This window comes from Diplotaxodon limnothrissa, linkage group LG9 (genome assembly GCF_057381915.1).
Source record: "Diplotaxodon limnothrissa isolate DT_005_m linkage group LG9, D_limnothrissa_male_GT1.1, whole genome shotgun sequence".
NCBI classification, from domain to species: Eukaryota; Metazoa; Chordata; class Actinopteri; order Cichliformes; family Cichlidae; genus Diplotaxodon; species Diplotaxodon limnothrissa.
The window spans coordinates 32,422,230-32,483,177 of NC_140604.1; the positions used below are offsets into that span (position 1 = coordinate 32,422,230).

General features: G+C 41.9%; 3 protein-coding genes across 5 annotated transcripts in view; 2 read left to right on the top strand and 1 right to left on the bottom strand.

The window, feature by feature from the left end:
• Nucleotides 1-21,067, top strand: part of map7d2b (MAP7 domain containing 2b) — a 29,771-nt gene extending 8,704 nt beyond the window's left edge. Inside the window, exons 5-17 of the mRNA XM_085363029.1 lie at nucleotides 2,936-3,080; nucleotides 5,962-6,051; nucleotides 9,399-9,485; nucleotides 10,886-11,004; nucleotides 12,516-12,589; nucleotides 12,822-13,015; nucleotides 13,471-13,609; nucleotides 14,169-14,349; nucleotides 15,500-15,604; nucleotides 16,686-16,749; nucleotides 18,613-18,754; nucleotides 19,703-19,998; nucleotides 21,006-21,067. Coding sequence (XP_085219155.1) covers nucleotides 2,936-3,080; nucleotides 5,962-6,051; nucleotides 9,399-9,485; nucleotides 10,886-11,004; nucleotides 12,516-12,589; nucleotides 12,822-13,015; nucleotides 13,471-13,609; nucleotides 14,169-14,349; nucleotides 15,500-15,604; nucleotides 16,686-16,749; nucleotides 18,613-18,754; nucleotides 19,703-19,994 — 1,632 coding nt within the window. The 3' untranslated portion in view covers nucleotides 19,995-19,998; nucleotides 21,006-21,067. The remainder of the gene's footprint in view (nucleotides 1-2,935; nucleotides 3,081-5,961; nucleotides 6,052-9,398; nucleotides 9,486-10,885; nucleotides 11,005-12,515; nucleotides 12,590-12,821; nucleotides 13,016-13,470; nucleotides 13,610-14,168; nucleotides 14,350-15,499; nucleotides 15,605-16,685; nucleotides 16,750-18,612; nucleotides 18,755-19,702; nucleotides 19,999-21,005) is intronic.
• An 8,060-nt stretch (nucleotides 21,068-29,127) lies between these two features.
• On the top strand, nucleotides 29,128-44,072 carry LOC146625897 (uncharacterized). Of its 3 annotated transcripts, none has more exons than XM_085363016.1 (10): nucleotides 29,128-30,291; nucleotides 32,257-32,907; nucleotides 33,249-34,067; nucleotides 36,973-37,142; nucleotides 37,743-37,863; nucleotides 39,626-39,695; nucleotides 39,799-39,935; nucleotides 41,228-41,294; nucleotides 42,856-42,955; nucleotides 43,659-44,072. In XM_085363016.1, exons 1-10 carry the CDS (start codon nucleotides 30,257-30,259, stop codon nucleotides 43,670-43,672), a joined length of 2,184 nt encoding a protein of 727 aa, XP_085219142.1. In that variant the 5' UTR covers nucleotides 29,128-30,256; the 3' UTR covers nucleotides 43,673-44,072. The 3 variants fall into 3 exon arrangements, with proteins under 3 accessions (XP_085219142.1, XP_085219141.1, XP_085219143.1); XM_085363015.1 differs by lacking the exon at nucleotides 43,659-44,072 and having other exon boundaries at nucleotides 29,128-29,355; nucleotides 30,248-30,291; nucleotides 42,856-43,096; XM_085363017.1 differs by lacking the exon at nucleotides 43,659-44,072 and having other exon boundaries at nucleotides 29,128-29,355; nucleotides 42,856-43,096.
• Nucleotides 44,073-47,259: 3,187 nt separating this feature from the next.
• lipib (lipase, member Ib) lies at nucleotides 47,260-58,927 on the bottom strand. The gene is made up of 10 exons (XM_085363055.1): nucleotides 58,873-58,927; nucleotides 53,819-54,210; nucleotides 53,058-53,166; nucleotides 52,764-52,865; nucleotides 51,944-52,033; nucleotides 51,691-51,858; nucleotides 51,050-51,139; nucleotides 49,223-49,331; nucleotides 48,734-48,907; nucleotides 47,260-47,464 (listed from the first exon to the last, which is right to left on the bottom strand). The coding sequence occupies exons 1-10, from the start codon at nucleotides 58,922-58,924 to the stop codon at nucleotides 47,380-47,382; spliced, it is 1,371 nt and encodes a 456-aa protein (XP_085219181.1). The 5' UTR covers nucleotides 58,925-58,927; the 3' UTR covers nucleotides 47,260-47,379.
• Between the last annotated feature and the right edge of the window lie 2,021 nt (nucleotides 58,928-60,948).

The following is a 60,948-nucleotide window of genomic DNA, read 5'->3' on the forward strand; positions in this document are numbered from 1 at the left end:
TTTCAGCTCTGTGCTGGGCAGTTACTCTGCATGGGCCACCTTAATGGTCGATGATTGGAAATCCAGTATGACCAGAAAGCTGAGCCACATAAAAAGCAGACGGCTCACTTTTTACCCTCTGCAACAAACACAGAAACAGCTCAGTGTACAAACAGGTATAATATGAATAAACAAATAAAAAATACACATAAAAATAAATGCAGGGATGATAATATTTACCTCGTAAGGCAATGAGAACATCACTAAATGGAAAATGCTTCTCTTCTGGTCTTACATTTTTACATAAATATAAATAGTTTCAAATAAAAGTCTGTTTTCTAAAGAAGGACAATCGGACAACCCAACAAATTTGCAAACATTTAACATTTATTTATTTTTAACAAATAAACAGTTTAAATATGAAAAACAGCAAATATCAAAATAAAACAAAGGGGCCTTTACAAATATACCTGAACCTGAAATATTCTTTAATCTTAAAAGGCTTCAATTTACTGCTTTAATATATCTGAATATAATAACAGCTCATTTTAGATTCACAAATGTGTCTGATTTCTTTAAGGTGCCTGGCGCCTTTATTTGGCATCCTATGACATGTTTATATTCATCAAATATGAATGTCAAAATAGAAATAAGTGTCCGTCACTTAATGACATTAGGAAACCCGACAAAGTCATGAATCTAAAAATGAACCCTAATTAAGTGTTTCTAATACACCAGTGAGGACTTTAATTTTGGTTCCATGAATTTATTCCCTGGATTTTACTTTTCAGGTAATTGACTCCTTATTTTGCCCCTTAAAACATTTAGATTTATATAAATGTGTTTTATATATATTTGAATTCTGCCTTTCTGAGGTCTCACGTGTGCTTCGACGTGGGATCTATGCTTTTCTGACTTATTTCCTGGTGTTGTGTTATTGAGGTTTGTAGGTCTGTTTGTAATGCAGAGCTTTAGTTGTTCTGGTTTTTGTTTATTGAGTTTTTGCGCCAGGCAACTATTTTGTTATTTCTTTTTGTGGCCGTAGTTTTGTGTCTCTAGTGTTAGCGGTCTTTTGTTTATTTCCTGTTTTACTTTGAAGGTTGGCTTTCTTGGATGTCTTCCATTGGTATTACTTCCTCCTTCATTATTGTCCGTTCGCCCTGATTACCTTTACCTGTGCGTATTAACTGCACCTGCTTGTCTGCACATAAAGCCCTTTGCCCAGCTCTGTCTTGTGCTCTTTGACTTTTCTAGTGAACCTGTCAGCTTAAATAAACGCTGCACTTTGCTCGACCTCTGAACTGACCTTCAACGCTCTTATATTGAACATCTCAAAATAATTGTCAATATATCTCTTTTTCAAATGACAGAGCCAACAAACTTTGTCTTTTTTTGTGGCTGGGATGCCGGCTAACAAAGAGCGAGAAGTGCCGATAAAATAAGAACCAGCCTCGAGCTGTTGTCGAGTGAGGTGAACTTTGGAAATGTCAACATGTCACGTTTGCATGCAGTGCAGAGTAGTTTGGATTTGTCCCGTGCATCTCAGATCTGGGCGTTGCAGATGCTGACGGGGTGTTTTTATTTTAACTGTGTGGTTTATTTAAAAAATCTGCTGTTGGTGCGTTTTTATAATGCAAGAATCCAAATTTTATGAAGTCTTTTCTTGGCTGAACGTCCACCTGAATGGTTGGATTTTTGAGGCGTCACTTGAGGCCACAAGGTGTTTTAGGGAGAAATATTTTCACATTCGCATTTGTATGTATTTTGCATGTGAAATACTCTGCATGTGCATACAGTGCATCTACAGCTGTAAGCACAATAGGGCAATCAGACATTCACTAAGTAATAATGATGCTCTGGAACAAAGGAGCGAGGTCCTCTATAGTAACAACAGCAGAGGGCAGGAGGTTTGCATCCAGGGTCTTTGTCTGTTTTCCCAGTAGCTCTTGCTCAAGGATAATGTTGCAAAACAGAATTAGGTTGCATGTAACAATTTATAGTATTTTATTTTTGATGTGTCAATGTGTGATAAGTTAAAATTGTGCTGAATGGGCTCTCACTCTGTGATCTGGAGCAAAATCCTTCCCACAGATAATAGAACAAGGACCTCACCGTGACTCCAGCATGAAGACATTAAGAATGTCAATCATTAGGAATAACAGCTGTCTCGCCATAACATTCCTTTAATATTCAACAGAAATGTCTCTGAGTTCATACAGGCCCAAATCCATGAAAGATTTTTATTGTTTTCCTCAAACTGTGAGCATGATGTAAGATTAATAATTGTACCCAGTCATGGTTTACTAATCTGTGTCTGCCAGTCACTCCCCAATGCCGAGTGTGTGTTTTTATTTTCTAGGAATGGTTATTGTCACACTGCAGCATGCATGCAGTCCAGAGGCAAAGGTAGAGGAAGGCAAAAGGATAAAAGAAATGCAACCAGTATCAATCTCCGATCCACCCACCATCTGTGTGTGTGTGCAGGCATGGTCCCCTGTGTAAACGTGTGTTCATGCATGTGTATGCATGTGGTGGGGGGTGGTGACGGGCTGCATTTTGCTTCCTCCCGTCTGACTAAAGTGCTTCAGAAACAGACTCAGTCATTAGAGAGGGAGTGGGTGATCGACATAGAGAGAGAGAGGGAGAGAGGAAGAGAGAGAAGGAGGAGTGAATTGAACTGCGAGGTGGGGGAGAGGGAGAGAGGGAGCGGCAGACGGAGGAGAGAGAGCGAACAGAGCTGCTGTATCACTGAGTGGCAGACGGGCGAGCGAGGGCTGGTGACCACCAGCAGACAGCAAACAGACGAGCGCGAAGAGGGGCGAGGCCGCTGCCGCTGCTGCTGCATGCGGTAACCATGGCGCAGCCATCTCCGAGTGCATCGCCCGGCATCCGTCGCCGTAGCGATGGCTCGGTAAGAGAATCTCTCTTCTTCCCTGTTTCTGAACGTAACGAGCAGGAGAGGCTGGAGGCCATGGTACGCCGAAGAGCCGGGGGCCCTGAAAGACGAGGAGGAGGAGGTGGAGGTGGAGGAGAAGCCCGGGAGCACCTGGATAACAGGCCTAAACGGTGGACATGGGGAGGACCGCCTGATGGAGTGGAGGGTGAGTACCAACAGAAATGATGATGATGTCATTGGAGGGTGGGTTTGATTTCTAGAACTCGGGGGGGTTGGTAGTGATGGAGAAGTGGAGAGATGTTTCAGGAGGAGGAGGTCTGGAGGTCAGGAGGAGACGGGGGGGTAGCTGTGGGAATAAAGGGTGGAGACGTAAAAGCAGAGGACAAAGAGCAGGTGAAGTGAGGATATAGAGAAGGAGAAAACACAGCGGGGCAGTGGAGGAAAAGGGTGGGGAGGCTGCAATGCAGGAACGCTTTGTCTCCAGACCCCTTCAGGCTTTAGAGAGACTCGGAGTGAGTTCATAAAGCTTCAGCCTGATCAGACGGGGTCAAGCTGTACCTGTAAACTGCTGTTTAAACGTGCTACAGGTGCCGGTTTATTTTTATGTTTGTGTGTTTTATTTCCGAGCTGGGATGCAGGACTAATTCTCAGAAGACCTTGAACGCAACAAGGCCACACACATAAACAAAGTGCGACACAGGGCTGTTCACTGAGCCAACTTCCATCACTCGTATTTTATCTCTTTTCTTCACCGTCACTCTTTTCTGAGATGTTTTCTGTCTTCTTGTCGGCCCGAGCCTGGCTCTATGCTGTGGTGCATTCATAACGCCATCAATTATTCACAGTACCCACCAGCTGAGCCGGGATCGGGTCCACCAGGCAGCTCCTCTGGCTCCGGCCCGGCTGACTGGGGAAGAGGCGCTGCTCTGGGATCTGTGGGGCCCGGCAGAACGCTCACTGCAGCAGAAACGGCACCAGCTCATCTTACAGCTCGATTAAAGGACAGACACTCACCCAAAGACGCAAAGTGTGTGTTTTTGTGTGTGTGTTTGTGTGCTGCGTATTTTCCTCTGGTCCCGAGCTCCAAAATGAGCTGCTACTTTATTCGAACAAGGTGTTCAGGCCGTGATAGCAGCTGCTGCAGATATTTACCCAACCGGGATCACAGCAGATACACAACCATGTGAAAAAAAATATTAGGATTTCTTTTATGTGTGTCCATTTTCAAAGGATTATTTCTCCTCTTGTTGCCAAGACTTGGGGGAATAATTTAAAAATAAGCACTGAGATTACGGTTATTGATCCGAACTGGCACCGGGTGATGTTAATACAGGAGCATTCAAAGGGACCCAGCAGTATATCTGTGTATGCGTTTTTGGACAATGGCACTTTCCTTTTTAATGTTGCGTCTGTACACCACCACAGTGGAGTTTAAATCACACAGCCGACATGTGATTGAAATGCAGGCGTTCATCTTTAATCCCACGGGGCCTTGTGGAGCTCTGATCAGTTGTGCAGCATTTGCCTGAGGAGAGTCTAACCCTGTACGCTTCACAACTGGTCCCGCTGCTTCTATCAGCAGTCACATCATCAATAAATACTAGTGACCCACTTCCACTGGCAGCCACACATACACATGTCAAAACATTACCTGCACCATGTTTGACAGGTGATGTGTTATGCTTCAGATGATGAGCTGCTTGCCTCTTCCAGTCGTCCTGGTCCTGGTTAATCTTCATTTCAAAGACTTTCTTTCAGAACTCTTTTAGATGTTTTCTTCTTGTTTTCAAATGGTTTGCATCTTTTTATAAACTCTCTTTTACATAATGTAACCTATGTTCTCTTAGAATGTTCTTGATTGGTTAGATGTTGTTGTTAGATGTTTTCTTAAGCAAGTAATGAACTCTGTAATCGTCCACTTTAGTTGTCTTCAGGCCTTTTGATGTCCCTGAGCTCACCAGTGTCTTCCTTGTTTTTGAGAATGAACCAGATTATTGATTTGGCCACTATGAAAGGTTTTTTTGTCTTTTATACACCGATCAGTCTTAATAGTCATGACCACGGTCATATGAAGGGAATCACTCTGATTGTTTCTTCATCATGACACCTGTTAGTGCCATAGTGAAGATTATCTGTTCATCGTAGCACTGCTAACACTGCTAACAGCGCATCAAGTGGTCCAAGAAGGGAACAGTGATGAACCAGCGACAGGGTCACATGAAGAACAAAGGCCGGCTCTGCTCCGATCCAACAGATCAGCTGTTATAGCTGAAATTGCAAAAAAGGTCATTCCTGGTAGAAAGGTGTCAGAGTACACAACACATTGTATCTGTTTGCTGTTTCTGTAGCAAACAGCTGGACACAATATTATACAAGTCATAATGTTGTGCCTGATCGGAGAGAGTTTATTTTGGCCTGTCAGCCTAATGACACTCCTTCACTTGCACTGACGTGTCTTTGGATGTCACAGTGACAGTTTCAGTGAACAGCTACCGGCACACTCCACTTCTTTTATCTGCTGAATTTGTCATAAAATAATGAGGAACCAGGCCTCAGCCGGCCAGCTGGTTGTCAGTCAGTTAAGTTACTGAAAATGGGAGACTGTGTGAATCCAATACTCTAATAACACATGTTCACTGTTTGATTTCAAATCCTCTGTGGTGGTGTAAAGAATCAAAACTACAATAATGTCCAGTGTCATTGTTCAGAACCTGTAGATCTGCCTACATGCTGAACATGGTAGTTTAAACAGTTCTCTTACAGCAGATGTTGCTTGAACCTCCACATGATGAGAACAGGATCTTAGATCTTCCCTGAGAGGGCAGTGACACTTCTTTTGCACATATTCGCGTCACAGTTTTGTGTTTCACTCTCCCTCTTGTTGGCTCGTTTGCCTTTACAATGTTTTTGAACAGATTTTGATGCCTCTTTCACTTTAACCCAGCGTGTGTGTGTGCACCGAGCTTGGTTGTTGTTTTCTGTTTGTATGCCTGTCATGTGTCCCTGAAACAGGTGTGTGTGTGTGTGTGTGTGTGTGTGAGTATGTAATGCTTTGCTTTCTCCGCTCTGCTTCACCTGCTGCCCAGGTAACCCTAAGACCCCACCCTGCCATGCCATTGGCTCCGCTCAGCCCAATGAGCTTCCTGCTGCTTCCAGTGCCAGCCAGTCCCGTAACGGTACAGACCACATGACTATGTGTGCCACACCCACCCACCGCCACCTGCAGTCGATCCTCTGTTTGCATGTTCGTAGCTGTAGCGTCATCCTGAAGTGTGTGATAGTCGTGTGTATTATATTTCAATCCTTTTAAAAATGTTTGCACTGATTTTTGTCACGACTGTTCTTAGAGGACCTAATAAAACGCGCTCCACCAGCGATAAATTGGAATATAAATCTGAATATTTGTAAACAAAGTTGCAGCAAAAAAGTTTGCACAGGTTTCCTCTGCAGTAAATGTAGCAGCATGTGCAGTATGTTGGCACACCTCAGTGGACGTGAGTTTTGTCAGCCATCATGTGTTTTTTGGTTTTTTTAGCTAGAGTGGCCGTGCTTATATGAGAGGGTGGAGTACTACGCTATCAGCTAACAATAGCTGGCTTTGTTACCAGCCTGCATTCATACAGACACAGATAGCTAATAATGAGTTATTAGACTTTCATTCACCAAAACTGGAGCACAGACAATGTGTTAGTACAATTAACTGCACAGTAATCAATATTATTGGTCCACATGAGTTACTCCAGTTAACTGAGGTGAAGCCTGGCAGACAGCTGCAGCTGCATTCGCCTTCCTCGCCATCCAACTTTCAGTCAAAGCAGCACAAGCCTAACTTTGTCCTTAAAACAATTCTAATAAGTAAATTGTAAAAATATCTGTTGCTGTTATGAAGTAGGAAACTATCCAGAGGCAGCGTTTTTTAAGCAGGCTGTAAACACATTTATTTTCTGAGTAAAAGTTGTAAATGTTAACATGGGAGTCTGTTGGGACTGACTCCATAGAGAGTCACTCCAAAGGGAGTCATATTTCAGTGCCACATGTGGCACAGAAAAGGAGAATCTATGCAGAAGCATAAAGAAAAGCTGAAAGAAACAAGTCAATATATTCAATTTAAAAAAGGTGATAACGAAAGAAGCTTTTTATTAAAGCTCAACATGCATAGAGTTTAGGTGTGTAATGTATGGTTATATTTACTACATGTACAGGTAACTACATTATCATTTATTATCTGGCCATACAACAGCCTCCACTGCTGAATCTGCTCATCAAAGGACAACATTGTGCTTTAACTTTTCAAAGGTTTTTACAGACATTTTAAAGCTAAAAATGTTCCCAAAAACGTAATGTGTGAAATCTTTACTCAAAAAACAAAAATCTCTGTAGAGCTCTAAATGTTTTTTAACGTTTACAGGAGCTTTGACCTTCACACAGTGGTGACAGCGCTGATCAGAAAGAGTTAAAACCAATCAAATGCGTGACCTCCGACCCACTCAGTGTGTGTTATTTGTGTCAGCTGCCGGTGTTCTCCACCCATCTTCATCAACAGTGCCGTCATATCTCCTCTTACTGTCTAATGAGCATCTGGTTTGAAAGCCCCACCACACATAAGTGCGTATGCAACACACATGCTCTCCCACCCCCACAACAAAGGGCTGCTCCACTTCCTGTCTTCCTGGCCCAAGGCCTTGTTTAGCGATGCATACGTATTTTTCTCAGCAGGGAATTTTGTCTATGAAACACCCTGTTACTACACACACACACACACACACACACACACACACACACACACACACACACACCATAAATCATAGCAGACTTCACCCTCCAGCTATCTGTGAAACTTATTAGACCTCACACGCTCTCACACACAGACGCCATGCGATCATTACTGTCCCATATCACCGACTCAAATAACCTCCATGGTGTTTTGCACTCGGCCTGACCTGCTGGTGCACTTCCTGTGTTGTTTGGTAGTAATTTCAGGAGAAACAGAGTAAACGAATCAGAGTTTAAAACTGCAGTCAGGACACTGTTTCAATCAAAGAAGTACAGGAGAAATATTTGTCACTTAAAAAGATTACCATTGGTCTGCTTCACAGAAAGGATGACTTTGAATCGGGCCACAGTTTTATACCCCAACAATAACACATTATTATTACGACTATCTTCTTTAAGAACCAACAGACCGTTTTGTTGTGTCCCTTCGAGTCTCCTCTTCGTTCAAGTCCCTCTTATCTGCTCCTTTCCTGGAAGGACAGAGACAGAAACACCTGCCTTGATTATTAATATTATCCTGATACTGATTCTATTTATTATCTACATTCGGGACACTTCCTTTGGCCCAGAAAATATCCTCCTGACTGTTATCTGCTGTGATGTGTAAGCATGCAGTAAAGACCCTCCGCGCTTCTACGTCAATTCAATATTTCAATTCAGTCGTAACGCTGAATGACGCTTCGACCCTCAAAAACACAGAGTGCCGACTCGGAGTGCACAGAGTGCAATGTGTACATAAAAATCCTAAAAATCAGCTTTATTTAATCATTTTAAATCGTAACAACACTAAGCTGGAAAAAGACACAAATATAAACGATAACTGTGGCTCATTGCTTTCTGTTTATCAATAAATATTTTCTCTGAATTCATCAGATCAAAGTAAATGTATTTAAGTTAATTACATTAATTGAAACATTTGTAGCATTTAGTTAAAACAATTACAAGATATTTTAGGGTATAATTAACTAGAAGAAACAGTAAAACAAGATAATTGGTTAAACTAATGAGGCAACAAAGACTAAACTTAACAAATATTTTAGGAATATGAAAAAAATAAAACAAAAACTGTGACATGACGTCTGAGTGACTGTGAGGTAAAACATGTTTTTAAATCGTTTTTTGAAGATTATGAATGAACTTACTGACAGTAAATATTTTATTATTTTTGTTACTTACTTATAGTAGCTCGCTAAAATAAATGTTTTATGTTAAACAGGTTAACAACACACTCTCCTAAAGATAAAAGTGAATAAAAAAATCATGCAAACTTGGATTATTTGGAAAGAAAATAATCCTTTACTCCTAAAATCTAATCGCTATCCCAGAAAATCCCAGAGAGCAGATCAAGTCTTTGGTCACAAACGGAGTTTTTAAGTCCTGCTTTTGTCCGGTCGCGTCTCTCGTCTCTGAAACGTTCACCTCACAGCTTTATGGCTCTGCAGTCGCTGCTTCGCTATCATCATCCTCCATTTCATGATGAAGCACTTCCTCGTGTGTGTGTGCGTCTCTGCTGCTGTTTCGTTTCTGTCTTACATCACCAAGGTTAATTCATTCAGCGCCCTGCACGGCTCATCGATCAGTGGGTTTATTTTCTGCGTGAGCCGGCAGATTTGTGTTTGTCGTGTGAGGGGTGTTTGTGCTGGGATCGGACGTTCACTGGACAGTTTTACACCGAGCAGCAGCTGTTTAAGTCGCTGTGGTGTGTGCGTCCGTTTAAATGATTCGCTTTTTTGTTTTTGTGTTACTTCAGCGGTTGACTTCCTGTCTCCACCATCTGATCAGCCAATCAACAAACAGCTCTCCAACTCTTCAGCTGCTCTTCACTCACCGGACAGAGGTGAGACTTTATGAACCTTAAACTAAAAATCACCCGAGTACCAAACTGGAGAGCAGGATTCAGGCTTAACTCTTTGTTTCCAGTGTTTCAGATCAAAACAAATACATGTAAAAGTAAAAGTGTGAAGAAGTCGCCCAGATAAGAGTTCTTTCAGCTCTGTGCCTGTAGACCAAACAGACAGTACTCCTGCTTTATAGGTAACAGCACTCTGCAGCATGGATCTAATAAACTTGGGTAGAACATCAAGGTTGATGCATGTAGGCAGTTATTCCTCTGCTGTTTGTCTCCCTGTGCTCCTCCTCAGCAGCTGCAGGACACATCCTGTACGAACAAGCATCTGCTCCCTCACCTGAATCATCTTCTTAGATCAGTCTTTGCTTTCTTAGTCGTTACCTCCATCTCGTCTCTCTGAGCTTGTTCAGGTTTTTTCACAGGTGCCAGTGTTGAGTTGATCACCTGCACGGCTGGTTTTCACACAGGGGGCGGCAGCAGAATTATTTCTAGCACCATATTGTCTCAAATATTTGGATGTTAGCAAATAGCCAACTTGATTCATGCTCAATCATCCAAGTAAAGAAAACCCTTAAAGTTGGTTCTGTTCAGTCTTCAATCTGTGGTGAGTGATCAAATGTTTCTGAAAACACTACGTCCACGTGAGCAGACTTAACTTCCTGAGACATTTAGGTTGTTGATTGGCAAATGATGAAAGAGTTAAGTAGGCAGATACAAGCCGTTGTTCCTGGCTCACCCCACACGGCTGGAGTCTGTGTTTTATTGGGTGAAGGAGAAGGTTTAGACCCCTCTAACCATGCAACATGCAGCTGGATGCATAAATCCTGTGAGATCTGGGAAAACGATGACAAAATGAAAGTCGCCTCAGAAACAAATCTCAGCGACTCTGCAGCACCTTGAGTTTGATGTTGGAAAAGACATGATGTACTCTTTAACCCTCCAGCTCCTTTATCCATACATGTTAGGATCCTGCAGGTAACTGTAGGCGTCCTCCATCACCCCTCGCCTAAATATGAACACATCTCAGGCGCATGATTTCCACCTCGAGACAATATCCCAGCTGCATTTTCCCGACATTGTCTGAAAGTCATGAAGAAAAACATTAATTTACATCAATCATCATGTGTTAAAAAGACCAGCTTTTTACTTGTTAAAAATATTTTACTTGTGTTTTTAAGGGACAAAAAGTTAATGCTGTTTTTTCTATCTGGAAGCGCAGTGAGCCTCTCCGGGTTAGAGTCAGCAGAAAAAGCAGAAACGGTTTCTCATTTGTTTGCACAACGTGTCTTCCTAACCGAGCGTCTCATTCTCCTCCATCTGTGTCTCTGTCTGTATGTTGTAAACGTGTTTCACGTGTTATTTCTGTGTGTCCGTCTTTGACCCGTCAGTGTCTTTTGTGTCCCATCGAACAGCTTCATCCAACAACCACAAACTAACCAGGAGTTCCTCCAACCGCAGAAGCATCGCTGGGTTCCCCGAAGAAACATCCAGAGCCAAAACACCCACGGTCAGACACACACACACACTAACATATAACACCACATAGCTCTTTGTAAGCGAGGTGTTTGGAGCTAAAAGGGCACATTAGCAACTGTTGTGCTGTGTGGTAATCTTATAGATCTGGACTCATGAACCTTCACTCTCCCAGAGCTGTGGACTCTGTGTGATGTGTTGCTGGGTGAATCACTTGCCGTTGCTTTTGTAAGTCTCTGGTTTCTTTGTAAGAGGTTAATAACTGCAGGACTGTGTATTTGTCCTGCAGTCTGAGTGTCAGCACTGTAGCCAGGTAACAGGCATTACCTGTATGAAACGTGGTGTTTGGACTCTGGTTGTGTTAACATTTTGACCATGTTGTGTTTTTCTTAGAGCCAGAAGTCATATTTGAACAATAGGGTGGAATGATTATGGCGCGATGCAGGGACACAGAAATCTTGTGCTAAATAACAGACCAATAAAACACTATTTTATTTTTTCTTGGGTTATAAAAGATTTGAATATGTTTACAGGTGGGGTTTTGTGTTTTTGTGCATCTGAACTTTTCTTTAGTTTTGTTCTGTTTTGTCATTTAGCCTAATGTCTGCACCTCTGTTTGAATTTGTTGTTGTCACACTTTTTCTGCAGCAGTGTGTGAACTCTGTTTGTAAAGTACTACATATTTAAAGCTGTTCTTTTTATCTTTAGGGTTAGAGTTATAATTAGAGTTGACACTGCTGATGTCTTAAGCCTCTCAGGGTAAAACTGCTAAAAAAGGAAGTGCATACACATGGAGCTAAGATGAAGATTAGTATACAGCTGGGAGCTTCTGCACTTGTGTTGTCATGTGTGTCAGACAGTGCGGCCAAGCCCCAAACTTTAAACCTTAACATGAGGTACAGAAAAATCCCCCCATGCAGTCATACCAAACTCTAAATGTCTTTATTTCTGCTGTAAATTTGTGAATTCTGAGTGTGTGGGGACTCTGTCAGAGCCAGCCTCAAGCAAACATTAGATGAGCTGATAGTTTTTCATTCCACCTCATTATTTCAGCCTCAGACGGGGTTCCTGCTCGGTACTGACTAGTTTCAGGATGTAGCTGCAGGATTAAAGATGTGCAAGTTACTAAACTGGGCCGCACCGGTCAAAAAGCCAGTAAACGCTTTCAGTAATGAATTCATTTGTATGCTAACAAACATCTATGCAGTCAGAACTGTTTAGTAACTGTTTGAGATTCATGAAGTTTTATTCCAGCTAACGAGCATGTAAGATGATCCTCTGTCGTTCTGCACTGATGCTTCGGACAGGAAGGAAGGACTCAGTTTTAATGAGGCAGGAAAACGACTGCTCACGTCGTTCACAAACTGATGTTGTAGTCGTTACTGATGTGAGTAAGCTGCATCCAGCATGATGAAGCTTCATCCTGACTCATCCTCACTGATGGGTCTCCAGTTACACGGCTATAACAAGAGCTTCACGAAGTCCTGATGTTCTGATTATCATGTGTTTATACAGCCAGTAATATTTGTGAAATATGACTTTTAGGGGGAGTCAGCAAATACACCAAGCCGCAGTTCTTCCTTCAGGGCCAACAGCAAGGGCCCTGCCACACCGAAACGGTACACACACACACACACACACACACACACACACACACACACACACACACACACACACACACACACACGCACTGTGTGTTTACATACGCTCAGCCTAAACCTAACCACAGGATGGGCATTTTGTCCCAAATATAGTCACATGCCAGTTTTCTGTCCTCTCATGTCTGAACATGAACACGCACACTTCACCTGAAGCACAGGCGACTTGATGTGACTCTGTTGGTTGCTTCAGGGTGAGGTCCAGCAGGAGTCGCGCCCAGTCTCCCTGCTCCCCTGGTCAGTACCCGCCCTCCCCTCTCCGGCAGAGAGCCACCACCCCCGGCACCGACGAGGTCAAAGGTCACAGCACCCTGGAGAGGAAATCCACCAAATCTGAGACATCGGAGAAGAAGATCCCCAAATCCACCAGCAGAGAACTCAATGCAGGTGAAGACATACGTGCAGCAGTAACTTTACACATGCCGCCTTAACTAAGCTATCAGTTTTTTATTGATGTCGATTGAATTCAGGGGACGGTGATAGTGGTCAAAATACCACCTGGTGAAGGAGAAATCTCCTTTGGTCATATTCAGCATAATTCAGGCGAATGATAAACTCTAAATGTCGAAGAAAAAAGCAAAACAAGAAGGTTTAATTCAACATGTCAAACAGAACCTCGCCACAGAATCTGCAGAGTGCACATCGAGTGAAAACACAACCGAAGATGCTCCTGGCTTTCCTTTCTGTATCTGTACATGTATCAGCAGGTCTTACCTGCAGAGCTCTGGTGAGATGGTCCCCTTAGCTGAGCATTTATGAAGCTGTAATGTTGTTTAAAGGCTTTTTGAAATCTTTTAAACTGTTTTTTTATGTTTTTTGTGTCTCTCCATCCTCCCCAACAGAGTCTCCGGGCACGCCCACAGGAAGGAGCGTGGGTGGGACCACAGACGCCGAGGAGGCATCCAGACTGCTGGCAGAGAGACGCCGTCTGGCCCGAATACAGAAGGAGCAGGAGGAGAGACAGCGGCAGGAGGAGGAGAGGTGAGTGCTCCTCGTACACAGCTGTTCACTGGACCCAGATGTTTCTGGTTTGTTCTGTTTCTATCTGAACATGTGAAACGTTAGACTTATGATTCTTGTTTTTTCTTACAATCGCTGAACATTTAATGGACATTAGATCGAGTTTCACTCATAGTTCCATCGTAGCAGTCAATACTGTCCAAAATACAGCATTTTGCTCCAGTTCTGATGAGGAAAATTAAACACAAAATAGTTTGTTAAATGCAAAGTTTACAGGGATTGTTGTAGATGGAACAAAATGGAGAATATCCAAAAGCCTCAATTTATAAACAGGAGATTTATGGTGTTTTTTGTCCTGTTTATAGGGACTAGTTATGTACTTATACTGCACTTTTGTAGCTGGAGTTATTCAGAGCTAAGACTGAGTAGAAAAAGTCATTGATTTGATTACTTTGACTGTTTGCTGTGTATACTGAATCAACAATATTAACAATGCATTAAAAATAGAAATTGTCAGAGATGATTATCTTTGTCTCGTCTGTGGCGCCCTGTGAAGTTCAGACTTTGTGGTTTTCTGCAGGCTGAGGGCCGAGGAGGAGCAAAGGAGGCAGCAGGAGGCCAGAGAGCGGCAGGAGAGGGCGGCACAGCAGGCCGAGGAGGAGAGGGTGAGGCGGGAGGAGGAGAAGGTGAGACGGGAGGAGGAGGAGAGACGGCAGAAGGAGCAGAGATGGAAGGACATGCAGGATCAGCTGGACAGAGAGGTCCGTGTGAATGAAACGACCTATGATGTGTTTTATTGTTACGAAGGTGATGCTGCTCAGTGTTTGCATAGTTTCAGCTCAAATGAATAATTGTTAACAATGTTCACGGATCACTTTGGCCCATGCATTTGTGTTTTTATTGATGTACTTACATTAAAGTGTCCCATGTTGCTATCCTTACCCTGCTCTGAATACATTTACGTTAGGACTCAGTTTACTATAAAAGAAGGATTTATGTCTCTGAGTGTGTTTAGGTTTCTTTAGTTATGGGTGTCATGTGTCTTGATTTAATATTATAAATGAATGCTAACATGTAGGTGAAAGCTTCATGCCATACGGACACAGAAGCAGAAAAAAATGTCAGAAGAAATATGGAAATAACAAAAATCTATTAAAAATAAATAAATACAACTAGAAACCGGATTAAATAAGACAAAAAAATTAGAAGATTAAATAAATAAAAAATTAAAAAGGTGCATAAATAAAAAAGTAAATAATTAAACAAATAAAATAAATTTAAAAAATGTGAATAATTTTTTTTTCTATTATTACTGCAGTTTATTTAATGCCATAATAATTTCATTATAAAATGCTTCTTTCTGTTATGTTTGTTTATAGTCCCTCTTCCAGATGGTAAAGTACAGAAGTCTGTTTCTGCCACTGAAAGAGCTTTTTTATTATATCAATAAGTCAAAATTGGAGTTTATTATCTCCAAATTTCAACTTTCAAACTCCAACTACTGAGAAAAAAACTTAATCAAGTAAAGCTTTGGAGACAAAAGCCCCAATCTCTGATTTATGAATGCCAGCTGAATGAAAACTATTACAACTGTATTAAAAGAAGAAGTTGGTGAATTATGCAAAGAGCAGACACACAAGCTGTAGTACCATATCTTTATTCTCTACCTCTAACCTGTTCGGTTGCAGGTGCAGTGGTTAAACCCTGATTTATTGTTACAGTAATTATGAAGAGTGATTAATGATGATATCAGTGCAGATCGACAGCTTGTAGGTAAGACCGGCCATGGCAGTGTTAGAGAAGCAAAGGGGGCGGGTCTCCGGTTCGACTCTTGTATGTTTTCAGGTAACTCATGTTTACACACTGTAAACTGAAGAATAGCGAGAATGTGATTGGCTGCGTGTTTTTCAGAGGGAGGAGGCCTTCCTGCGAGCTCAGAGGGAGGCTGAGAGGAAGAGGCAGGCGAGAGAGCTGCTGCACATCCAGGAGGAGCAGGAGAGACAGCAGAGGAAGAAGGTACCGAACATCTCCACAGACTAATCACAGACTAGAGCTCAGAAAATTCACCTTTTAAGATGTTTTCTCACCTGGGATCCAGACAGTTTCAGGAGACTCAGATATGACGTAGTTGGCTTCAGACAGTTTTTTATTCTTATGATATGTTTAAATTTGGTTGCTGTTCCCCTGATGTGCTGCCCCCTGTTTTCCCTGTGCTACCAGGCAGGCTTTGAGGCTTAGCGGGGTAACTGAAGGTTTAACCCTGGGGTTTTCAGGGATGTGACGATGATTCACTTTTAAAGCTGCGTATACAATGGCAAGAGATCCACTCGTCACACATAACTTTGAAGCTGCTGGTTGCTTGCAGACATTGGTACACTCACACTCGCTCTGGTCTCTTCAGTCACTCACCTGAACGTTATCGCAGTTCTGCTCACTTCACCTCACCAGCAGTTATTTCGCCCCGAGTCATTTGAAGTTTCTGTATATTGTTCAGTTTCACTGGGGTACATCACCACGGTAACGTATACTGGAGAACTAGCCCTCCCCAATCAGTTCTCAGGACAGTGGATCATCATTCCTGGAAGAGAAATGATCAAATCAGATAAAATCTTCATCTCGTGAGGCAACGTCATTCCTTTTTTTCCTGTTGGCTGCGATTTTCAAACAACTTCATTCTTCTGTAGGCATTAATACACGATCCCAAAACACAGCAACATTTTGTGGACCTTAAATCAGAGTCTAAGCCTTCGTTTAATTCTGTTTTTATGTTTGCTTGTTCTTCACTTCGTCGCAGAGAAACAACAAAAACTGTCTTCTGTTAATTTACTGTAACCTGTCAGGCCCTGAAACGACCTTCATGTGACTGCTTACAGACGTCAGATTAAATGAAGCCATACAAGGAAAATTATCCTGGATGTGCTGAACGGAGCTCCGGCTCTTTGTTTATTCTTGGATTTCTATTTGTTCCCTTTTTGCACCGTTTTCAGACACTTTTACGAGCAGATGGATTATCATGACACAACATGAACTCGAAAAGTTTGATGTGATCGTCTTTTATTTCTCTCTGTTAACACCAGCCGTGTGTCTGCTTCTGCAGAGAATTGAGGAGATTATGAAAAGAACAAGGAAGAGTGAAGTGGAGCCTCCATCTGCTGCTCCAGGTAAATGGATGTAACACACACACACACACACACACTACAAAACTAATGACTTAATTTTCCACACCAGTGCAGTTCAGAGTCCTTTTCCCTGTCGTCCTTTTCTCATTGGATGGGAAGCGTTTTTGAAAATCTAATTTCTCCACCACGATCAGGCCTCTCTGTGAAATTGGATGTGATAACTGGCAGCTGCAGTGTGACTCAGCAGTGTTACACAGGTGGGGGAACAGCACCTCCTGATGGGCGGAGGTGGGATAAATAGCCAACGCTGAGGGGAAAAACTGCAGCGCTCGCTGAACTCTCTGAACTCTCTGACCTGAACGGACTCGCGTGCCGACGCCTTCATCAGCACAGCTGAAGTGAATCACTCTGTAATTACCGCAGCTTTACACTGAAGCAGAAAGATTATGATAGAAAACATTTATAAGGAACATTGTTACACTCCTTTCACTGGCCTCGCCGGCAGGGAGTTCCACCTGGTTTTATGAACATCTTTTAAATACTTTAAACGTAACCGGTGGTTCTGAACTGAAGGAGAAACTATTAAATGTATCAGGAAATGTTTAAGTAGAGGAAGCTGAACACCAAAGCATTCAGGGTGCCTGGTTTTTATTCTCCCCCACGCATCATTATGTGTGTAAAAATGGTTTGCACTAACAGTTGACTGAGGGTGTAAAACTGCTTTTTTAACAGGAATGATTTTGTTTGTTTATTTGATATTTTTAACCATGCACAGAAATATCGAAGTCATAAGAAACTACAGTGTCTTGTACTAGATTTAGCTGCTGGCTCATTTCTATCTGCAGTCACTGGGGAGGGAGGACGCAGAGCGCTGTGGCTCATGCCTAAAACAAAACCTGTAATAAAATCACAAATATCCAGGAAGCCTCGGCTCAGCTCGTTGTGTTCGAGGGCCGGCGGGCTGTGAGGTTTGCAGTGAAGTTTAATTAATGAAGCCTTTGTTGATCATAGTTTCAGGAACGCTGTTGGCTTAAACCTCCTACTCTTAGTGGTTAAAGCCGCTCCCTGCAAATAATTATGAAGCAAGATAATCACCCTGAATAAGGTAATGTGATCATGACGTGCATTTATGTGCATCCAGCGTCTGAACAGAGTAAATCATTTTTGACATGCACAGAATTGTCGAGTTTTCTGGAAAAGTAGGATTGTGATTTGGATCTCTGGATTTCTGCTTTCATCCTCACATTGCTGTGATTTCTCACATTTCTGACTTTGTCGTATTTCGTCTTCCAATGGACCTACCTTCTCACTGACGTCATCGTTTGATGTAACAGACGTGCAGTTTGGATAGTTTCACCCCGAAAATCAAAAGAAGTGTTTAAGTGGACATCAATTAATGATCAGTGTAACTCGATTGGAAAGAGATTTTTATCCACAGTAACGTGATCGGATCAGAATCTGGTGTGTTTACATGAAGCATTTTTATTCCAGTCAGACTTTTAATCCGGTTACTTGTGTCATTGTTTGAAGAGTCTATATGTTAACGTCTGATGAATATTTCTGTCTGAAGTTTGGTCTTGAATTTTTGAAAATGTGGAAATAAAGAGATCCTTTGAAAGTCTGCAAATTGAGACAGTTTCCTCCCTTTAAGAAGCGTAAACTATGTATTTGGGAAACTTTCAGCCTTGGTGGAGGTTTGGAGTCTCCACTGTTTCATCCGGATGCTTGTCACCACTGATAGAGGTGGAACATCTGAAAAAGGGTGCGAAATTTACTGCAACTATAAAGCATTTCTCAGGATTCATTTTCAGGAAGTGATGCTGAACTGTGATATCCGAGGCCGGGATCAAACCTTTAGCACCTCTTTTATAACCTCGAGTAAAGACTTCCTGTGTATGTTGGCAGCAATCGAGGTGCGAGGTGAAGGTGCTGTCGCCCCGGAGGAGGACGCCGCGACTCCCGCTGAAGCCCCCGTCATCATGCTGGGACCCCTGGAGAAGAGCAGTGTGGACGAGCTGTCAGATGGGGTCCAGTCCATGGACGTGAGGTAGGTCTCCCCAAAGCGTGACCTGTTCCTTCCTCCTCATCTCATTTAGTCAACTGTCTGCATCTCAAAGGTTTCTGACACCCCAACAACTGAGAACGCTTACAACTCAAAACCACGAACCAGAGGAAAAAACAGGACTCAAGTGCTGGGATTTAAAACGTGGGAGCATCATAATGCTTTAGTTTGGCAGTATGTCATAATATTTTATATTAACTAAAATTCTTTTCTTTGCCTGACAGAAGCCAGCGTTCACTCAATTTAGTGTCAGGTCAGCTCTCATTCAGCACTCTGTGGTTGAGAGCGAGCCACTGGAGTTTTTTAAATCCCTTTTCATTACAACCTAAGCAATCATAAACCGTCTATAGCTCACATTACCTCTGATGTACAGCAAGGGTCAGTCTTAGGTCCTATTTTATTTCCTATTAGCAGGCTTCCCCCAGGCCTCTACATTTATCCAGAACAGTCACGTGTCTTTACGCAGCTACACAGAAAACACAGACAAAATCGATTGATCTAAATCACATCAACTATTTTGATCATTGCTGCGGCTCTCTTCCCAAATTTGATATTTATGTGTGAATATCTATGGTTCAGTAAGACTAGAAGAGCTCTGCAAAAATCCTAAAATGTTATTAAAAGGAAAAACATAAAAATTTCCTAAAGCCAAGCTGATCAGCTGACCATTACTCTTTGATCTCTGAATAGCTAATCTGAGCTGCTGTGACATTACAACAAGGAGGTGTTTAGCCCTGCTGATCACCTTTTCATTTACTCTGTAATCCATTCATCGTCTTCTCATCTCACGTCTGGTTAAAGGCTTCATTCTTCATGTCCACAGCCGAGCCTGATGTTTGTGAGATCAAATACTGCTCATTAAATACTGACGCTGCCCGTCGAGACGCTCTAATAAACTAAATGTTGTGTCTCTGTCATCGTTGTTCCTTTAAGCTCTCCATCTGTCTCCATCAGTCCAGTGTCCAGGGATGAGCCAGCGAGCGCCCACGAGTTCTCGCCGGTCACCGAGGGAACAGACGGCTGCCCGCTGGGGCACCTGATGGACGATGACGCCCCGGGGCGAGGGCAGCAGCAGGCTGCAGAGGTGCAGCCTTACCCCAAAATGCAGGCTGGAAGCGGGGTCGGAGACCTCAACAAGAACCTGCTGATTCACGGCTACAGCGCCGCCTCCGAGTCGTCCCAGCTCATCCACAGCGTCGGCCCGAATAAGCTGGACATCCAGTAGCCAGGTAACAGAGACCCCCCGACATATGGCCCTTTCACTTCTCTCTGTCTGTCTTCACTGCTCTACTCCATCCAGTAAAAAGGCAAATACTCAGTTTTAGACGATATGATGCCATAGAGAGGATTATTTCTACTATAGTCATCCCAGGTTAAGAAGCCACCTGCTTACGAGGAGCAGCCAATCAGAAGATATGAAGGCTAATACAGAGGCCTGTAAACATCTGGACCGTGCACACAAGTGCTGTTATATTTAGAAGTCATCCATTCATGACATAAACACAACATGTTTTTTATACAAATACAAAATAATTATTTAGTGCTGTAAAGTGGTTCTAGTTGACTTTGAGCCTTCAGGCTCCTCCCTGCATGCTGCAGGTGTCTCTGCTAAACAGACAGAGAGGATGGCTGCTGTCAGCCTGCAGCAAAGTTTACAAGGAATCTGACAAGTGTAAAAATATGACAGATTAAACCAGCAGTTTATCTGCAGACAAACGGCTTCAGTTTTTGTTCTTAATTAAACAGTTTTGTCTCTGTTGTAAGATGAACAGGTGGTGGATGAGACTGACATTTAAATCTGTTGATTAGACGTTTTAATAAAGGTCTCTTACACACTTTTTATGCAATTGTGATAACAGTACAGGAAAAAGGGACCGTACGAAAAGCACCATGATATGAGTGATTACACTTCTGTTATGTAATCAAACTTTTGAGCTAAGAAGACACTGCAGGACCTGAATCTCATGCTTGTAAATACAGTGAAACACACCATTGTCCTGCCTGCTTTCTTCTGTATGAAAATAACATGCATTTGTTTTAAAGTGTTGGGTTTAATATGTGCTTGTTGAACCAAAAGAATCCGGCTTTTGGTTATGTTGAACCCAAAACTTTACTTACGGACAGGGAAAAACAATATAAATATAAATATAAATACATAAATACATAAAGTATTTATGTATTTATATTTAGTATTTGCCATACTGAAGTTCTTAAATGTCTCTTATCTCTCTTTTAGGACCTTTTTCAGGAGGCCGGCAGCTAAAAACAGGAGCCAGGAGAAACAGACCAAGAGACCAGAACAACAGTCATCATCTCCACAGGAAACGACTGCTGAACACCTGATTTCTCATCTGTATTACCAAACCACACACACGCATCACTGTTAAGCTTCTGGCCACATTTTAGGGCAGTGCAGGTGGGCAATTACAGCTCTGAGAAACACAACACAGTTTGACCTAATCATGCAGGTAATGTGATATATTTATATATATGTGAATATTATGTTACAGAGTGAAGTTTAGGTCACAGTTTATTCGTCTAAAACCCAAATAAATTCAAACTTTGTGCTGTAAAACTTGGAGCTACTTCCCCTCCACGCCTGAATCCAGTATTTCCCAGCTGCACTGCCGCCAAACATAACTCGCCCGCTTTAATCTGTCATCTCTGCTCTTGAAACCGTTGTAAATAGATGTTTGAGGCGGTCACAGTGGGGACAGGAAGCGGCTCTGTAGCAGATGATCTGGAGGAGAGCCGTGAGACTGATGCTGTTGTGTGAATCTGTGTGTAGCATCCTCAGCTTGCCGAGCTGTTTTATGGCCGTGGTTGTGGGTTCCCGTGTGTTTATCCCACCTCTGACCTGCTCTGCTGTAGATTTCCTTCCATCCTGACGCAGGAGAAACCATCAGAAACTGAAACGATGAGCCCGCTGTCGACCCGTAGCCTTTAGCTGTTGTTTCTCTGCCGCTCATCACTGGACCGATGGACCGATTTGAGGACTAGCAACAATCAAACACGAGGAAAAAATGCGACCCTTCTGGGGGGAAAATGCTACATGTCTTGTAATTTAATGTGCGGGCGGGGGGATATTGAGACAGCGTGTTGTGTATTTGTCTGGCACTGACTGTAACCACGCAAGCTGCAGTTTATAGTGTGCACTTACAGTAGTTGTATGTTTGTTACACCGCTCTGAAGACGCTTAAATCCCCAGCCCACGTCCCCGAGTCAAATATACCTCACCGATTCAGAACAGCTTTCACCACCTCGCAGCTCATCACCTCTGAGGCCTTAAACCTCTGTGCAGTCAGCATCCTCCCCGTCACCCTCAGGCACGCCCACTTTCAGCTGATTTTAAAGGCCCGGAGGAGGCCTTTAAAAGGAGGACGAGAACCACAAACACTCCCTGAGGAGGCGTTTTTGCCCTTTAGCTCACACACAACAGGAGATAACCTGAAAGTAAAGGTTAACCACTGTCCAGAAATGTTAGTGTTCATATCAACAGGTAAAAAACTCAATAACCAAACTCATATTTATGGACATTTTAAGGAATTTGAGCTACAGAAAAGCTTTAGCCTTTAAGTCATGGTAATCGCTTTCTTTCCAAGTTCCTTAAATCTTTATTGTTAATTTTTATTTATTCTTGATTTAATGTATGTATGTATGTATTTATTTATTTATTTATGGTTTAGGTTTTTAGGTCCTTAGAGAAGATACTGGTGTAATCTTCAGTACCATTTATTACAACATAGATCGTCTTTATACAAAAACAAAACACCTAAATTTCCAGAAGTGTTGCAGAAGACACATGCTTGGTGTCATGAACAGTTGTACATTTCTTTTGTTTTTTTTTACTGGATGAATAAGATCATTTATTATTTTGGCATGCACTGCAGTGTAAGCCTGTGCAGACACACTACAGAGGTGGTGGTTTGGTTTCTTGCTGTGGGAACCGAGGCCTCTTCTGCTTCTCCAAAGCACCACACAGAGGGGAGGAAAGCATTTCCCCGTCACCCCAACGACCTCCAGCGCATTGATTTTTATCATCAGCTTCCCTCCACGTTTGCTCACTGCTCCTCCAGATTGTGCTGAAACGCATCGTCAGAGGGTCCCCCGGGTCCCCTTGTGTATGAAGTAGACATAAAGGATATAATGTTTATTCTAATCTTACTTAAACTCTGTGACACTGCAGCTTGGTGGAATATATAATTGTAAATGTGGTGCATGGAAAACTGCTGAAAACGAACAATAAACGTCATCAAGCCATTCGTGTCAGTGAGCTGGATAAATAAACTAGTGAATGGAAAACTGAATCATTAAGGAAGTAAGGGACATGTTTGAGATGTTTAGTCTTTGACCTTCATATGAAAACGATCTAGTGTAGGGCTTAACGCAGACGCTTTTCTTTATCATTATATCTCACTGTGTGTTGACTTGATGCTGCACTGAAATTAAAAATCACCTGCAAAAACTGGATGGATTATCTTTTTTTGATTTTGTTCCTGACCCCAGAATCAGCTTCTGCATTATTTAACCTCCCAAGACCCGAGCTCTTTCATAGCATGCATTTTTATTTTCTCTTTGCTGTTTGGGCTGATTGGGACCTGATGAATGTAAAAGAATTTTTTTCTTTTTTACCTGATTTTTGTTTCCGAGAAAAATGAGATCCACATACGAGGACATTCGCTTTAAGTTTCGAAAGAACAGTGGCAGTGTCCTTGTAAGTGGATATCAGGCCCTTGTTAAGCAAAATTTAGTATTTTGGTTTGACAACCCAAAATGTCATGTCCACATATGTGGACACCAGATCGCAGGAGGTTAAAACAGATTCAAACTTCCTGTTGGGGTTTTCAGCCTTCAGCATGAAAATGATTTTGATGGAGATTTTTAAAACACTGACTTCTGGATTATAGCAGCATCAGAACCACAAAAACTATCAAATCTGCAAAGCTTTTAACTAAAGGGAAAGGTTAATGATTTTCATTAATGCCAGCTGCGGCCTCAAGGCTGGAGCTGAACAAAACACCCAGATAACGACTGTGTTTATACTGTTCCCCCCCCATTCCATGCAAGGCCACCTGGGTTGGCTGGAAGACTGTTTACTTAGCCTGGCGGGCGAAGGACACTGTCTCAGCTGAACTCTGGACACACACATACACTGATATGCACACACTCATCCCCCCTCCCTTTCCAAACGCCTTCGACGCTTGTGCCCTACCAGGGAAGATGGCAGTCGACTGGACCAGCGCAGACACGCTGCAGGACCGGATGCGCTGTCTACAGCGGCTCTCTTACCCTTTACCCGCCCCTGTTGCTTGTCTTGTGTTTCTATGGTGTATTGATAGTCATGTGCTTTTGTGCTGAGGTGTTTTTTCTGTTATCAAACTGTTCTCCCACTAGGAGCTCAGTCTGAGTGGAGTTTTTTTTTCTCCTCCTCTTACCTCATGTTATGTATTTTCGTTGTTTTTTTCCTATCAGCCTACCTTTCTGACATGTCTCCTCAATGTGATGTTTGTGTAAAGTTGGTCAGAACGTTCCTTTGTTTTTTTTTGTTTTTTTTGCCTGTCCCGTTTGGCTCTTTTGCATCAGAATTATTGTCTAAAGGCAAAGAAAGATGCCCAACGGATTTACTTTACCAAATTGACCATCCCAGCCTTGCCATAATGGTCCATTTGATTCACCTTTTATTGTTTATTTTATTTTCACTTACTGAATACGGGACAGACTTGACTGGGGGAAAGAAGGGGAGAAAGAAAGAGAAACACCTGAGAAGAGGGACAGGGGAGAAGGGCAAAAAACAAAAACCAACAGAATGAGCAGAGAAAGAAAAAAAAATGCATATATCAATCACCTGGATCACCTGCTGAGAAAGAAAAAAGAAAGCAAGCAGAAGAGAACAAGAGTAATAGAATAAACAACATCACAATGATATATGGGAATATGACAGTAAATACTAAATATTAAACATTATTGTGCAGCACATAAGATCAACAGAACACAGTGTGCTTTGAGGTAGGAGCCAAAAAGGGTGTAGTTTGTGGGTGTGATCACCCGTGTGTACACCTGTGATCATGGACGCGCTTGTTTTTTTAAAAGGTTCCTTCATGCAATGATCTGCTAGAGGGTGTGGGGGGGCCACAGCCCCGTCCTCCAGGGCATGAAGCAGGTATGGAGGAGATCAAAACTCCAGACATCCAGAGGCCCCCAGAACACAAGAGACCAAGGAAGACCAACAGAGGGGCAGCCGCGCCACTGTCCCAGTAAGAGCTGAGGAGAGTCCCAGATGAGGGCTCACTCAGCAGCCGCGGAGCAGAAGCCAGGGGGAGTTGCAGTGACGCGCCCGTGAGCTCCGCCGGCAGCCAGCTGCGCCTGAGTGACCGAGCCCCAGGCCGAGAGGCCGGGGGCACCCCACCTCCGAAGTGGCCCGAGCGAGCCCCAGGCTCCAGGCCCCGATAAGCGGCCGCCAAGGAGTGAGCCGGTGTGTACCTGGACGCCCATCCCCGGACACAAAGAACCACCAACGCACCGATGTCTGAGGGAGTCCGCCACTGGCAGGGGAAGTGGTTCCTTTGTAAGTGCGCATGCGCCATTAGCGTGCTGCCTGCTGTAACCCTAATTTCCTTCTGATTCTGATTCTGATTTAATTGGCACACAATCTTCATCTATTAGCTGCTCCTTTTGGGGTCACACAATCCATCAATACATCCATGAATCCTCTCTGTGGTCATCCTCTTTTCCTCCTGCCTGGCAGTTCCAGCTATCCACTATCTTCACTCTCCATCCTCTGCACATGTTCAAACCTTCTCAGCCTCGTCTCTCTGACTTTATCTCCGGCCTGAGCTGTCCCTCTGAAAAATCATAACATCTCCAGGTTGGCCTCCCCCACTTCGTCTCCAAGCCAAACATCACAGCAGGTCTCACCACCATCCTAAACCTTTCCATTCACTCTTGCTGCTATGATTCTGTCACAAATCACCCCTGAAACTCGTCTCCAGCCACTCCACCTTGCCCGCACTCTCTTCTTCACCCATCTTGTGCACTGTTAGCTGCTTTGGATGGTTCTGTGCTCAATTTTCTATTCTGACTTCCGCCTGCTCCCTACTCTTACAACGTCATCTGCAAACATCATATTCTGCAGAGATTCCTGCCTGACCTCATCGTTTTGATATATAATCCGTTTCATTTGTCTGTTGTTAACAATCTAAAGTTTGTGTGAAGGTAGGTACCAAAACAGCTCGAAGGGATTTAATTTGGATGAAAATCGGGCCACGGTCACGGCAAATATGAAAATCAGTAACAACCTTTTATTACCCACAGTTTTCTATCGATCAGTTCACAACAATATAGTAGGCTTTGGTGGACATGAGTACCCAGGTTGGCGAAGCTTTTGACCTTGACCTTCATTGTAAAAACCTGAATCAAAGTTAACCTTGAAAAAAAAAATCTATATCATATGAAAAGGGCATAAAGAGAGCTGTACAAAACTATACAAAAACACCCCAGGGCATCACAATGATGCCATAATGTCACTGTATTGGATTAATCCGGTTGTTCAGTCTGACGTCACTAGCCGTGTCTGGGTCTAAACTCCGCTGCAGGTCCATATATCAAACGATCACTATGGCATTACTGAGAGTTGAAAAACTGTCTAAAGTCTTTCACCTTTAATAAAATGATCAGCGTTCTGCTCTACCAGGTGTAACAATTGAGTTTAACATCCAGGCATCCATGAAAACGGAATTTATGACATTTAACGGAGGTAGAAGTTAGCAGGGAGTTAGCTCGCTAGTTTCTATCTAAATACAATATAGCATGTCCTGACTGCGGGGTTTTGGAAACAAATTAAAACGTACAGCTCTGTTATCACTTCCAACATAAATGAAGACAGAAAACTAAACAGCAGTGACATTTGTAGGGTTACTGAAGTTGGGCTAGCTGGTATATAATGATGTGCTACGTGACTGCTAGCGACACAGCTATGTTAGCATAATATAAACAAGCTAACTTTTTTTCCACTCGATAAAAGTTACCGTGAGTGTTCTCGGTGGTCAGGAACAAATGTAATCGCATGGCAGGATGCTGTAAAAGGACCAAACTTCAGCCAGGAGAACTGAGATAATCCATCCACAATACGAGGTTAGTCATTCATATACTGCTGCATGGGCTGGGCTGTAGTTACATCCTAAGGTTTTAAAAACTGAGCTTAAATAAATGATTAGCGGTAATAAAAGCCGAGGGAGGCCAACAGTGATCACTGACTGTTTTAGGAGCTTTTTGAAATCAAATAGAAGAAAATACATAACATTAAACATGTTAACAACACAAAAGCCATATTAAACGCGGACTACTTTAGGCCCGGAAGTAGGATTCATCGCGTCATCACTGAACAACTGGATAGCCCAAACGACTACAGGCCTGTTGCACTTACGCCTGTAGTGATGAAGTGCTTTGAGAGACTGGTCTGTCAGCACATCAGGGCCAGTCTGCCTCCCACTCTGGACCCCCACCAATTTGCCTACAGGACAAATCGTTCCACCGAGGACGCCATCACCATAGCGCTCCACACTGCGCTGAGTCACCTGGAGCACAGAGGAAGCTATGTGAGAATGCTCTTTCTGGACTTCAGCTCAGCATTCAATCATATCATCCTGGAGATCCTGGTCCAGAAACTGTCTCACCTGGGACTCTCCACCCCATCTGCCTCTGGATCAAGGACTTCCTGACAAATAGACCACAGTCTGTCAGACTCGGCCCCCACCGGTCCAGCACCATCACACTCAGCACCGGGTCTCCACAAGGATGTGTTTTGAGTCCCCTCCTGTTTACGCTCTACACATCCGACTGCTCCCCTACCCATCTCTCAAACACCATCATAAAGTTCGCGGATGACACCACTGTGCTTGGACTCATCTCAAGGGGGGATGAGTCGGACTACAGAGATGAGGTCAACAGACTGACTGAGTGGTGTTCAGTTAACAACCTCCAACTGAACACCACGAAAACTAAAGAACTTATCTTGGACTTCAGGAAGGACAGAGCAGACCCGGCCCCACTCTACATCCACGGGAACTGTGTGGAGAGGGTACACTCCATGAGGTTTCTGGGCGTGCACATCTCTGATGACCTCTCCTGGACTGCAAATACCACGGCGGTGGTAAAAAAGGCCCAGCAGCGTCTCCACTTTCTGAGAGTGCTCAGGAGGAACAACCTGGAGGAGAGGCTGCTGGTGACATTTTACAGAGCCACCATAGAGAGCATCCTAACGTACGGCATAACAACATGGTATGCAGGGTGCTCAGCTGCGGACAGGAAAGTACTGCAGAGGGTCATCAACACAGCCCAGAAGATCACTGGCTGCTCTCTGCCCAGCCTGGAGGTCACTGCAAACTCTCGGTACCTCAGCAGAGCTGGCAATATCATCAAGGACCACTCTCACCCCAGCAACCAACTGTTTGAACTACTACCGTCAGGCCGACGGTACAGGTCACATAAAACCAGGACAAACAGATTCAGGGATAGCTTCTTTCCCAGAGCTATCACCGTAGTAAATAAGCACAAAAACAATTGAACCTATTCCATACCGTCACTGTCATTATATTATGCTGCTATTCATACTGTCATTATATTAATGCTGCTATCCTGTATATATTGTACATACTATTGTTTGAGTACTTACGATTGTTTTTTTGTACTTTTTATATTTTACATTTATATTTATTATTGAAACTTGCACCAAGGGAGTGGCACTCCAATTTCGTTGTACTCTGTACAATGACAATAAAGGCTATTCTATTCTATTCTAAAAACATCATAGAACATCAAAGTTTAGTATAGCCCTTGCCCTTTGAGATTTGCGCTCTCTGAGTAAGTTTGTGTTTTAGAATCTGCCACAACTAAAACACAGACTAAAGAGGGAATGGAAAACATTCCCCTCATAAAAGTCCAGCAGCCAGTCTCCTCCCTTCACATACAACATACAAAATAAATGCAATAAAGTAAAATAAGTATAACTTTTAATACAAAATTAGAAAATAAAATTACATAACATAACAAAAATATTAATTTCAACAAAGCTAATATTATTTGTTTTAGTCTGTTGATATTTTGTTTTAGTTTTCTAAACTACAAGAAACGACTTATTTAAACTGTTATTGATTATTTCTTCACTTTAATTTGATTTTTAATTACAATAATAAAATATTCCAGCTAATATAAATAAATAAATAAAGTATCTCTATCGTAAATATGGTATAATAGCTTTCACTAAAGTTGAAAATGTAACGGTGTCGCTGATATTTAGCACATATTTTTAAGAGGGTTTAAGCCATCTTATTTTGAAAGGCCCGTGGCGGAAGTGTTGAGCTCAGGTTTTTTTGGCGGATCTTTGGGAGCAAATGTCCACACAGTCTCTTTATTTACAGTGTTTAACGGAAAGAGTAGCACGCAGCTGGCGTTTGGTTAAATTTAGCGACAGATAGGATTGTAATCTCGGTTTGTAATCTGTTATTTGGTCGTATTTTGGTGCGTTTATCCTTGTTTTTTTAGCTAGCGTTGTTAGCCGATCGTTGGCCTGTCGCGCGTCGCGGTCAAAGGTAAGAGAACTGCGTAGCATTAGCTGCTAACCAGCGTTATCCTTGTTTAGTTTAGGAAACATGTGTGATGACATGCAAGACGCTCTTTTTGATGCTCTTTAAAGCAAAAAGCTCCTCATACGGAAACAGAGCTGTGGTTTGTGTAACATTAAAGAAGAAGGGGCGTTTTTCGATTTATCGGCGTGCCCCTTAAAGCACCGCTGACCCTGATGTTCCCGGTGATCAGTGAGTTAACTGTCTTAGTTTGTAGAAAATATTCAGGTTGGTGTCATGTGAGACCTGCAGGCATTTATCCAGTCTGAAAACCTACATTACAGATGGTTTGGATGAGTAATCGATTAATGCAGTGGATACTGGTTAACTTTATTTTTGATGGGAGTAGTTAATGCATGATTATAATATTTAAGATGGGAGCCCTACTAATGTTAACTTAAGCTTGTTTAGCTTATGCAGAGTAACGTTAAAAGATTCTTATTTATATATAGCTGTGGTAGCAGTTAGACTTTTAATAACTTTGTCAAATCTATTTTGCTGAGCTAGTGTTTCCTGAGTTACACGATTTTAAAATAGTTTGGCTCATATTTGTATATTAGAAACAGAGTATACATACTATGGTGGAAAGTGTCAGGTGTCGGCCCACCTCTGTCCAGTTGTTCTACACCAGTGCGATGTTGTTGTAAGCGTATGTGTCCAATATTTTAATAACCACGTTTCTTTGAACTTTTTGAAATCATGCCTGCAGTGAAGTTTAAGCCCTGTTCAAGCTTTCTTGCAGAAATGAATGTTGAAAGGCTGAGTTTTGTCCTCTGCACCTGCTGCAGAGTTGACTGTAAAATTGGGTGTTGTCCCAGCACTCTTGATGTTGTAATAAAATGCTGTTCTTTCCTTTAAGGTTGACAAAATGTCAATACCACGGTCTCGATCACCACATTACAGGTAAATACGCTGCACTAACTGTGCTTTTATTATACAGCCATTCTAGCGTGTGACTGTAGTGTTTGGTTACTTGGGGAATATTTTATACCGTCTGGTGTTCCCACGGGGTCATTTTTAGGACCACTGCTGTTTAACTTGAGAGGCACAGTTATGTTTACCTGTCTCCACCCCTGTGTACGCACAAGACAAACTGATGCGATCACTGGTGCTGAAGCTGAGAGTCTGGAAATTTCAGTTGCTGACCTTATTTTCCAAAATCGGCTCTAACTGTGCTGTTGTTCTGTTTTCTATCATCTAAAAGTATTGAAAAAGTTTGGAGCTTTCTGTTGCATAAGGTCGATGGAAATCTGGCATGTACTTTTTTTCCACTTGACTGTGTGGAGATACAGAAATCATTTTACTGCTACAGTATATCCTTTATCATTAACATTGCATTATGCATTAAACTGTTTATTGAAGCTACTGGCATCATATTAACCTTTTTAGTACAGGTGCAGCTATAATCATTGTATACACATTTTATGTTGTGCTCGTGAAGAATTGATGCTCAGTCTATTTAAGGTTTCAAGCTTTGTGAGCACGATGTCTTCACAATCTATTGTGTAAGTGACTTGGAGCAACAGAAGGTTAAAACAGCATTCACGCTGACAGATACATATAATATAAACATAGGCCAGGAATTCATTTAGCTTCTAACTGCGTTTGAGCTTGACAGGTAACAAGTGACAGAAGACAGGTCAAGAAAAGGACAAGCCCACAGGGACCATCTGGGCCTGAAACTAATTGCCATATATGGAAGGTGTGATAGAAAGAGGAACGTCTTTGTCTGTTTTTTAGATATTTAAGATATCTAAAATTGTTGCATTCGATGTTCATTTGACGCATGAAGGTGCGTTAACCCTGACATTAAAAAAGTAGTCTCAAGCGTATTCTTAGAGGCGGATCTATGCTGATGTGTTGCAGTGTACATCTTCCCAGGCATGTGCTCAATAAATCATCGTTTGACTGAATTTTTCTGGGCCAGTGTTGTTCCTTGCCTCAATATTTCAAATCGGGACAACTGCAATGCTCTGTTCACGGGAACATTGCAAAGCACCGTAACCAACTTTATCTGGCATAGTTCTTAGCAAAAAGAAATCTGACCATGTCACAGCTGCACTGAGGTCATTATTTTGGCTTCCAATTAGCCTTAAAGTTGGTTTTAAAATTTGAAAAGTTGATTTTAATGTCCTGTATGGTGTGAAACCTTAATATTTCTCAGACAGTTTTATATTTTATAGTTTAAATAGTTCTGACACACTATCATCTGTTATTGGGTGTACTCCAACACAGCTCAACTCACAAGTGTTCAATTTCTACTAATTGTATTGATTTTAAGTTACTGTTCTTGTCATTTTTACTGGTATATTGTTTTTCATTACATCATTACATTTTTAGAAATGAATCAGATTTTTTAAAACTGGTAATTGCAGTCCTTATTGTTTTGAATATACAGTGGAACCCCGACTTATGAAATTAATTTGTTCCAGAGGGTCTTTCGTAAGTCAAAATTTCCATCGCCTTTTGAGTGAGGCGATGCTGGCTGAAGATGAAGTTCTTGGTGGAGGAGGAGGTGGCGGAGGTTGAAGAAAGCATATGTATGCATACATACGTATGTGTACATGTACATAACATTATGGGATTTAATTTAAAAAAAATTTAATTTCTATTTCATCTATTTCGTTACGTGGGCATTTTGCCGTACCATGGGTCTTCGTAAGCCAGGGTTCCACTGTACTTATTTGCTTATTTTCTTACACTATCTTGCTAGTGTTCTAGATTGTACTTCCAAGTGAAGTTATGCTTCCCAAAAACTGATTTAAAATTATTTTCTAGATGCTGATGCATTAATTCCGGTGCTATCTGTTTCTAAAATGATATATATATATATATATATTTTTTTTTTTTCTATGTTCACTTTTTCAGGAGGTTGCCATTGGAGGAACCTGGCTTTGATCCACACAGACCAAGTGGAGATCTGGATGGGATTTCTATGGACAGAAGGGAACGCTTTCGGAAAGGTTCTGAAGAAATCAGGGAGAACTTCAGTGAAGACATGTATCCAGAAGGGCAGAGGAGAGCCCCTCCATTCACAGATGACCATCGATTTGAACGTCAGCCTTACAAAGACCGGGAGGAGTTTCACCACAGGAGGTTATCACCCCGCCATGATGTACGCTATGAAGAATGGAAGTTTCCCCCAGTGAGAGATGGAGGATTTGATGGAGATAGGAGAAGAGAAGGGTTTAGAGAGGAATTCCAGAATTTTGAACACAGGAGTCGGTCGCCTCCGAAGTTCACAAGGGAAAGGTTGCCACCGACACCGAGGTCTAATTCAGACCAGAGGGATTCGGGGATGGGCTGGAAGAGAGAGGAGCAGGTCAGGGATCGGTGGAGGTTCACAGACCTCAGTCCCAGTTTGAGGTCTGACGACCAAAGAGTTGGAGGAGATGGGGAAAGAGGGAGGAGATTCACTCAAGGTCCTAATAGAGGCAGACAAAGGGAAAACCCACATCATGAGAGGGGCCTCCCTTTTAAAAGACAACGAAGAGAAATGGATGACGTCAATCATCCTGGGTAAATTTTAAGCAAAATGCTTTGCAGCACTATCGGGAAATGAAGAACGTAGAAGATTCCTATCTTCTAATTTTCTGTAGCGCAAATTTCCTCACTGTTCATCTTCATGCCTTAATTTCACTAATGCACTACTCTAGTGTTAAATATTGCATGGCTTATAGTTTCTTACCTTCTTTCTGAGAAATGTAAAGTTCTTTTTGTCTTATTTTGACCTCTTTTCATTATTTGTGTTATCAGTGATAATACATTAATGATTACATATTGATTCATTTAGGTTTGATTATTTCCAGTCTGAATTTAAAAGTGAAGATGTTGAACCGCCTCCTCTTATGCCACCACAGGTCCAGGAATGAGAAGGACTTTGGGGAAAAGGGTTACTCAATGGAAGGAAGCAGACATGAGTTTGGTGAAGACACTCGGGGAAACCTCCCCCACGGAGACGGTCGGTACTCGGGGCCACTTGTCATTGAACACGATCATGGCATCCGAGACAATAGAAAGCTGCCACGATGGGAAAGGTTTGATGACCACAGGGATCTCAAGCCTGAGTTTGATCGACAGAGGAAGCCCCGTCCAGGGGGCTCCTCTGAGGAGCTTTTTAGGAAGACGGGAACCAGGTTGGATGATCAGGAAGATCCACGAGAACACCGTTATCAAGGTAATTCGGGGGAATCAAACTATTATGAAACTAGGAGAAGCCCTGTGCTTCAGGACAGGTCAAATGCAGCAAGATATGGTGTTCAAGGTGGCCCCATGAATCACAGGGGGAGAGGTGCCACTCAACCAGCAAGAAGGAGGTACAACCCAAATCAAAGCGGACGGCCAGGACAACCAAGAAATCACCCACGCTTACAGCAGGCCTCCCAGGGATACCAAGATCTTCCTCGCGAAGAGCAGAGACAAGGGTTCCACCCCGTTAGGGAAGATTATGACGACGACACTAAAGATGAGCCCAACTGGGCAGAAAAAGACAAACTTCAACAGTGGGACCAGGAAAGGCCTAGAAGTCTGGAACGGCCCCCAAGGAGGGATTTGGACCCTAAAATGCCCCATTTGAGGCAGCAGGGATGGAGCAATCAGAAAGCCAATAATATGACGGTTTTAACAGAGGAAACGCTAACCATCAAGGTGGACATGAGTCGGCCCATAAACCAGAACAGGTAGAGTATTTTCTTTATCTTATCAAGGGTGAGGGGTGAAAGTTCACACTTTCTTTTCATGATCTTGTGAAGAAGAAAAAACCCATGAAGCTGCCACATGGAGTTTGAAGACTGGCATTGAAAAAAGCACAAATAATTCCATGTCATCTGATATTAAAATTGATTTTGGATGAAATTGATTTGAATACTGGCAGATTCAGAACCAGTACTGGAAATGTGTTCCCTTATGGGGAATTAAAGGGACCTACCCAATCATATGTGCCGTTACCTCATACGGCTGGGATGCTTCATAGAAGTTTCTCCAAGGAGTCCATGTTCATTTAAAGTGGAAGTCACTCTCATGAATACTTGTGGACTGCAGGACACCTCAAGGAAAACAAAAGGAACTTCCAACTCCATGATGTTAGTCCCGAACCGAATATGGCCTTTATTTTAGGAAGCATGGTGCTGATGCGGAGTCTTCATTTGTGCTTTTCAGAATTCACCTGGAAGAAAATTTGCAACAAACTTGTTTCATTGAATTCAAGTTCCAGTCGCACAAATAAAGGAGTCAATTTTGCACTTGATTTATTTTTTTTAATGCGTTGAGTTAAATTGTGTAGATGAATCCAAAGGACCTGTTATTTCGTAATGAAGATGACTGAATCCTAATTTATCCCTTTTGAGGATGGAAAGGTGCAATTTCTACCCCCAACTCTGGATGATGTTTGATTTAAAACTGCTTTAAGAGGCATATTTACCTTACATCTACAACATTGTTGGTTTTTACTGATTGATGGACTTTGAAAGCTGAATGTGGGATACAAGAGACAGTACTGACAGGATTCGATCAGCAGATGCAACTCCTGTGGGCGCTGGCAATCACACATGTTTTTCAGGAGGATCTCAGACCGTCTGAGTCTAAAGAAGAGTTTGCTACTGAAACCTACATTAAACCATGTTTTCTAAAATCAAAAAAAAGCGTGATGTGCACCCTCCAAACACCACCTCTCACTCCGTCATCACTTGGTAATATGGTGTCTTCGGTGCGCTGATAACATAAAGAGAGTTTTTGCTTCTGCTTTCTTTTGGAGCTGCTTGGAAATGAAAAATGATCCTCAGTGAATTTAGGATTTGCCTCGTATGTGCATTTAAGGACACAGTCAGTGACATCTGGACTAATGCTGTTGCTACTGGAAGAGGAAATATCTGTTCTTTCTCTTGTTTTGAAAGGGAAGTTGAGCAAAACTGGCAGTAACTGATGGTACTACTAAAAATAAACATGGAAACTCTGATATGCACTGTGATAAACCACACACCTTGTTGTCTAAATGCCAGAGAGGAAGTTCACTACAGCAAGCAAAAGAAGAAGATGATGATCTGAAGGCTCTGCCATGGAGAAAATGTTGGGAAACCATAAAATGAGACATTTTGCAGGAAGATGAGAAGACTTGGCAGCCATTGTTGGGCCACATACCAGAGATGACATTTAGGAATCAATGAGGAACCTGTGTGCACCAATCAGTTATGGGAAGAAGGAGAGACAGTGAATGGAGTCCTGCTCAGAAAGTGCATGCCGTGAGTGAGTTTTGGCCATTTCATGTTTGTGCGTATACAATCTTATTGGAAAGCGTGCCGAGGATCCAGATGCAAGGAATCGTCCAAGTAAAGGCAGGCACAAGCAAGTCCGTGTTTTGTGCAGCGAGCCATTGGAGTCTGATGGATCATGAAAAGAGTTCAACTTCACGGCCTAAACATTAGTTACAGGCTTTTTGAGGAGGAGACTAATGACGTGAATATCATCAACCAGCTAAAATAAAGGAATCATCATCATCATCATCATCATCATCATCATCATCATCATCATCACAGAAGATAACTGGGGAAAATGCACCCTCATTAACGCTTTGAAAAGATGGCGACGAAGCTATAAACCTGAATAAATTAGGAGCTGGAGCATTTCAAAGCAGCAAACATAAAAGGATGATTTATCCTGAAGAAAACTGAAGTGAAATTGTCCTTAGTTTAAGAAGAGAAAATAAATCCAGGAACATAATCTTCAGTGGTGACAGCAGAGAATTTTAGGCCTTGTCAATGGTTTCAGAAGACACCAGTAATCACTATTGTTGAAAGGAAAAATGGACTCCATATACAGAAAGATCACTAATCTGGATAACTGGAAACCTTCAATCACATCTGTTACCAAGAGGTTAATCAGCATCGTCCTTCGACAGTGCTTTGAAAAGGAAGCTTCTAAAAGAAGTAATCGTCAGGAGGAGGATACGAATTTAAAGATTGTGTACAATCGGACACTTCTGTGTCGTTCCTCTTGAACCGTGACAGGACTGGAGAATCCAGCAGACAAGCGGATCAGATATATGAACTAAGAGTCGAAGATTTCATACGAGAAAAGAAGTGTGAACTTTCGCCCCAAGCTTTAGCTCACCTGCCAGTTATATAAAAATAAATAAATAAAATAAAAAAAGCGTATATTGGGCTTCTCTGGCTTCTCCTTTAAGCCTTTTTAAATATCCATTAAAATGAATAAAATTGGTGTGATTCTCTGTGCGCTTAAGGGTGAAAACCTTCCTTTTTATTCAACCAAATAAAAGACTAGTTACTGTAAGCATTGTGATTTGTGGGACTCGTTAAAGGTAAGTTTACTGGGTAAGGTAACGACTTTTTTACTTAAGTGTGATTGGTACAGAAAGGAGTGTACATTTAAGATCCATCTTTTAAAAAACACTGCATTAAGTAAGGATGTAAACACAGTGTAGAAACTAAATATTAAAATGGCATTAAAGCTAATTTTCAGTGACTTAAGCCATGCTAAACAAACGCCGATTCCCTGGCCACAAGGATCATTTATCATGTGTTTATTCATTGTGTTGGTATCAATCTCCCTCTTTTCTTCCTCGTCCTGCAGCCCGCTGTGTTATTCCTCAGACAGGCAGCTCTCTTTAGATCTGGTCAATGTTGGTCGCCAGCGTCTGGACTTCCTGCCCATGCTGGAGCACTCCGGCACATATCAGGAGACCGCCATGCACACTGGGACGTTTGCCCAGGAGATTATCACACTCGTGCACCTTGTCAAAGGTTAGTACTGCATGTTGCACACAGGGCCTGCAGATATTTTCTGACAAAACAACAAAAACTAGGTCCAACAATGAGCGGCACAGTGTTTGTGGCAATAGATTTTGATAGGTGAGGTTATTGCACTCCTTGTCTTCCTCCTAACACTAGTTGGAGGCTACACAGCTTAGGCACCCACAGGTGGTCTTTGCATTGCTCTGCAGCATCAGCCAGGTTAGGCTACCAGTACATGAAACAGTTCTCCATGTGGTGCAGGGTCTGGTTAAAGTAAACCGCCCAGCTCACGTCAGATCTCCGGAGCCGAACCAGTCTGACTCTGGGATGAAATGCGGCTCTACTGGGAGCTTACTTTGTCTTCTTAGACATTAGCAGGACTTGCTGGTTAGCAGCAACTAAACTTTCAAAATAAGAGTAACGGGATTCTGTTGTTCTTTAGGACAGAGTAAAATTACAAAAAAAAAGGATAAAAAAAAGAATAAAATCTAAATAAAAGGCACCGAGCAGCATTGATGTGCGTGTAATCATATAGAAGAAAGGTGAGCTAAGAAGTGCAAATAGTCGTACAATTGGTGTGTTTTAAGTGTGTGTGGTCTGCATTTACAGAGCAGTATTTCAGAGGGGATGGGATCACCCTGAATCAGCGCTTCTCAGCTCCACAAGAAGGCAGCTTTTCTGAAGAAGAGATGGAGGAGCTGACGTCGGACGAGGGATTCGAGTCAAACCAGTAGGTGGACAGGCATAAAGTTTGTTTACCTGCCGAAGTAAAGTGATGGTGAAAGCAGTACATACAGTGGGGCAAAAAAGTATTTAGTCAGCCACCGATTGTGCAAGTTCCCCCACCTAAAATGATGACAGAGGTCAGTAATTTGCACCAGAGGTACACTTCAACTGTGAGAGACAGAATGTGAAAAAAAAAAATCCATGAATCCACATGGTAGGATTTGTAAAGAATTTATTCGTAAATCAGGGTGGCAAATAAGTATTTGGTCAATAACAAAAATACAACTCAATACTTTGTAACATAACCTTTGTTGGCAATAACAGAGGTCAAACGTTTACTATAGGTCTTTACCAGGTTTGCACACACAGTAGCTGGTATTTTGGCCCATTCCTCCATGCAGATCTTCTCGAGAGCAGTGATGTTTTGGGGCTGTCGCCGAGCAACACGGACTTTCAACTCCCGCCACAGATTTTCTATGGGGTTGAGGTCTGGAGACTGGCTAGGCCACTCCAGGACTTTCAAATGCTTCTTACGGAGCCACTCCTTTGTTGCCCGGGCGGTGTGTTTTGGATCATTGTCATGTTGGAAGACCCAGCCTCGTTTCATCTTCAAAGTTCTCACTGATGGAAGGAGGTTTTGGCTCAAAATCTCACGATACATGGCCCCATTCATTCTGTCCTTAACACGGATCAGTCGTCCTGTCCCCTTGGCAGAAAAACAGCCCCATAGCATGATGTTTCCACCCCCATGCTTCACAGTAGGTATGGTGTTCTTGGGATGCAACTCAGTATTCTTCTTCCTCCAAACACGACGAGTTGAGTTTATACCAAAAAGTTCTACTTTGGTTTCATCTGACCACATGACATTCTCCCAATCCTCTGCTGTATCATCCATGTGCTCTCTGGCAAACTTCAGACGGGCCTGGACATGCACTGGCTTCAGCAGCGGAACACGTCTGGCACTGCGGGATTTGATTCCCTGCCGTTGTAGTGTGTTACTGATGGTGACCTTTGTTACTTTGGTCCCAGCTCTCTGCAGGTCATTCACCAGGTCCCCCCGTGTGGTTCTGGGATCTTTGCTCACCGTTCTCATGATCATTTTGACCCCACGGGATGAGATCTTGCGTGGAGCCCCAGATCGAGGGAGATTATCAGTGGTCTTGTATGTCTTCCATTTTCTGATGATTGCTCCCACAGTTGATTTTTTCACACCAAGCTGCTTGCCTATTGTAGATTCACTCTTCCAAGTCTGGTGCAGGTCTACAATACTTTTCCTGGTGTCCTTCGAAAGCTCTTTGGTCTTGGCCATGGCGGAGTTTGGAGTCTGACTGTTTGAGGCTGTGGACAGGTGTCTTTTATACAGATGATGAGTTCAAACAGGTGCCATTCATACAGGTAACGAGTGGGGGACAGAAAAGCTTCTTACAGAAGACGTTACAGGTCTGTGAGAGCCAGAGATTTTCCTTGTTTGAGGTGACCAAATACTTATTTTCCACCCTGATTTACGAATAAATTCTTTACAAATCCTACCATGTGGATTCATGGATTTTTTTTTCACATTCTGTCTCTCACAGTTGAAGTGTACCTCTGGTGCAAATTACTGACCTCTGTCATCATTTTAAGTGGGGGAACTTGTACAATCGGTGGTTGACTAAATACTTTTTTGCCCCACTGTAAATTATAAGAAATATCTTCCTTTTTCTTTACAGACGCCCTAAAAATGACTCTAAAATCTTTTCTCTTGGCTTTCTCCTTCTTGTCTGCAGAGGTTTCAGTTTGGATATGAACTCGCTGCTCAGTGACGACAAGCCTCTGTTCTTCTCGAGACCAACACAGGTAAAAAAAGAAAAGAGAAATAAAGAAATGCACTCGATACTAGAGACTATTGGGAGCTCTGGTTATGAATGATTCATTAATCCTTTTGGTAAATTGACCTCAGGGCGTGAGGCTGCAGCCGGTGCGAGGTCCGGGTGACCTGAGGCACGACCTGGAAAGGAGGCGACAGGAGAAACTGGAAGGGGTTAAAGTTACAATAGCTGGGAGCACTATGTCACAGCGCCCCCTGGGTGCATGCAGGTGGGTTTTAACCTAAGTCTTCTTATCAATCACTTGACAATGTTTCTGTAGATGCTGTTTTTGGCAGAATATGTTCATGTGCAATCGTCAGAAGGGCAATCTTTCTTAGATTAGGTGCAAGGAGGTAGTCCTTGTTACGTGGACCCTCCAGAGCACAAAGAGGACTCTGGTCACGAGCGTAGCAAGGAGTGAGATCATTACTGGAGAGCTGAATGGACATCATGATGTTAGTTGTTGGTTTTTGTCCTCTAGTCACATGCTGGATGGCATGTGCATGTACTTTTTAGGTTGATTAAACATCTGTGCAGCAGGTCAAAGTACAGTCTCCTTATGGGGAAACATCCCTGCACCCCAAATTATGGCAAAAAAACAAAAATAAACAAACGTGAGTGAAGTCAGTAAACATTCCTTTGAGCTCCACGAATCAATAACTCATAAGATAATGTTGTAAAAACTTGGTCCAAGCTCCACCAGTAGCTCTGATTTCACGCTGCAGCCCACTGCACTGAGTTTCTGTTGTTTACACATTTTTATTAGCATTATTTATTAGCCTGTAGGAGCATAAAAATGGTCCTTTTTTAACAAAGAGTCAAATGGATTTGTTTAGCTTGGAGCTGAATGTCTTTTGGAGTCACTCGAAGAACTCTTCAAAATAAAATGACCTCAGTTTGTCACAAACAGCATGAGACAAAGAAAACGTGAAGAAGTCAAACAGGAAGTGAGCTCCCAGTGAGCCAGGCTTTATTTATTAAGCTGATTTTTGGTATTCAAGGTGTTTTACCTGTGGTCATGTCATGTGACCTGACCTGCAGTAGGGCTTTTATTCTTTCTTGTGGTTTTCATCAATGGCTCAGTGGGATGATAATGGATAGCTGCCCCTTTAGCAGGCTGCACCTGGTGTCTGAAAGAAGAGTCGACGCATGTATTAAAAAGATGTTTGTTTGCCTCCAGATGTTTTCTGCACATTGACATTTGACTCACTGTTGTGTTAATATAACTGTCATACTGTACCAGCTGCACTTTAAAACAACCACCGTGGGCCAACATGCTGTACAGAGGAGTAAACGCATAAAAACAGCAACGAAAAAGACCAAAAATAAATAGAATACAATAAAATCAACACGTCAAAAGCCAAAGACAAGATGTGGAGAAGGTTGAGGGCCATCCAGGCTTTAATGTCTTTAGGACACTTGAGTACAGTCAAGCACAATATCCTTCAGTTTTAACTGAAGTAAAGTTTCTTTTATTCTTGTCACTGATTAAATAGTTTTGAAATGTGTTTTTGTTGTCAGTGATCCAGTAATGGGATACAGTGACAAGATGCCTCATGTGGACCACAGGAGACGAGATGGAAGCACGGTGAGCATTAAGAGCCGGGTTACAGCGAGTCTCACCTGGCTTAGTCATGTGACACGTTTGGTGATGACTTCCTGAAAAGGTCAAAGTGGGCGTGTCCCAATCCAGGGGCTTCATCCTTTGAACGCTTGAAGTCTGAGGCTGTTAAATGGGACGGTCTAGTTTACGATGTGCTGCCCAAGTTGCCTAGAAATCCTTAGACTTTCCGCCAGAAGTGTTTTAAACAGCAAAGGATGAAATGAATTAAATTTTGTATTTAATTTATTTATTTTTTTACTTTTACTGATTTTTTATTTTTATTTTTGCCATGTTAAGTATCTTAAGCTGGGATTAGCTGATGTGTCTAACCCTTTAAAGCCGATCGGAGCGGGCACGCTCCGTTTTGCGTAACTATTTTTAAATCCCGGTAGCTCTGCAACCACGTGAGCTAGCGCAATAATGGTTTTTGCATATGAAACCGGAGGAGTTGTACTTACATCTTATGCCATCAGCTTGTCCTCGGTCACGGTTTCCTTCCACATAAAGCTTTGCAAAAACTTCATAAAAAGCACTTGCAGCAACAAAAACATAATATTCCAGAAACACGCTTTGCCGATCCGATCAGCTGTTCGTAACACTTCCTACGTCGGAACAGACGTCAGCGCAAACTATCGCATGTCTGCCATTTCCTGCCCAAAACGCGGAAATGTAGTTTTTTACCTTCAGGGCTTTATGAGCCTATACTGTTGTTTTTAAAAGTTATGTTTGACTTTATGACTTTCTGTGTTGTTTCTGGGATGCTTAGGACTCATATTGCACTGCTGGAAATAGTTTATTTTGATACACATGCTGTTTTTTTTGCAAATTTGCACTATAATATTTATTTTAGTTTTTCCTGCAGTGTATAAAAATTGGTGTATTTCAAAAACAAAACCATGAAGACACTTAAAATAAATGTCCTGTGGTGGGAAACTAGTTTGTGCAACTTTTTTGTATTTACAGTTTTCAGGGATGAGCCTCTTAAATTTCTCTAACTAGAAATATATGTTAAAAAAAACAAAATCGATTTTCATTTTTTTGTAGTTTATTGCACTTTTTTGCAATTTATGTAATTACTATGCACGTAATGCAGACATATTATTATAATTTGGGGTTTAATGGTTGTATTGATGTATAGCAACTTGAAATGCTCCCACAAATGGCTCCACAGCATGTAAAAAATATAATATAAGCTCTGGCGGACTTGGTTCTGTGGAAGGTCTTAAAGGGATAATTAAAACCTTAGAGCAGTGAAACGTGTCCCTGTTTCAAATACAGAGCTTCAGTAAAGATTCAGGGCACATATTTCTGTTTCATATCATTTCAAATCTCCATCTCAAAGACAATTTTTACAGTGTCTATATGGAGGTATTGTATATACAAGAGACAAATATTGTTCTTTTAATATATTGGTGTCACTGTGTTTGTCTTATATGACTAAAAAGAAAATTCACAAGCTATAAAAGCTTAATGTAATCGTCCCTTGAAGGACGCCGTCCCTGAACTGGGTCACTGCCAGTGACTTGGGTCTTTTTCTGCTCCACAGGGACCGAGGAGAGGAGCTCTGAACAGGCTGAACGCAGGCGCCCAACACGGGAACAGTCGCTTCGGCTTTCAGAAACAGAACTTCCGCAACAGCTCTGCAGGTAAATTTAACAAGATGGCTAAAAGAAATGAAAAGTGAGTGGCTGATCCTCCTCACTGCTCATATTCTCAGGGTTTAAGGTCGTCTGACACTGATGGTCATTTCTGTGGTGAATAAATATTGTTTTTAACCAAAGCCACACACCAGCTCTCATGTTAAAAACATATAAGAGAAAAAAGTTTTCTTTTAAAAAGATCACCTTTTTCCTTCCGTACAGCATGTGTGCTCGTGTTGCTGTCACCAGCAGAAGCTCCTCCCTCTTTAACCCCACCTCTCAGTCTTTATTCTGACTGCCTCCACCTGGAGCTGGTTGTAAAGCTGCTGAAAGGCAGACGTCACAGCCGCGGCTCGCTGCTATCTGAGGCTGGCTGTGACACATTTAGTCGGCTTTATTTGGTTTTTCCCCGTTGTGTAACGGACCTTAAGCTCCTCCCCTTCTCCCTGCCTGTCTAAGGCGCTCGGTTAGTGGGATATTCCCTCTGAACTTTACCCTGCTGACACATTTTAATCAAAGGTGGTTTCCTCACCCGCCCACACAGATCAGCTTCCTGGATCTCGTCCAATCCAGTCTTCTCGCCTCATCTCTTTCCAGTTCGACCAGTTGAATCCTTGTTTTTTTTGGTTTATTCTTCACCCCCCTGTTAGCCTGGAGTTTCTTTCCTTTTTTTGTCTGACCTCATCTCTTTCTGTCCCCACCTCCACAGGTCCAAACTGGTGACCGGGCTCCTCGAGTGGTTTCCGTTTGCATTTATAAAACCAGCCGTTCTCGGGCCGACCTGCGTCCATGGTAACATGTCGGATGTGAAGAGGCCTCTGCTGTGCCGGTGTTTTTGCGACGGACGCAGCAGACTGAGAGATGAAGTAGAAAAATGTGAAATGCTGATTCGTGCAGCGCTGGTCTGTGTTTGCACCTGTTATGTTGCTTCTTCTCCCTCATAATTTGATTTGAAACCATTTCAAAATGTCTTTGTGTTGTTGGTGAGAGTCTGAGAGTTTCCTCACGAACAGGCTCGTTTTTACCCGTCCCTGAAAGTCTGTTTGTAATGAACGTTTCTGTGTTTTGGTGACAGGTTTTGTTCTTTGTCCTTGTTCTGTGTACACATTTCACGCTGCTCGCCGAGCGGTGCTGAACAAATAAAACGTTTGTTTTTAAATCGTGTCTGTCGCTTGATTTTAAAAGTTACATTTTATTTCTGAGGGAACCCGTACGCAGAAAAACATATTTGAGTCGTTGGGGTTTTGAAAGCGTTCAAACTTGTTGAGAAGGACAAACGAGTTAAACTGTGCTTAAAGTGAACCTGTGTGCTCAGCCAGAGTGACATCATTAACCACACTTAGGGACAAACGCTCCTCAGCTCCCAGTCAAAGACGCACCGAGGGTTAGAAGAAAATGGTCCAAATAAATCAGCTTTTTCTCTTCACACATGTTCTGGCATCCATGAAAAATGAGGTTTAGTAAAATCGGCAAACACAGAAATCCTGAAAAATGTGTCAGTGTTGTGTCGACATGCAACCGACAGCAAAGAACCAATTTTAAATGATATCTTTGCTTCTAGCAGCCTGTCACAAAAACGTCGTTTGTTTGGATTTTTTTCCTTGAATGTATTTTTTTAAGCCAAAGATCGATTAACAAACAGCTGCTAGTTGCAAACTCAGAATAAATAAATAAGGAAACTGAACAAGCAGAGGCAAAAGAACAAAAACGGAACAAACCTGTACAGCAGATGTCTACACTCATGTCCTTTAAATGTAGGAAAAGTCCAGCAAAGCTCTGAGTGATGAGTCCAAATTTGAAATTTTAAGTCACCGGCAGTATGTTTGGAGGTCAGGAGCTGCAGCCATCTGTGAAACACTGCGAGGGTCATATTTGTGGCTCAGTTTCAGCCAGCAGCGTTGGTGATCACGTCACAATCGATGCAGAAAAGTGCCTGTCGGATTTTGATCCACCTTGCGAGACCATCTGGAAAGCATCTGATTGGTAAAGTCTTCATTTTTAAGCGTGACCCCAAACACAGCACTGTCAGTCATGGATCAGCCTCCCCAGTGTCCGGACCTCAACATGATCACAAGAACAGAAACATCCAAAGAAGAGCTTTGAATGTTCTTCATTAGCCCGAAGAACTGTTCCTGAACACTACTTAAAGAAATACCTGAGAGCGTTCAGGCTGTGGTCATACAAACACTGAGTTTCAGGCTTGTTATAATTGGTATATGTACATATGTACATGGACTATATTTCCAAATAGGTTTACATGTTTCAATAAATCATCTATTTTACTACTGAAATGTAAAGAAATGAGCGTTGGCTTGAGAATTTGGACGAACGTAATATGAAGTCTGAGTTTGATTATCAATGATAATTATTATTATCGGCATAAACATTTAAAAAATGTTCTTTAATTCAGTCTTTCGCTGTGCTCTGCAGCAGCTTTAACTTGGGACCAGTGTGGTGTGGAAGTTGCCGTGGTTACGCAGACTTAATTTCATTTACAGGTTCAAAAAGACAGTCAAAGCAAATACATCTGGTCTTTGATGGTATAACAAGTTATTTATTTCAAACAATGTGAGAATACATAAAAAAGTAGAGCTGAGGTTTTAGCGCTGAAACATTTACTGAGTAAAACCTGCTCAATGCTCTTCTACGTTACCAACTACTTCTAACTGTATATACACATGTCTACAGTCACATATCACATGACCCCGAGCTCCGGCGCCACAACAAACTGTGCGGCTTAGCGTCGCTGTGAGCAAAGGTCATGGCAGCGTCACAGTTCAGGCAGCAGCGAAGAGATAATCCGTCTCCAAACGGATCTTTTTAGAGCGCTCGCTTTACGTGTGCAGCAGGAGGGGGTCTGTGAGGAGCTCAGACAGAAACGCTCGAGAGCTGCTGGTAGAAAGGCAACGAGGAAGAAGGAGAAGCAAAACAGGTCACCAGAGAGCAGCGTTTAGTGCAAGACCTCACCGGTCACATGGCTCAGTGAACGCTCTTCAGTGGGTTTAACGCCTCAGCACTCAGTGTGTCTGATGAGATTTTGGGAGTTTTCTACATCATCAGTGGGATCCCCCCCCCCCCCCCCCCCGAAAACCTAAATAAATAAATACACAATTAAATTTTAGTCAATAAATTACAAAAATGATTTTGAATTGTGGCAAATGACATAATTATGTGTGGCAATTATTTCATGGTTCATGCTTTAAAGGGGAGATGTTCTTTGGGCAGTTTTAGGCAGAGAACCATGTGATCATGAACTCAGGAGATCAGAAAGCTTAGAAGCAATGATGAAAACATATTACAGGTAATCACCGCACCTGAGAGTGCCGCAGGAAAGCTTCTTTCCATGAATCCAGATTTTATGACATTATACTGCTTAAAAGCTCCTTTGTAAACTCTGTCCCTGCCACTCGATGTCAGTGACAAACTCGCAACATTTACAAAAAGTAATCTAAATGTTTTTCCTTCTGCAAATGTGTCGTCTTCAAACACACAGATAAATTCTGCATTTCCTTGTGGACAGTGTGAGTTTCACAGCAGGTGAACTGTAAGAGTGAGATGTTTTTTATGTTGTCATTTGTGCTTAGAAATATATAATCGTTTGCATGCTGATCAAAGTCACATCCTTATTAGGTCTGATAAGACTGTGTGAGAGGAAGCAGCCTTGACGTTGTAATTCCATTATAGCTGTTGATACCAGACTGTTCTGTTTCTTGATGTGCAAGACTTCACACCTTTACATGTGTATTTGAGATATGACCTATTGCAACTTCCTGTTTTTATAGTTTAGTAAGACGCTTACTTCTACTACTTCTATGTCTATGTATAGTATGGCTGGAAACACACACACACATGCACCTACACACACAGAATACAGACACTGATGTTGTTCAGATATGACTGTTTGAGAATGTCCTGTGTATTTGTAATTGCATATTCATGAATGATTGCTTGCTGAGAATAACAAGGGCTGTAGCGAAGGAATCAGTTGAAGTTGGCTGAGTTCAGGTGAAGGAATCTTTTCCTCAACTTTGGCTGACTTCCCTCGCGAGCCACAAACACGGAGAGTGCCTTCTTGCCTTGTTTGTCGTGCAGTTGTTGGTCTCGCGTTCCAGCGGGTTTTGTGCCCAGATAAACCCAACATGAACGCAGACCGATGAAGCTCAGCAGCAGCTTCTTCCAGAATCTTGTTAAAAATCTCAGTTTTCTTGTAGCTTAACATAACTTTAATTAGCTTTCATCCTCCTGTTTGTTAAAACCAGGAGTAATCCACAGCACGGCGAGGAGGCTGGCAGCTCTCCTGTGTGGGCCCCCGCAGGTCCGCCTGGTGGGATGGGAGAGCCTGTAGCACCCAGAGGACGCCCGAGGGTCCTCTAATAGGATTACAGGTGAGTCCGATGGGTTTCCAAAGAGGGAATTAGGCTGTGTTAAAGTCAGAGGCGGGAGCCGCAGGGCAGAGGCCGAAACGCCACCTCTATGTTCTCCTCCATGATGATGTCGAAGCGGCACATCAAAGGCCTGAAGGAGAAAAAAATGTATCTGTTAATACAAACTGTAGCCTTTGAAGTGGACTTATTCTGCTTTTCCTTCATCTCCTGTTCCAGTGCAATATCAAACATGGCCAAAGTGTCAAATAATGTCGGCGTATTTACAGGTAATCCCAGTTTTTTTGTATATATATGTGTACATATATATACATATATATGTACACATATATATATGTATATATATATATGTGTACATATATATACATATATATATGTGTACATATATATACATATATATGTACACATATATATATGTATATATATATATGTGTACATATATATACATATATATATGTGTACATATATATACATATATATATGTACACATATATATATGTATATATATGTACACATATATATATGTACACATATATATACATATATATATGTATATATATGTGTACATATATATACATATATATACATATATATATGTACACATATATATACATATATATGTACACATATATATACATATATATATGTACACATATATATATGTATATATATGTACACATATATATATGTACACATATATATACATATATATATGTACACATATATATATGTATATATGTGTACATATATATACATATATATACATATATATATGTACACATATATATACATATATATATGTACACATATATATATGTATATATATGTACACATATATATATGTACACATATATATACATATATATATGTATATATATGTATATATATGTGTACATATATATGTATATATATGTGTACATATATATGTATATATATGTACACATATATATACATATATATATGTATATATATGTGTACATATATATACATATATATACATATATATATGTACACATATATATACATATATATGTACACATATATATACATATATATATGTACACATATATATATGTATATATGTGTACACATATATATACATATATATATGTACACATATATATATATATGTATATATATGTGTACATATATATGTATATATATGTGTACATATATATATGTGTACATATATATATGTATATATATGTACACATATGTAGCCTACGTCTCCTTAAAGCCTACGTCTCCTTAGAGGCGTAGGCTTTGGAGAACAACAGTTTAGTTTTGTTTCCTTTTAGGATGTCATAGGTCAGACTGAGAGAGACACCTCCACATAGATTTTGAGACAGTTTATCTTCTAAGACTGGTTCCTATTCAGAAACACTAAAACTGATCCACCGACCTCTCAGGAAGCTCCAGTGGCGTGAAGCGGACTCGCAGCAGCCGGATTTTGTAGCGAGGCCCGATGACGTTGCCGGTGTTGATTCGTAGGGAGATCTTCTGGATGTGCTGCAGATCCTCATCGAACTGGGCCAGCAGCCGCGTGGAGGTGTACTGCTCAAACCGGAGCAGCTTACTGTGCGCAGAGACGAGGAGACCGTAAGGTTTAACTCATTAATTTAAAGTCTGTATTTGTGTGTTTATGTTGGAAAACAAGAAACACAAAAAACTGAAAGATGACTTTTATCTCCTTTGCTAAGATTATCTATCTATCTATCTATCTATCTATCTATCTATCTATCTATCTATCTATCTATCTATCTATCTATCTATCTATCTATCTATCTATCTATGTCATTAAAGTCTTCATTGACTCAGAATTAAAATTTAAAGTCAACTATTTTCCTGCTTTTCATAAATCCAGTCTGTGTGAAACAGCAGAAAGACTCACTGGTCTATTCGGGCCTCTGTGACGTTCCTGCCGCTGTGCAGCCGGATGTAGACGAACCCCCAGCGCAGGTACTGGTTCCATGTCACCATGTCCACTCTGTACATCAGCTCTGACACACACGGGACACACACAGCGTTACAATCCAACAAAACACTCAATCATCACTCAATCATCACTCCTTTCTGTTAAAAGGTCCTAAAATATTTTTTCTTAAAAAAGTCCAAGCACATATTGTAGGTGGGGTCCCACAGTGGGGTCAGCATCCACAGAGTCCAAATCCTTCTTTAACTCTCTGATGTCCAAGTCCTAACCTCAAATCCTTAACTCTGTGCTCACGTAAATATTGTGATATAGAGTGATTTATTTTGGCTTTTTGAAATTGTTCTTTCAAGTTCTGACAGTCAGAGTACAAAATCATAATAATCATTCTTGTCGACGCAAATTTAAACTCTTAATAAAATAATTACATTATAATTTAAAGTCAAATCCTGTTTTTACTGCTGAAATCAAACCATTTGGGACATTTACTGAACCAGCACATGCTACAGTGCTGTGCTTTTAATCTGGCTATAGGTGGTTGCTAGGCAACATGATACATCACGCGTAATGAAAGTTTTGTCAATATATTATTAAATATATTAAAATGATACAATGCTTTTCTAAGGTTACAGGTGCATTAACACTATGACTGAGCCAGTTTAGCCCGCTGATTGGTGGTTGCTAGGGAACACAATAACGTAATAATACCTGATGTAGATACGAACCATCAGGGCCTAAGTTTGGTTGATCAAGTTCTGCTTGTGTGGCAAACAGACAGGAAGTGCATTTATTTATGTGAAATTTAAAGGCCCAAAAGAGTCTAGTCTGACCCGTGCAAAAGAAACAAAAACTGTGTGGCAAGATCATTTTAAACCTTGTTTTTGGGACAAATTAATCACATTTTAGGACGTCCCTGGCTTGAGGTTATGCCTTTCTTTTCATTTAGTTAGCAGCTTCAAAATTGCGGACCCCCATCACGGCGCCAGCTGCAGCCTCAAGGCTGGAGCCAAACAATCACTCCCTGATAACGACTGTGTTATGACTGTTCTTCCCATTCCATGCAAGGCCACCTGGGTTGGCTGGAGGACTGTTTACTTAGCCTGTCGGGGCGAAGGACACTGTCTCAGCTGAACTCTGGACACACACACACACACACACATACACTGATATGCACACACTGATCCCCCCTCCCTTTCCAAATGCCTTCGACGCTTGTGCCCTACCGGAGAAGATGGCGGTCGACTGGACCAGCGCAGACACACTGCAGGACCGGATGCGCTGTCTACAGCGGCTCTCTCTCACCCTTTACCCGCCCCTGTTGCTTGTCTTGTGTTTCTATGGTGTATTGATAGTCATGTGCTTTTTGTGCTGAGGTGTTTTTTCTGTTATCAAACTGTTCTCCCACTAGGAGCTCAGTCTGAGTGGAGTTTTTTTCTCCTCCTCTTACCTCATGTTATGTATTTTCGTTGTTTTTTCCTATCAGCCTACCTTTCTGACATGTCTCCTCAATGTGATGTTTGTGTAAAGTTGGTCAGAAGGTTCCTTTGTAAGTGCGCATGCGCCATTAGCGTGCTGCCTGCTGTAACCCTAATTTCCCTCGGGATTAATAAAGTATTCTGATTCTGATAACCACCAGGGCAAGTCTGTGCTGCAGCTGCGACTCACTATAGGAGGACGTCGCTCCCAGTGTTAGGGGCATTGAACGCATCCTACAGCGAAATTCCATTCTTTTCAAAGTCTGCTTCACCTGAGACGTGAATTTTTATGAGGTTCGTGTGTCATACTTACTCTTGTAGGGCAGCGCGTCGGTGGTGCTGAAGAAGACTTTGGTCTGTCCGAGCTGCTGCAGAGTCTCCCTCCACGGGCTGACGTCATAACCTGCAGGTGAAGCGTACAGGTGTTAAGATCAGGTGCCTGATAGATGTCCAGCATCTTAATGAAACAAATACGAACACTTTCTGTGAGTTACTGGTCGCTAAGTAGCAGGTTATCACTGACGACTAGCTCATCAGCGCCCCCTGATGCACCCCAGCAGACCTGCAGCTAATTTCTGTGAACAGGCTTCTTTAAATCTGCGCTGTTTAAAGCTTCAGAACCAATAGGTGTCGTCACAATGGTGGCTCCATCTTTTATATACAGTCTATTAGTCTGCAGCCGAGATCTAATTCTGTTTTCTCTGAAGCATCACTTAAATTTAGATTCCTTGAAATGCGTGCAGAATCGCACGTAGAGCAAATTTAAACTCAGATGAACTTTCCTGATTGAGACGATGGAAAACTTGCTCACTTAAGCCTAGTTCTGGATTAACGGGATTAATTGCAGAGTATTTATCTGCAGGGGAAGAACAGCTTTTGTAAACATTATGTAGCAGGAGATTGATTATTTTCTTAATCGTTTCCCTCTCACGGTCATTCAGTGTCAGCACCCACCGAGTATGGGGCAGGAGGCCGGTTTGAAGGTCTCGCACTGCAGACAGCGGGCGTCCAGGAAGTCGCTGTAGGACGAGCAGGGGTAACCGGTGAGGGTGCAGGTTCGGTTCAGAGCGCACAGGAACAGGAAGACGGAGCGCTGATGGTCACACACAAAGTAAGATTTACCTGGAGGACAGAGATCACACTGCGCTCAGCACATGTGTGTTATTTAATGTGTGTGTGTGTCTCCCTAGTTTGTGTGTGGGCTCACCTGAAAAGATGGTTTTGGGACACCCCGGCTGGTCGGCGCCTCCGTTGGCGTAGAAGTCAATGTGGCCATGAGCTCCTCTCAGTCCAAAGGCTGCGCACGGAGAGCACAGCGTGTAACACAGCGACTCTTACATGAGGTCACGAAGGTTTATTGCTTTTTAATAAATACTTTCTAGGTTCATAGAAAGGTAAGACGTGTTAAATAATAACTAGAATTAATTAAAATTATATTAACATTTTCATTCAGTTATATAACTATATTTATATAACTTGCTACTAATAATTTAAGAAAAAAACAATGTTTATAAACAGAATTATCTCTACTTCTAATGCCAACCCTTTTTTATTAAAAAAAATGTGGAATATTTCCAAATAACAGTAATAATAATAGTAATTCATAATAATATTCATGCTTTTAGTTTATGTAAAAGCATATTAATACAAATAAGTAAAATATAATTAAATATATGTCTGAATAATTTATGATCAGTAAATACATGTATTCATCTATAAATAAAATGATTTATTGTAAAAGAAGGAAAGAGATTTGAATGATTTACCAGCTAATAACGTAAAAACATTTTTAGGGATGTGGGTCTGATCAATAGAAGATCCTATAAGAGCTGCTGTGACCTCACAGGCAACACTAGTGTTTGTAAATTAACAGATTTTGTTTATTGTTCCTCACACCATGACAACTAAAAGCTATTTATTTTCCAGTTGCTTTCTTTGTGTGTAAATGATCAAAGTAAAAAGGGTCAATATTAAAATGATATTAAATCACTATTTAAATTATTATTAATTCTGCGTTAGATGCTTACAGTTCATGTCGGTGTGAAGGACGTCCACAAACATGGCGTCCGAGGGGTCCAGCCTCTCCTCCGGCGTGGCCCTGGTGAACATCGGTCCAGCAGGGTCCAGACCTGGAGAAGAGGAAGGAAAGAAGGGAGGAAGGAAAGAAGCAAGGAGGTATGTGAGTGCTTTTGTAGTTTTCCGCCTGCTCACTCCACAGCGCTGCTTTCATTAAACTGAAAGGTTAAGAACATCTGTCATGAATACATGATAATGAAGTACATTTACTCGCATACTGCACCGCTCTGAGTACTTTATTTTACCTGTGATACGGCCAATCTTCCCCTTCAGGTTTGCTCCCACAAAACCAGCCAGGTGAGCTCCCAGACTGACGCCGATCAGGTGAACTGAGCTCAGAGAGGCTCCTTCAGCCTGTGGGCACAAAAGCTCAGCGTTACAGGTGAGGTATAACTCTGTCATAAAGACCTTTTAAGTATACAGGATAATAAAGGACATGACAGAACTGCTGATTTTCACACAGACATGTCTTCTAATCTCTTTACTAAAATTTAATGTGCCCACACAGTGGCGGAAATACCAAAAGCACCAAAACTTAGATCCATTCTTAAGTACTTGAAGGACCTGTAACCTGGGAAATATTTAATACTTGTCATTTAAAAACATCTGTAGACTGGCTGAACTGGTAATTCTAGGCTTTGAGCCGGACTTCTTGGGTAGAGAAATGGATTTGGTGCCATTTAGAGCATTTTAATGTATGTTTCTGATAAATAACACATTAGTTGAATGAACAATCTGTCCAAAGTTTGTAAAGTTTTATGTATTCTGCTTTGTGTCTTTGCATTGCATTGGTACACTTTGCCAACTGAGACTACTAGAAACAACTTGAACCATGGCCACTGCTGGCTCTAATAATCCTAGATGGTGAGAACCGTGAAGCTAAAGTGGACATTCATATCTCAAACCTATGAGTGATGCTGCTTCTATTGGTCTATTGGTTCAACAATAGACTGCAGGATGATTACAGGAAGGGAAAATAAAGGTCTGGGCTGAAGGTCTGTCTCACCTCCATCGTCATGATGAAGCCCGTCAGGTTGAGAGCGGCCTCTCTGGTGTAACTCACAGCAGTGAAGTAGTTGAGGTTGGCTGCCCCTTTGTTCCAGTCCACCACGATGATGTTCATGTCTTCCTGCTCTGCTAGCAGGTGGACTATGTGGTTAATCCAGATAGGGGGCGCGCCGGTGGGCCGGTAGCCATGGATGACAAAGGCGGTGGGACGGGAGAGGCTGAAGAGTGGCTGGGAGGACAGGTGGTGGTGGTTCAGTTCGCGGCCACAGTCGAGGTTGGAGCGAGTGTAGAGCAGGAGCCGCACATACAGGGTGGTTCCCACGAAGCAGTGGGTCAGGTCGAGGTCGGTGAAGTTATCACAAGATTCGCCTGCTTCACTTTCCTCCTGGCCTGGAGTCACAACATGGAAGATCAGGAAGTTGTATTGCAAACTCAACTTTTACAGCTGAATTCAGGTTTTATGTAGAATTAAAATGAAAAACGGGTCCAAAGTTTCTACAGGCTACAGTGGGAATATTTGTTTCATCCATTTCAGTTTAGTAGATTTTTATATCGTTTTAAAGCTAAGGCACTAAAAAATTTCAAGGTAAAGAGTCAATGATACTAATGAGCCCCAACAATCAGTCTGACTTCTGTAGACCGCAGCTCTACAGGAATACCACTTTTTGTAGCTAAATAACAGCTTCAAGCAGACAGCCAGTGTCATCATCCTGGATGATTCACAAACTGAATCATAGATTCAGGCTGACATTAGAGGCACAATCCACAGACAGACAGTAACAGGTTCAAAAACTGAAACTGCAGCAGTTTGAAAGTCATTTCATTTTTTAGCTTCTTCACATTACTTTGGATTGTGTTAAATGAAAAATAAAGACTATTAATGACTCATTTTATGTTATTATGTAATAAATGGTTTTGAATTCAGATAATAGCCTATCTACTGACAGGTTTGCTAGTTAGAGTTAATTAATTAATTAAAAGTAAGATTTAGTTAGTTAGCTTAAGCTAACTAGCTTAAGCCAAAATACTGTCATCAGCAGTGTTGTTTCATTTTACACACTCGTCCCTCTACAAATAAACCATAAAATAAAAAACATCTCAAACTGCTTGCTAAAACCAATGATTAATGTTGTGTTGCGGTCTACGTCTTAAATTAACATTAGCTACATGCTAAAGCTAGCTAGTCAGCTTTGTAGAATCAGAATCAGAATCAGAATGGGGTTTATTGCCAAATGTTGAGCAGGTTTACAACATTAGGAAATTGCTGCGGTGCTTCAGTGCAAACATAGTGTCATAAATAGCACTTAAATAGACATGAAAAAATAAAAGTAGGGATAAGAATTAAAAGTGCTACGTAGAAAGATATGTGCATGAGCTATACATGAGATATATACATGAGAATAAGAATTAAGAGTGCTACGTTGAAAGATATATACATGAGTGCAGGTGGTGATCAGTGCCAAACATGGAATGATGCAGTGACACAGCGTAGGGTCATGTGTTAGTAGCGGGAACAGTCATATGGTTATTGTTCATGTGTCCAACAGCAGAGGGGAAGAAACTGTTCTTATGGCGAGAGGTTCTGGTGCGGATGGACCGGAGCCTCCTGCCTGAGGGGAGCAGGTCAAACAGACTGTGTCCAGGGTGAGAAGGGTCAGCTGAGATCCGAGCTGCACGCCGCAATGTCCTGGAGGTGTACAGGTCCTGCAAAGATGGGAGTCTGCAGCCAATCACCTTCTCAGCAGAGCGCACAACACGCTGCAGTCTCTGTTTGTCCCTGATAGTGGCTCCAGCGTACCACACGGTGATGGAGGAGGTGAGGATGGACTCGATGATTGCAGTGTAGAACTGCATCATCGTCCGTGTTGGCAGGTTGAATTTCTTCAGCTGCCTCAGGAAGTACATCCTCTGCTGGGCTTTCTTAATGACGGAGGTGATGGTGGGCTCCCACTTCAGGTCCTGGGTGATGGTGGTACCCAGGAAGCGGAATGAGTCCACAGAGGTGATGGGGGTGTCAGTCAGGATGATGGGGGGGAGTGGGGGAGTAGTTATATAAATGAGCTGATTTATGCAGCCAGTGACAAAATATAGGATTTGTTAGTGCCTTTTTTGAATTAATAAAGTGTAGACAGTCTCTGTAGTACTTCTTTTGTAGTTTGCAGAAACATTAGCCTAATATTAGCTTAACACAGATGCTATTTCTATTTTAGTAACAACTTTTGTCGGACCGCTACATGAATTGGGACTTGACAGTCTAAACCTTCTGGGACTGTATTCTCCTATTGAACTTGTTCCATCTCAGAGGAGAGATGAAAGGTATCTTTGTTTTCCATAATAATTTGTGAAAACTTCATCTGTCATAAATCACAGATAACTGAGCAAAGAAACTTTTTGAGCTCATTTTTTTTTGCTAAATTTGGTCTGAATATGAAGTAGAAACATTTTCTTCTGCAAATATGATATAAAGTTGAGTTTAAAGATGGCCTGTTATGTTTTTCCTCATTTAATTTACACAAATAATCCCCAGTCTAAATGTACTGCTTCACACAGAGGGGACAGCCTTAGGCACAGAAGCCCCACCCATCTGATGCTTGAACCTTCTGATTAAAAGGGGCTTCCAATCACAGTGAGGGACGGAATAAATTCCTTGTTTCAGACAGACACAGGATGAATTGAGGGGCTACACTCAGGTCCAGTATGAGATAAATTAGGATTATTTTGCTCTCTGAACTTTGCAATACTATTGTAGATATATTTGTATATTTTATCTTTTTTGAATTGGGACTGCTCATATGTATATAGTGCCGCAGAACTGTGCACCTTACCGCCCCTCTCTTTTCCCACGTCTGTGCGTCTCATCGTACATGTGCATATTGACAATAAAAGGTATTCTATTCTATTCTATTCTATTCTATTCTATTCTATTCTAGTAAAGCTAAAAATGAGCTTAATGTCCACTTTAAACCCACACCTGATGGCAAGTGTTGTCTTGCGTGCCCTAGCTTATGTATTGCTAATTTCTTGACACATTTTCTGTCACTGGACTGATGCAATGACTGATATTTGTCCCCTACAAATATAAGAAGCATTTATTGACCCATGCAGGCAGCTCAAAATAAAACAACAGAGTGTAAATTTGGCTGTTGTTAGCCACCTTGTTTTTTTTTGTTTTCTTTTAAGCACCCGGCTGTGAGAGAATGTTCTCATGACCAGGTCAAAGGTCATTAGATTAGTTTACAGTTCAGTGCACCTGTAAGCGCTTGGATCAGGTCTGTTTTTCTGATAGTGACGCTGGGTGTTAGTTTAGCCTCTTTAGCTCTGTGCTGATTAATCTCAGATAGCAGGGAGTCTCGTTAGCTTGTTTAAAGTGTCTGTAGCCTGCATGTTGTCAACTATACAGACTGTGAAGCACTTAGTGTAACTGGGTTATAACCATGCTTATTATTAAAAGGTTTGTTGTTTGTGAGCCCTTTCCTCTAAAGACACTCATTCATGATTATCACCATCCTAATACAGAGGCTTAAGAAACCCAGTAGAGCGTTTTTAATTAAATTAGGAGAAATAAGTGAATACTTGTGAGTCAATCTGGGCTGCACCTTTACAGTTTTTGCAATCTCAGAGCTCTCTACAATCTGCCCAAACAGGATATTTTTAACGTGGGAGTTTGTGGGGCTTGACTCGTGTTTTGGAGCCAGCCTCTGGTGGACATTAGAAGCATTGCAGTTTTTGGTAACAGTTCCCCAATTTACAACAGCAATAATCATGTTCACAGCCTTGTAGAAAACCAGGTTTCAGTTCCTTCCATCACCTGCACATGGGGTGAATCTTATTATAATACACCCATCTGGATACTGGAATTAGGGGCACCTGGATTGACAGGTGTCTTGACGCTGGAAGCTTTACCTGTTAACTGTTTGCTAAGCCTCACCTTTGCTGACTTGAGTCACTAAACTGGACCTCTGCACAGTGTTTGTGCTGCAAAAAGCCTGCACGAAGTCATCTCAGACTCAGTTAGCGTGCTAAATGTTAGACTTCATGACAGCACAATTAGAACAGACTGATCAAGTATAGAAATTATTTGAAAGAGTTGCCAGGAGAAAGGCTCTTCTCTCTAAAAAGAACGTGACAGTGCAGCTTAGGTTTGCAAAACTGGAGATGTTTGACCATAATGCACAGCACCACATTTGGAGAAAACCAATCATCACAAGCGCCTCATACCAGCTGTCAGCACGTAGGTGGAGGGCTGATGATTTGGGCACCGTGCAGTCAACCATGAACTCCTCTGTATACCAAAGTATTCTAGTCAAATGTAAGGCCATCTGTCTGACAGTCAAAGCTTGGCTGAAACTGGGTCATGCAACAGAGCAATGATCGCCAGCACAGCAGCACATCTACAACAGAGTGGCTGAAAAAGGAAAGAATAAAAGTGCTAAAGAGGTCCTAAAGAGAGCTGTGCATAGATGAATGTCCACAAACCTCAATCAACTGAAAAAACATTGTAAAGACTCCACAATCATGTGAGGCTAATAAAGCCAAACAGAAAACAGTTCATTCATATAGATTTATTACAGCTCTGCAACTGTGTCCATCTTTTATATACAGTCCAGATCAGTGTGCGTTATGAGTTGGGGGTTTGACTCCCTGTGTGAGCAGCTCTCCACACCTGAGCGCAACACTGCCCTCAATTGGATCAGGCTGCTATAAAAAAGCACTCATCCAATCAGCACCCACCCCACCCGGAACACACACACACACACACACACACACACACACACACACACACACATTAGTAAACTATATCAATGAGTGGATAACAGGCTGCTTATTGACTTTAACACCACCAGACGGAAACTCCTCACTGGAGCAGAGTCGGTGTTCACTTCTGTTCCTCACACTTCAATGAACTCTTTCTCACTCCACAAACACTCAGAATGTCTGTTTCTGTTTATTTAGACAAACAGACACAATTATTTTTAACTTTATCTTGAAGATAAAGCTGAGCATAAATCAGGTTTAAGCTTTTGCTCTGTCGGAAAACTGGACTTTTCTTACCTTTGCAGAGCACAAGGAGCCCCAGCAGAGCCAGGAGCTTGCGGGACAGCATCCTTTCCACGACCACAGTGACGCAGAGACAACGATCAAGCCGAGGAGACTCGCTGTGAGGAAGGTACGATGCAGTGTGAGGACAACTGAAAGGAGGAGGGACTGCTGAGAGAGAGAATAGGGGAGGGAGGGAGGAGAGAGGAAAGGGGGTGGTGTCTTTACTTGGATCAGTTTCTAGAAGAGTGGAGAGAGGAAAAAACCAATGATCGTAAGAACACTAAACAAATGAGATAAAGGGAAGGAGCATGAGCTGATGGAATGAGGAAAGAAAGGACAGAGGAAGGAGGATTTGATTTGTGGTGAAAGGAAAATAAAATCATGTAATGTGATTTAAAAACGGTGAAAGCTTCAGAGCTTCAGGGCAGACGATCACTTCATAATCCAGGAATTAAATTTTACAAAACCTGACACCTCCTTTAATGTTTAGCACAATGAGCTAAAATGTCCCTTTTTTTTATATTTCTTTCAGTTAATAGAGTGAATAGAATAGAGAATCTCGCTTCCCAAGGGTGAAAAACATGGAAATCAATGATTCCAGAGGTGAAACAGCTGTTTCACCAAAATCATTTTCATTATATGTAAATAATTATTTGCATATATTTATACCTGCTGCACTAAACCAAACAATTGATGCTCCTGACTGAAACTCTGGGGTTAAGAAGTTATTGTGGAGATGAAAAGAAGTCAAGACGTTTTTCTTCCTCTCAAAGAAAAACTTTAACAAACTTTTCAGTTTTTAAAAAACTTGCTCCTGAATGGATCCAGATGCCGTCCAGGAGAACAAGTCCACTTCCTGTTAATTCCAAAAAGTTGATTCTGTTCATCTGGATGTAGCGTTTTTATGGGAGGAACATTTTGTCACTCATCCGAGTGACTTCTTCAGTCTCAGCTGACTGCCGGCTTCCAACCTTATAAACATTACCTTTGCACAATGACTGAAAACAGCCCACTGAAACGTTTCTCCCACTGATCGCTACGTCCAGATGAACAGAATCAAGTTTTGGGATTTACTTACCCGGATGATTGAGCATGCACTTCCTGTTAACTTTGTTGTACAGAAACTGGCTGCCATTCAGACAAGAGCACAGCAGGGGGCGCTTGTGAGATAGTCCCAAATGAATGGGAGTGAATGCAGCTAAAGGTGAAAGTGCTTAAGCCTGCTGTCACACCCATAGTGGGTGGATCTGCATGTCTCATTTAGCACAGACGCCCTTCCTCACGCAGCGTTCCCATTTATCCAGGTCTGTGACCGGTGCTTGCAGCACACGTGACTTATGACCCCCCATGTTGGCGCATCTCCTCTCAGAATCGAGTGAATGGACCTAAATTGCCAACATCATGATTAAGACTTGCCTCTGGGTGTCCACGGCGCTGGCGTGCGTTTTTACAAGAAAAAACACAAAACAATGACAAGAGTTTACAGAAGAAAAGTTAATAGGATCTTCATTCCTTCTGATCTCAAACACTCCCCCAATGAAACAGGAAGTTGTTCGCCATAATTATCCAGGTCACGTCTGTCCATGTGACCACTCAGACAGGCTTTGTTTGTGTGCAATGTTCCTCTTCTTCAGCCTAAACATCATTACATCCTCTTACTATACAAACAGCAAAGTGATCCTGAGGGAATCATAAAGTCTCAAGGACACAGTGTTTATGTTTTTCAAGAGATGAACTGATCAAAGGAGTAAACTAGAAGCGCTCCACAGTCAGGATGTGAGCTTCGTTTCTCCAAAAGCAGCCCTCAGATCTCTTTCTATGTGACCCTAAACAAATCCTTTCTTTCCCTTTCATTTTCATGCCTCTCTGTAAGAAAGGGTAGAAGTGTTTGTGTGATGATCTACTGTAAAAAAGAAATAAAGAATAAAAAGACCAAGCAGGCGGAGTTTAACCTCTCAGTGTGGGTTTTATGTTGTGTCTGCAGATTTGAAGTTTCAAAGACAAATTTTGCAGCTCGTGCAGAAGGTTGAGCCTGTTGTGTTGCAAATTACCCTGCCAGCGAGGTGACCCACTGATTAGTGAGGTAAT

Coding starts and splice junctions, on each gene's coding strand:
- lipib (XM_085363055.1), bottom strand. CDS start 58,924: ATGCTGTCCCGCAAGCTCCTGGCTCTGCTGGGGCTCCTTGTGCTCTGC. Junction 51,859..51,943: donor TCCCAAAACCATCTTTTCAG/GTGAGCCCACAC, acceptor TCTGTCCTCCAG/GTAAATCTTACTTTGTGTGT. Junction 48,908..49,222: donor ACAGAGGCCCGAATAGACCA/GTGAGTCTTTCT, acceptor CTCTGCGCACAG/TAAGCTGCTCCGGTTTGAGC.
- LOC146625897 (XM_085363015.1), top strand. CDS start 30,257: ATGTCAATACCACGGTCTCGATCACCACATTACAG. Junction 34,068..36,972: donor CGGCCCATAAACCAGAACAG/GTAGAGTATTTT, acceptor CTCGTCCTGCAG/CCCGCTGTGTTATTCCTCAG. Junction 41,295..42,855: donor GGAGACGAGATGGAAGCACG/GTGAGCATTAAG, acceptor TCTGCTCCACAG/GGACCGAGGAGAGGAGCTCT.